The sequence below is a fragment of the Strigops habroptila genome, chromosome Z (assembly GCF_004027225.2).
Source record: "Strigops habroptila isolate Jane chromosome Z, bStrHab1.2.pri, whole genome shotgun sequence".
NCBI classification, from domain to species: domain Eukaryota; kingdom Metazoa; phylum Chordata; class Aves; order Psittaciformes; family Psittacidae; genus Strigops; species Strigops habroptila.
In genome coordinates, this window is record NC_044302.2 from 64642507 (window position 1) to 64714595 (window position 72089).

The following is a 72089-nucleotide window of genomic DNA, read 5'->3' on the forward strand; positions in this document are numbered from 1 at the left end:
TGTTTAGCAATGACATTGATGAGCTGTTCTGTAAGAGCTTTACATGCTGATGCAAGGGAAGTTATAGTGTAAAACATGAATAAGGGAGTTGAAAAATAACTTATAGCTAAGAAAATTTAGCCTATGTATAATTATCAGTAAAATCAAAACATAAACAAAACAAGCAATAAATAATATTACCTACTGAGTACAACTGGTCTTCTTTGCTAAAGAATAATAGTATCATCATAAAAGCATAGAATGTTTTGTATTGGAAGGGACCTTAAAGATCATCTAGTTCCAAATCTCCCCTGCCATAGGCAGGGACAGTTTCCTCTAAACCAGGTTGCTCAAAGCCCCATCCAACCTGGCCTTAAAGACTTCCAGGAATGTTTCAAATCAGTATGTGCTGCATTAGAGGTTGGAGAAACACAGAAATAATTTACTTATATATACTCTTCCAGTAAAATGGACTAAATTGATAGGTAACTGTGTGAATTGGTGGTGTATTTTGCAATTCTTCATTAATTTGTGGAAGCCACAAAGCACTGTCTATATCCAGACTTTTCCTACTCCTGCAATACAAGCACTTTTTACTGAAGATTTTTATATGACTTATAAATCTCCTCCAGGGGGTGTGGTTATCATAAGATAATCACACCATTGGGGGATTAAAAACACTTATCTCTGGATCACGACTTGTAATACCCCAGGGGTGTGATTATCTCAGGAAACTCACACTCTCTGTCATGCCTAATTTCTTAATTATTACAGTGGCAAGTTCAAATTACTGTACAGGAGTGAAGGTTGTGTCAGCATTTCTCTCAGAAATTTCTGTTTTCAGAAATCTGCCATGAAAATCTGCTTCAGGCTGTAACCTGGCAAAAAGAAGATAATCTTCCTGGGAGCATATATCTCTACCAGATTTCTAAAAATTAGCTTGATTATATTTTAACAATGTCAGTGAGAATTAATAGTTAAATATATGTGTTTATATAACAGCTGACATTCAGCCAAGGTTCTGACAAGGATTTAATGACATATAATAACATTTATTTTAAACTATTTATAAATATGTATTTATTCAAATAGAGTAATGACTCACAATATGTTTTGGGCAAAAGAATATAGTGTTCAAATACCTGTCTGAGAGTTTTTTACTGCTTTAATAAAAATCAGCTATCATCATGGACTGATGAATCCAACCCAGTTTCCACTCAATGACACAGTGCTAATCATGAATAAGTAGGATCTGAACTTTTTAACCAAGTTCAGAGAATCACTGATAACATGGATACACAGACAAAAATTCTTATTTGTACAAGTTTAAGAGTTTAGGTATACCTAGGTATTCTATTTAAATATCTTACCAATTTGAATTTGCAGAAGTGGGATTTTCAGCTATTTTTATTTTTTAATCTAAGTGTAAATGGAAGCTTAGCACTCAATATACTAGTGTTTTTGTCCTGTTGCTTAAATATATCTAAGGTAATAATACTAATGGTGATAGTGCAATATATTTAATACATTCAGTAATCAAAAATATTCTCACTAAAAAAGTGAGAAAAGTCCAACTACACTCAAAGAGTTGTGGTCAATGGCTTAATGTCCAAGTGGAGATCAGTGATGAGTGGTGTTCCTCAGGGATCACTACTGGGACTGGCACTGTTTAACATCTTTGTCAGCGACATGAACAGAGGGATTGAGAGTGCCCTCAGCAAGTTTGCTGATAACACCAAGCTGTGTGGTTTGTTTGACATGCTGGGGGGAAGGGATGCCATCCGAAGGTACCTTGACAGGCTTGAGATTTTGCCCTGTGCAACCTCATGAAACATCACGAAATTCAAAAGGGTCAAGTGGAAGGCTCTGCACCTGGGTTAGAGCAATCTCAAGCACAGATACAGGCTGGACAGAGAATGGATTGAGAGCAGCCCTGAGGAGAAGGACTTGGGGGTGTTGATTGACAAGAAACTCAACATGAGCCAGCAGTGTGCACTTGCAGCCCAGAAACCAACCGTAGGCTGGGCTGCATCAAAAGCAGCATGACCAGCAGGTTGAAGGAAGTGGTCCTGCCCCTCTACTCTGCTCTTGAGAGACCCCACCTGCAGTACTGTGTTCAGCTCTGGGGCCCCCAACACAAGAGGGGTGAGGACCTGGTCAAGCAAGTCCAGAGGAGGCCACAAAGATGACCAGAGGGCTGTAGTACCTCTCCTATGGAGACAGGCTGAGAGAGTTGGGCTTCTTCAACCTGGAAAGGAGAAGGCTCTGAGGAAACCTTCTAGCAGCCTTCCAATACCTAAAGAGGCCTACAAGAAATCTGGAGAGAGACTTTTTACAAGTGCATGTAGTGACAGGACAAGGGGGAGTGGCTTGGAATTGAAAGTGGATAAATTTAGATTAGATATTAGGAAAAAAATCTTCACTACTATCTTCACTGGTGAGACACTGGAACAGGTTGCCCAGAGAAGCTGTGGCTGCCCTATGCCTGGAAGTGTTCAAGGCCAGGTTGGACACAGCTTTAAGCACCCTGCTGTAGTGGAAGGTGTCCCTGCCCATGGCAGAGCGTTTGAAAGTAGGTGATCTTTAAGATCCCTTCCAACCCTAACCTAAGTCTATGATTCTAGATTCTTCTTATATTACATGGAAAGCTAATTTTCAAATGTTCATTTAATAGGCTTGAGAGTTTGTTGACAAATATCTACTTTTTGCCAAATAGAATTTAACACACAAGGTATGTATTATTTCCTCATTTTTATTTTAGGAAAATACAACCCCCCAATGAAAATAACTAGATTATAAAATATTTTATAAAAATCATGGGTGGAAATGGACAGTTCACAGAAAGTCTGGAAACTTTGCTGGAATCAATGCTATAATTCTTTTTTTTTTTTTTGTTTTTTTGTCGTATGAAATAAAAATAAATCTCACAACTGATTGCCAGGTTATACATTTTATGGAACATTATATGCAATTCAAAAAATAAGCAGGCAAAACTTTATCTTTCCATCTATGTATTTCCTGACATAACAGGACCTGAACTGATTGGAATGAGAAGAGAAAACCTGTGATTTAAAGGATTTTAAAACAATATTTGTACGTGTCATTTGGTGTTTTTCTTGAAAATGAAAGGCCAGGTACGTTACTTATTTTTCTCTAAACTGGATATGTCTGTTATGACCATACCATTCACAATGAAACCACTTGAAAGTCACAGCCCAGAATCCATCCTGACATACATTCTAATATCCTACACATCATTCCAATATGGGATTTTATTGTATGTACTTTTTTGTCATAGGTTATTACTTACAGAATCTGACACATATAAGCAAAAAAGAAAACCTGGAAGAATATTGCAGGTGACTAGAATAGCTCATTTGGCAAACCAGTTGGTGGCCTCAGAAGAGAAAATTATTCCCCAGAAACATGGGGAAGAGACAGGTGCATTATATTGACAGGCTACAGATTGCTCAGGTGTGCTGTAAGCCATCGGTTCACAGCTGATACATTTCAGCTGAGAAAAAACAAACTCTCTTTGAAGTCTAAAAGACAATCTTAGAAGCATGAAGGAGTAGGTAGAAATACAAAGAGCATTACTACTGATTAGAATTTGACGTATTTTCATGTAATTTTTGCATTTCACAAGACTAGTTAAAACATTAATCTCATAAGAATTTAAGTAAGTTTATAGAAGGTGCCTGTGTGTCATTAAAAAGAGGAATGTTAAGCTCAGTAGAAGAACTTCTTGGTTTCAGAAGAGCTCACGTTGCAGTAAGGCTATTCTACCATTACATGCTGTATTTTCCTCTTCAGTACTGCATTCGTTTTCAAAAGACAAGTGTGGGTTTAACCATGTGAAATACTGGCATACTTTGCTTCAGGAAAAGAATGCATTGTATATAGATTCTACCACATGTTAAGACTTTAATCCTTCTTGCCTGCAGATGCACAGTCCTGGAAGGAAAGCTGAGTGTTGTGGATGACTGACAGTGCAATACACATTTGATACTGTGAATAAAGACAATTTAAGCTGATTGCTTTGGTGTTCTTTCATTCTTCTTTTCTGCTTTATTATTCCCCACCTGGAATTCTTATTTTATAGTATCTTCCACCTGGCAGTATTACAGTAATTATACAGATGTATTGACAGCCAATGGGTGTTGAACAGTGGGAAAAAACAGCTGGGTTTTTTTTTTTTTATTATGGAGTTCAAGATGTTTTATAGGGAAACAATCTTAATGAACATGAACAGTTGTTAAGTGAAATGACGGATGGTGTAAGATCCAGGATACATTTTTGCTGCCATGAAGGCTTTTTGTTAAGTACCACTAGAAAAACAAGAAGGACATATGATGCAGAAGATGAAAAGATAAAATGAGTATCTCATATAAATTAAAGCATGGTTCATATAAAGATTAGTGAATGATATAAGTAGAGAGAAATAAAAGAGCTTGGTATTTCATATTAGGTACATTAGTCAATGGATAGAGATACCGTATGATGCCACCGTAGGATGTAAGTTGAAGGTTTCTTGCCCACTAGCTCATGGCTGTGGTCAAAGCAAATTTGGATTATGCCCTTTCAAGAAGAAATTCCATTTAAAATTACTTACCATGAGTGCTTGCAGTCTTGTTATGATAAGACAACTTCTGACATCAATCCTGAAATGTGTTTGTGGGTGTTTGTATGTGCATAATGAGGAAACAAAGAGTGTTAGAGGGTAGGGGAATGGCATAGCAAGAGGAATGCAAAGAGTGAGAGCCAGAAAATAAAAGAGGGACAGAAAGCAAGAGGAAAAGTTATTCTTTTTGTGAGCAGAGAGAGTAGAGAAAAGGGACAAGAAGCCAATTAAACTCTGCAGGTGACTAGCGCCAGTACAGCTCTTCACTTTTTAATCAACTTCTTCAATACATGGGGATGAAGTAAGAGGTCATGAGGGATAACAGTGACAAAGCAGGAATGAATGAAATCAGAAGAAATAAAGGACAAGTTAGCTATGGTTTGTCAACCACATTTCTGATATAAGTGATGAAATTCCTGATTACATTTGTGCAATGTTATGGTTTGGCCGACTACTGTGTTTTTCTGGAGCATTTTAAAAATACTCATTCAAAGGTAAATACACCCTGATACTTCTGTAGAATTCCTATTAATACTACATTCGGCTCATGGGCTACTAATAAAAATTAATTTTTTTTTTGGATGTGTTTTATTTTCTAGCTTCTACAGATACAAGAGAAACTAAATATTCAAAAATGTTTAATAATAATAAAAAGAGAAGACAGAAGTTTGGTTCTTGGTCCAGCGTAAATACTTAGATAGCTTTATTTGCAGAAATAGTGACCTTCAGAGTATAAATTTATTACAGCACTGATAATTTCGTGCCCATTCGTGCCTGTATAATGCTAAAAATTATTTTTAACCAAGTGTTTTTTTGCCTTAATTCTTTCCATTTGGTTTTGTTTTTCAAAGGAATAATAGTACTTTTAATCTTCATTGGTAAATTGTAAGGAGTCCATTTTCATCTCCAGGCAGTGGCTGGCCATTAATAACATTTCTACAAATACGAACTTAATTTTGAGCTTGGTTTAGATGTTTATATTCCTGGGCACCTTTTAAGTTCCAAAATATTTATTAATCTAGTCTTCATGCTGATGTTTTCAGAAAGCCAATTTCTACACCCTACACATATATTTTCAGAAGTCCTTCTAAATTTACACATTTTGATGATCACCCAGTACAGAAAGAAAGAATGGAACAGTTCTGCCTCAAACATTCTGGCTGATAACAACTTAACAACAGAATTAATATAGAGAATATGGAGACTTTATGATAACTAAAAAGATTCCAAAGATTATCTGTTTAAATAAAGACATTGGGAAGTAGCATTTAGCAGAAACAGGTCAGATTTACATGGCAATATATTCCCTTAAGCATTAGACATTCAGCTGTACTAAAGGAAATGGTCAAGACATAACTGGTGTTACAACACAGATGTTTCTTAAGCCAGAAATTCAGGGAACCGATTCTCATTGCTGTGTTCAAACTAGCAGGTAGGCCTGTTCTCCAGTTTCACTTTCTACTGTCTCTAGCATCTTTTCCTTTAAAGTAGATAATTTGCTTGTAAACAACATCTCTGTTGTAGGAAATGGACAAAGACATGTTATAAATTTTGTTCAGGTGTGGGAGGGCATAGTATCCTGTTCTTTGGAAAGAACTGGATCTCAATCATCAGGCTTTAATGACTGAAGATGACAATATTACTTATATGTGAGCCAGACAGAAAAAGCTATAAGACCATCAGTTTAAAAATAGAAGTTCTTAGAGATTTCTGAATCTATACCAATTGGAATTAAAGTTTTCTAATTAAAAAAAAAACAAAAACCAAAAAAACAGCAGAGTTATACAAAAGCAACTGCCCAGGAAACTCAAGAATGTATGTCAGTAACTGGTGTTTTCTTATCTTTCATCAACAGCACATTGGAAAAAAAAGGAAAAAAAATTATGGATGACAAGTAGAATGGTTCTGACCATTATTTCTGGGACAGCTTCCTTTTCCCTAGGTACTGGAAACTTAATTGCTTACTTTATCAAAATTATTTGTCACTAATGTGACAATAATGTGAGATAATCTCACATTGAAAATCCACTTCTCAGACAGTTTACAGGTTTGATGTGATCTGAGTGTAGATTATACAATCAAATAAACTAATTTACATTTTAAATGTACCTCTTGCTTATTATAGTTTCCTCCATGGTAGTAGTACCATATTTTATAGTGGCTGGTATAAGGTGGTATACCAGAGGCAGCTATGAACATATTTATTACTTGTCCTTAGTAAGGAAGAGCATGTTCTCTTTTCTCTCTTTTTTCCTTTTTCTCAACGCATATATGTGCAAATTTCAGCTATATGTTCATGATCAGATTAAATAAATTATCGGCAATTTTACAGAATTCTTCTACTGCTGAAAGAGCTTGAGAAGACAAAGAATATTTTAAAGAATATTTATCTACACTATGAAATAAAAAAAATAGATAAATCATATTTTACGGAATGCTGATAAACCTTTATAAATTTTTGTACTTCACTCCAATGTAGCAAGTGTGACCTTGTGTCTGACATCAGCTATAGCTATACAGTTTCTTATTATCAATGAAACTCGGAAAATACATCACAGAAAGAAAGACATGGTCTGTCATGATGAAGTGAGCATTTGTGACCAGGAGCCATAATAACAATATTACGGTCAGGAAGGAATTTTCATTTCAGTACAACCCCTAAGAAAACTTACGTATATTCCAAGTATGCAATTGCTTGTCTTTTCTGTAATGAACATTTAACTGAGAAAACATTACGGTGTTTGAATCTCTGAGGTGTAAAATCTAGACTTCCTGTAAAATAGAGTGGGATGAAGTTGATCATGGGTAGGAGGGGAAGACTGAGAATAAGCGAGCTGAAATGTTGGTGCATTAGCCTCAAAATTTTATTCTATTCCAGTAGTCTGTGTTAGAAACAATACATGAAAAATGCATTGACATTTTAAGAATTTTGCTGAATTCCAGGCGTTATCCTGAAGATGACACCATTCCATTCACTTTTGTCAGTTATGAGAAATGAACCAAAATCATAGTGTTGACCTACTGCTCTTTCTATTACCTTTCACTAAGCAAAAGGACTCAAATCTTGCCAAGAATATTTGCTTTCTACTTAACTGTAGAACGTCTTTTCTTTTCTGAGTTTTGGTGCTTCTAACAGTCCTGGCAACACTATCATCACCAAAAGCAAATATGACAAAGACAATGGTACTTGTAGAGAGCTTCAGAGTGAAATTCTATTATATCAAAGAGCTCTATGCTTTTTTGCATGCTTTTTAGGGAAAGGTGGTTTTTTTTTTCAATAGCAGCTGCAGTAAGAACTCAAAAAAATTGTAGATGATGTAGCACATGTGACAGCCTTTATATAATAATTTATCTTTCATGTCAGGAAGGAACTCCACAAGTGCCACCACTTGTTACAGTTGTCGGAGTTCACAGAGCTTATAGTTGGAGGGAGCTTGTGTGTCATTTGGTGCAAGACTCAAATTATGTATTAGATTTCCTCACGTAACACCTACCATCATTTGAGCATATCCAATAGAACTTTAGTGACTTCCTGGGTGAATGCATTAACCCACTAATACCTAACTTGAATTTCTTCTGTCAAGCTATTATTTTTTGGCATGATTCAAAATTTAAACTGCCAGCTCCCTGAGCACCACCCCCCCCCACACACACACACCTTGTTTGGTTGTTTTTTTTAATAAACACTTACGGTGAAATAAATGAGCACCAATCTATGCTTCCTAAGCCAGAAACATTAAGCCTAGCTGAACATAATCTGATATCTTCATAGTAAATGGGATTGTAGAGCCATTTGAGACTGTAGCTTCTTGAAATTCAGTATGTTGTCTATTACTTTCATTGGCAGTATCTGTGAAGATAATGTCAGTCTGAAACAAGCCCAAGCTTTATCAAGTTGTTCTACTACTGGCATAAGATAAAAAAGTCCTGGGGGTCTTGCCTAGTAAATGGGAGTTCATAGTAAGAGTACTTCTACCTTGGAGAATTGGTGCTCAGAAAAGCCCTAAGAATTTTGTTTGGAAGGGCCTTTTCTTGACAGTAGATGAGAAAGCCTGGACGTCTGACAACTCCTCAGGATTTTCTAGTTTTAAAATCTATTGTGCCAAGATCTTCTAAGGTAAACAGCTGTTGAAATGACCAGTTCACCATCATATTTCCTCAGTGCTTGACTTTGATATCTTTTTTTCCTATTTCTTTTCCAAGCTTTTTCTACAGTTTCATTTTATGGAGTGTACCATGTTAACCTTTCTGTATTTGTACATCCTTTTGAATTCTTTGGCATGTTGTTGTGTTAATGTAAAAGAAATTATTACATCCCTAATTTTACAGAGTTTAAGGATGAAGTGCTTTCATTGCAAGTTTTGAATCTCCTGCAGACTGCCAAGGAAGGATCCATACTTCCTCAATCTGCTCCCTCTGATCTGTTGTCTGATTTGTCTTGTATCAGTTCAATGTAGCAGGAGTTATTTTGTCAAGTTTTTGACTGATTTAACAATTGCCATATGGAGTGTTTAGAGTTGCTGGGTTCTTCCTCCCTCCCCCCACCTCTCTCTTCCCCGCTCCCTGCTTCTTTCTTTTTCTCTTTTTTGGTCATGTATTTGTTTATTTATAGGAGAATTTTCTGCTGTATTCATTGGCAGATATTTCATCATTTTGCAATTTACCTTTACACTTACCTTGGACTAAATCACACCTGGCACAAGGCAAGAGATTTCTGAAGAGGGATCTCTGCGAATTTTATCACTTCATGAGACATGTTTTCTACAGACAAAATACAAGAAATTTTCACAGTTACTGGAGATTCAGATGAATACTATTTGTCAATGTAAAATCCTATGCTGGAATGGAAAGCGCCATTCAGTGAGGAGCTGATGAAGATTTCCTTGTTAGTCCGCCATTGATGGCCAAATCACCAGCCAGGGAGGCACTTTTTTCCCTAATTGCTTACATGTGGGGTTTCAATTATACATCACTGGGCTGGACTCCAATTAGGACTCCAAACTGTGGGCAGATATTATCATATTTTGACATGTTTAATAGAGATTAAAAGTGGTATGTGCCTGGTGTTATGCTCCTGTGACCCTCTGAGAGACAACTGAGTCCCTTCCAAAGAATGGGTCTATTACTTTTTCAAAACAAACCTAAAACTGTCTAAACTGGGAGGTATACTTTCTGCACTTTGTTTTGAGAAATGACTGATCTGGTTTTGTTGGCATCGAAAAAGATCAGCTTGAGGAAGACAGTCAACATGGACAATTCTATCCTGAGCAGCTGAAGTCTCACTAAGATATTTAAAAGAGGATATTTTAATGGAAAGCATTAGACAGTCTTAATTATATCAGATTATGCTCCCTATGAACCCAAATTAATCCATTGTTAAGTGCTGGCTATGCTTTGACATCTATGCTATCAATACAAACATTTGCTTTGTCAGAATCTCCTTGAAGATCCATCAATAACTCAATAGCAGAATGCCCCAGTAAGTAAAATATTTTAAACATAATTTCAAAATAGATGACATCCCTGCTGCTGCAAGAAATTATATGAGAAAATGATACGTTAACATAGGAAAACAAATGACTCTTGATTGATTCTTAACATTTCTCTCATAAGAAGAGCTGATTTAATTAATGTACTTTATTAAATGAAGTGAAATACAGCTGGGTTAGTATATTGAGACAGCACTAAGAAGATGTGCACTGCATAAGCACAAAGTTTTAAGGACTGAGGTTAGATTATCTTTCTGCCAAGATAATATATTTATGATCAAGGGTGACATTGACAGCTATGGGAAAAAGGTAACATACTTAGACATCTTACAGCTGAAGATGTGAGCCAAAGGCTCCTCTGACTCCCCTGTCTGCCAGTTTCTGCTGAAGGGCTTTTAAAGTTTTTCCCCTGTTGCTACGCTTGCTGGTGGAAAGGAATTCCAAACACAGACTCTGTGGTCCTCCTCCCCCCCTTCCCAGAACTGTAAAGGAATGCTTCATTTAGTCTTCTCATTCATTGTACATTTGTTTGAAAATCAGCCAAAGTACTAATCTACTATCAGGTGTAAATCCCACAGGATTTCTTTCATTAGGCTGGTCATATATTGAATTTGAAAGTAGGAAATTAGGCTGGAGAAAATCAGGCACATAAACACAAATTAGTTTCCCTGCAATACTTTTATGCAATATCAGGGTAGAGAGTGATAATGGTACTTTTCACCAACAGTTACAAGTGAGGTTGCCACTCAGCTTCCTCAGAAAAAGTTGTATGACAGATTATATTTGTTATATGTATAATAAGCATATACATCTCTGTTTTGTTATGCATATACATGTCTGATATCAGGGCTATGTACTCTTTTTTTAAAACAAAATAGAATTCGAAATACTGAGGTAATAATTTCCCTCTTGGTGAAAGTAGAGGGAAATTATTTTTGCCCCACTCCGAGAACCATTTAAATGTCACATATTCAAGAGTTTAATTTGGGGACATTTTTATGCATGAGTCTTGTTAAAGATGCAACTATAAAAAAATAGGTAGCAAAACATGTCTCTGTGAGTCTATGTATGTATGTAAGTGTGTGTGTATTGATGTTCAAATAAATAGTATATTCTGGTTTGTTGGTTTTTTGGGTTTTTTTAATGCACACATGGGAACCTCAAGTGAGAAGTGAAGTTCTACAGGACAAGATTAATAAGGTACTAAACAATGTAAAGACTAGTTTGCTGATGGAAATGGAGTTAAGGACATATTTCCTGTAGAGAGGGGAATGAGGTGTGGAAAGATTACGAAAAGGTTAGTACCATATATAGCAGTGGAAATGAAGTCTACAACTTAAGCAGTACTCTGAAAAGATACAAGAAAGTAGAGATGAGGTGGGAGGCTAAAGCACAAATCTACTTTAATTCGGAGCAGGTTTTCAGACTTGGGTAAATTCTCTGTCCATTGGATTGTTGAGTATCCTCAAAGAGAAATCCTTTAACTCTTGCTACCAAGTGATGCCCATTTGAGGACCCTAAGTAAGAGGAGGAAGGCTAGCAGGTCTTTAGCTTGATTGCTGGGATGGTGATTCTGGAGTGGAAACCACTGTAGTCGAAGATCCTGATCAAGATTATTGTGATATTTTACACAGAACAGTGCAACTCTGAGAGTATATACTAGGAGTAGCCACACTACCTAGTGTGTGGTGGGTAGGATGCTTTTGGGAGATAATGCTCTAAATCATTTATTAGTTAGATGTCAAGCACCGCTTGTATTTTTTAACTCTGTGCATTTGAAGAACTATCTTGCAGCTGAAGCTGTAATCAAATTCAGATCACCTATGTTGACAGGAATCCAGAGAAGTATTTTACATGAGATGTAAATAAAAAATAAGTGTGTACTTGTTCCAAAGGAAAAAAAGAAAACCAAAATCAAAACCCACCACACCACCCTCATTTTCAAGAAGACTGAATGCCACTGCCTTTCAGTCACAGATTTAGTTAGGCCTGTGGAGAAAGTCAGAGCTGCCATCTGAGACTTTCTGACTAGTCCATGACTTGAAAAAGAAATAGATTTTTTATTTTTTTTTTTACTTGAGAGAATGGCATCCTAAAGAGGATTTAATGTTTAACAATGCAGAATAGGTCAAGTGAAGCAAGTGTAGATACAGTTGAAGAATCCAGCTACCAAAGTTAAAATTTGCCATGTGGATCTGAGCAGCTGATTTTTAATGTTTTTTGTTTGAATATACAGATCTCTCTTGGTACACAGGTAGATCTCAGATACTGTATGCACAATTTCCCTGCAGGTACTCAAATGGAGAGCCTAGAAAAACAGTCTGATGCCACTGTTCCTTAGTTACTGAGGCAGTAGTTGTATCTTAGTGCAGAAGTTCTCTATCACAGCAGAGGTCTTTTTTGCTTACAGGTTTCACTGTGTATTCTGAGGTACAGGGCTGCAGATCCATTGAGGCAGCCCTAATTCAGTCCTAAATTCTAAGGATTCAGTTCTTAGAGTATCTGCAGGGTAGAAAACACATTCCTGCCAAAGATGTTCAGCTCTATGCTTCTTCCTTAAACAAAGAAGATCTGGGGGTTTGGCAGTGTGAGAAAAGGAACACAATGTGCTTAGCTGCAGCCAGGTTTACTCTGTCCTACAAGAATCTGTGCGCCAGCTCATACGTGAAATATCATCTGAATGCAGGGACCCTGCAAAGCTTAACATGTAGGGCCCCTTCAGTTCAAGGCTGTCTACTCCTTGGAGTTCGTCTGCCTTCAAAGGCAGCATTATCACAAATGCATTCATGAAAGCTTTTCTCACATCAGAGGCAGAGACATGAACATGCAGTCAGAAGCCCTGGGGAGCTTGGTTTCAGTGCTCAGCTGTGTGCTAATATTGTCTCGGTTAAGTTCTGGCATTCACTTAGTGTTTTGCTGCCACTGGCATGGCGCGCAAAAGATGGCAGACCACTGAAGGAGGGTAAGAAATAGCCCTTCTGTAGCAAAATTCTGCAAGTCCTTGTGTCATGGGGAATCTATATTTTTTCAGTGAGAAGATGTATCATTGCATCTCGAAGAGCGTATTTCAGTCCTGTTCAAAATGAGTGCCTTTGTTTTTTTGTACCATCAGCTTTTCAGCTTTCTCCAGCTGAGGAAACTGATACTGCATATTGAAGACGACTGTATTGTCAAAATATAGGTCTGATAGAATAGAATGATGAGAAACAAAGGAAACTTTTATATCCCAGTGAAAGTTACAATAGGGATGTACATTTCCCAGATAACATTTTTACTTTCATAGCTTTCTTAAGGTTTTGTATGGCCAAGCAAGCTATAGTCAGGCACTGCCATCTCAGACGTTCCTTGCAGACAAGTTAAGATAGCTGTCGCCACACTTAACTCCCTAGGAGGCCAGACGTGTTCCAATGAATCTGACTGGAGTTATTCTCATCTGCTTGAGGACCTTACCAGTTGCTCTTGATCAGAAAAAATCATTAAAACTCTGCCCTGTTCAAGGTTTTGGGGTTGTTTAAGTATGCAGTTGGACAAGATCAAAGAATTCCAGTGTCCAATGTGTTCAGGTCTTATTCTCACTTTCTCTCATGTGGCTTCGCTTATGATTCCTGGGTTCCCAAGTATAAACCTGCTATTAGACAACGTTCTTGGCTTTGCCTTTTGGTCTCTTGTGTCCTTTGGCTTGTACAGCATATCTTTTCTGATCTCAGTCTGGCCTTCACCACTGGATATGACTTACCATATCTTGATCAAAAGCCCTAGCCACTGCCAATATCCTTAGCAAAGAGACTGGAGAGCAAGTGGGAGACTTTGAATTAATTTGTTTCAGAGTCTTATGAAGGGATGAAAACAATAAAATGTATCTTCAGGCCATGATGTCAATGCAAAGTTAAAGGTTGTCCCCATACCTCGAATTTATAAAGTTGCCCAAGAAATCACACCTATTTGAATGTAAATCATTACATTAGTACTAAACCATTACGATCTGCTTTAAAGAGCAGACAACTTTAAAGAAACATACTTAAGATAACATATATGGAAAGCAAAGGTAAAGACAGCAGATGAATTATGTTATCAGAGCAGTTTGAAAGCATCTGGGAAGTCTTTCCTCATGTTTCATTAATGCAGAAACTGCTTACTCCCCTGATATGTTGCCTTTACAGAAGAACGAAACAGGATCCTGTAAGAAGATCTCCAGTATTATTGTACTTCCGAAACTAGTGAGACTTTTGCAGCATTTTGTCATCTTACCAAGACTGAAGCTGGCAGTGTCAAAATCTTTCATAAATATTAGTTTAGCAATTACTTTATGGAGGTGAAATTCCATATCAGTATGCACTGTTAGCTGTAAATAACCCCTTCCAAAAAAAGCTCAGGAACTTTCATTGGCATTATTTTCTTTAGTCTGCAGAAGTGTTTGGGACACTGAGATTTGCAATAACAGCATTCCATATAAGTTTAATAATTTCTGGTTGTTTTTACTTCAGGTGGTTGGGGGTTTTTAAGTTAAAAATCTGAGGGGGTGGAAGAAAGTAGAATTTAATTTGTTAGGCAGAAATATATGGGTATGATGAATGGAGTGCTGATATAAAGTTTCATTTGTTTTATTACGACAAGAAGAAATTAAAAAACCCGCACTCTGCCAAAAAGTTAATCTTAATTATTTGGTCTTAATTTTACAATGGTCATTTTATTTGGCTCTATTTTCACTTGTTTCACATGGAGCTTGACTGCTGATGTTCGTTGAAATAATTCTGAGTTCTAGTATTTTCTGTGACTTTTTGTAGAACTTCTGTGTGAGTCATTAGGATTTTACAAAAGCTTAATTAACACTTGTTTAGTTCATCTTTAATATGAAGAAGAGATTCTTAAACATTTTCACCCATCCATACTCTAGAATTTCTATTTCTATGTGATCATAGCTAACAGCAGCGTTTTAGATTTAAAACTATATTTCACCTAATAATTACACAAAAAACCCCAAACCAAACCCCAGTTTTTAGATTATAAAAAAGGTAAAATATTTTACTCTTCTTCAGTCTCAGAATTTAGTTCCATAATTAGATATTAATTTAGGCATTGATTTATGAAAATGAAATCTGTGACAACTATGAACTTCACATGTCAAAACTGCGTGTCTTACCATCTTACCTGTGTGCGTGTTCACTCCTCTATATTTTTAAAACATATGCCTGTCACAATAGGTCATAAATTAAAAATGTCCTTCACTGTTGCAGGTTCAAATATCTGAACCATAAAGTGTGGTTGGTAGAAGTACAGCTCCTTAATTTACGTGTGTGCAACCTGCATGAACAGAACTGAATTTAGGCAGGCACAAAGTGAGAACGCTGCCTATTAGCTGTGCCACTGACATAAAACTGCAGCATTAACTTTGGAAGCTATTATGAAATTGTATCCCAATCTTAATGTACGGAAACATGAGTGTCATGCTACTCAATGATTTATTACAGCTTCAAGGGTAGCATATGCTGCAGCAGGGTTTTCCACCGATGGAGGCAATTTGTTACGAATGCACAGCCTCGAAAAAGTGGTCTTTGGTGACGGACAGGACAGGCCACTAGGTGGCACTACTACATCACAGATGAGCGAGTCGAACATTATTTATCCAGCAGGTAAAAAAAATATGCATGAGTAGTAGCTTTTCCTGTAGCAGATAACATTTATGGGACCTGTTTTAAATCATAAAAATATTAATTCTTCCTGGATTTATATTTTTATTTTTAAAATTCTAACCACACATTCTATTTGGAGAATATTCAGATTAAAGAAAAAGCAATAAACAAAGACAACATTTTGTCAAACCTTACTTTTTTTCTGAGTTATTGTCTCTGTTCACCACTATTAAGACAAATGGGCAAATGGGAATAGCAAAGTTTCAGCTCGGTTTTATCAACTCAGTGTCTTTTTCTGAGTTATTTTCTCACGTATGTTTGAAGAATTAAGTCAGGGTGTTTTTTTATGGAGCCACCATAGACAAACTAAAATTTAAAGAAAGTAAAATTTTGGGAGTAATATAAATGATATGTTTTTCTCCACTATTGCTGATGGAAATTTCAGGTAATAAATGAACATTTCTGACATTTTTTCTTCTTTTTTTTTTTTTTTTTTTAAATACTGTTTTACTAGTGGTTGTAACACTGCATATGAATGCATTTTGTCTGTAAAACATGTCTTAAGTAATCTTGGACCCTATATCTGTATATAAAAACCATAACCTAGCTAAATCAAAAGAACTAAAATACAGTATATATCATGCTAATGAAAGCTAAGGATGTTTTCCACTGTTTTTCTACTATTTGTAAATGTGCTTTGAAAAGGAATGAGTCAAATACTGTCAGAAGAAGTGATAACCGAGCTCAGGTTCATGTGAAAGGCCCCACAGAACAGATACAATTATGAATGATAAAGTAACCTTGACAGTGGTTCAGTCCAATTTGTGCCACAGCAGTTATCATCATTAGTGGGTTTTGTTGTGGTAGAGGTTTTTTTTGTATGTGGGTTTTGTTTTTTTTTTTCTCTGTTTCTTGTTTTTCTTTCTTTAACCCTTGTGATTTCCTCATTGGGCTCTTCTCAGAAGAATTTGAGGCTAACAATTTTTGATGGATGATAGCAACTTCATTTTCCAATAGCCACTTTCTTTATGTAGGAACAACATGCTTTGTTTAAGGAGGCTGAAATGCAAATGAAGAAGTGCTATTCCCAGGCAGTGCTAAGCCTGCAACTTTAAACTGTAATATTGAACTGTCTTCAGTACAGTGTAGACAGAAATCCTATTTTGTTTTTAAACTGCAAGTGTTGCATCCATTAGCTGCATGGTTTGTAATTAGTGTTTGGGCCAAACAAAGAGTCAATATGATGTCATGTCTAGACAACATGTAAATTAATATGAAAGCAATTGAGTTACAAATTCTATACTAATACAAATTAATCTGAATTAAGTTTAATCCACAGTTATTAACTGATTAAATGTGGCTGTTGGTAGCTACAGGGTGCTGACTTCCATCTGTGATTATTAGGGGCACAGCTTAATCACTGATTCTGCACTGAGAAATATTTATGACAAATGTTATATACAATGACTTTTCATGCTTGTTCACTGAATGGAACATCTAAGAATGGAAATCATAAATCTACATTTTAAAAATATGTAGAAAGTCTTATCTTGATTTTCATAGTTAGCTCCTGGTTGGAGACTTCTTAGTTCTTGTTCTGTTGATTTTGACTCAGTTTGTGTTTTCTCCTTTGAGAAGTGCACATCTTTGTAGGCAAAATTATAGGCTGCTCAGGAAAGTAATATAGGTTTCTAATAATTCCATTGTTATTATTCAAAATATGTGAAACCTGTTGTCAGAAATAAGCAGGTATGTGTCTGACATAATCCCATGCCACCAAAGCTGCTTACATTTCAGAGCTGGATACTCACTAATGTAAAAAAATACAGTGACAGACGTGTCCACTAAAATTGCAGAAATGTTGACGGGAGCTGATAGACCAAGGCCCAGAGTAAATTCTGTGCAGATTTATGTAATAATTAGTTCGGGGGAAAAAAAAAAATTTCCTTGTAGGACATGCCTATTGAATTTAAATTGTTTCATATTCCCTGTAGATTTTCAGTACTGATAATAGGTAAAATTAATGTTTTAAAAAATATACTGGAAATGGAAATTACTTCACTACAGGAAGCTGCAGTATTTGTGATTTAGCCACAAAGCAAAACTGCAAACAATTACAGGCTGATATTTTCAGTGAGATTTTGTTTGGTTTTGGTTTGTTGGTTTTGGTTTCTGTTTTTACTAAAAAACAGCCCAAAAGGTTAGGGAAAGTATTTTATATCCCCTTTCTTTATCACTGAACAACTAGTTCATCAGAAAATTGTCTGAAAGCTTTGGAATCTATTATGAATCTATCATATAGTGTGTATATGGCTGATAATTACAGACTATGTGATATCAAAACCAGGGTCATTCTCTTCTGTAGACTCCTTTATAGACATCCTACTCATTGCCATAATAACTGAAGCTGTCATGACAGTGGTCTGTGCCTAGCATGAAGCCTTAAACAATTCTGACAAGCTGCAGCTCATTAAGGGACAGTCATTTTGTTGAAATGTCTATCAGCTCTCAGGGATGTACCAAGATGAATAGGCCCAAAACAATAGCTCCATTTGTTAGAGCAGTAGCTTCTCTAATACATGATGAGACAATCAAGCCAAGCCGCCTTCAGCACAAAGACATAATTAATCTAATGGACAAATGGTTCAAATATTGCTCTAGTGTATTCTGTGGTGGACAGGGGTTTCCATGGAAACATTGGTGTTTGCATCACAGTTAATGACCGTTCTGTGCATGAAGTTCCAAAAAAGATAGCCACGGAGGAAAAACAATAATCCAAATAAATAAATAAGAAGCAAGTGGCAGGTAAAAGAAAGAATATGAGAGTGCAAGTCTGGCATGACAGAGAAATTAATGACTGTATTCTCATGTATTTGTAGAATGCAAGGCTCAAGCAGGCCTTTATGGTCAACCTGTTTGACCTCCTGCATAATCTGGGCCACGGAACTTCACCCAGAAAACTTCACATCGAACCTATAACTTCATCTGGAGCTAGAGCCTATGATTTAGAAAGACATGTAGCTTTACATAAAGTATTGCAGTTGAAGAGTCTATCATGTTCCTGCTGCAATTATTCCAATAGTTAATAATCTTAACCATGAATAATTTGCACCTTATTTTGTATTTTGCTTCTTTCTGTCTAAATTTGCCTTCCAGCAGTGCCTCTTCTTAGGATTTTCTGAGATTCTGCCATACAAAATTTGTTTCTTCTTCCTGTTTCTGTTATAATTAACTCAATCTTCGTTCTCTTGTACAAGACGTATTTTCCAGACCATTATGGTATTTTGTTAGCTCCTTCTGGAACCTCTGCTAATTTGAAGCCATTATTTGGAGAGCTCATTCCTTCAATCTGATTAATGTTTCCTACATAGGTATAGTATTACTTTTTATATAATAATTTTTGTTAATGTGGTAAGTTTTGCCTCTTAGGAGGAAGCCTAATGATCAAGTATAGGGCCTTCATTTCGTTTGTCTGTTCACTCACTTGCTCACTCATTCATCCCTTTGCCTATTCCTCCCTCCCTCTGTTTCTTTTTCTTTCTCTTTACTCCTTACAGATGAATGTAACGTAAAGTTATTTCAGAAAAATAGAACTGCTTTAAGAGGAGACAGAGAGCGGTTGTAACCATAAGTCTAAGCAGACTTACTAGAAGATTGTTCAAATGAAATGTGGGAAGAAGAGTTTGTTTCATGACCTTGTTCTAAACCAGTCTAAGTCAAGGGGCTGAACTAACTGATGTTTTGGGTACTCAAGTGTCACACGAATCTAGTCTAATGTGAAAATGAACACACTTTGTTCTGGAACTGCTGAAATGGATTTCTTCAATATTTGAAAAATACATTTTGATAATTCTTTATTAATAGCAATTTTCTCGAATTCTCATTTTTCTATAAATTCTCACTAGAGCTTATTTTTAATTGAGTGCCTGGCATTATAAATGTAATTGTTTGTTTCCACAGGGCATTCTTCCAATCTATAATTTAGCTATATATTTGAATGAATTTGTCATGATCTGTGTAACCATGATTTCATCATCAGGAGCACTGATCTTGGAAGTCATCTACAGATTCTGGTTATTTATTACAACTGTCCTTTCCACACTAAATAGTTGTTATGAGAATACAAAAATCTTTTGGACTTTATTTCAGTTCAGGATTTTGGAGCAACCTTATAAATTCATTAAGGAAGACTTTGCTATAGTTGTTGGAATTCTTATTATGCATATCGGTTTCCTGGAGCACAAAGATACGTATAAGTACATCCTGATCCATAGTTGTCCTGAACCTCACAGGACTCTCCTTGTTTTTTTCTGAAATCAGACAACATAAATAATCTTTAAGGCTATCCTGAGGCCTAAGAATGGATACACAGGTAGTGCAGAGGGGTATCTAATAACAAGGTCTGGTGATTTATGTGTGTATGCCCTAGCCTGCTGATGAGGGGCTCTGACTATGTCCAAGGAGTCATATTTGGAAACCTCTGTGACAGTGTTGGAAAAGAGCTTTTAAATGATGGATTTGTGGTGGCAATCTTCTTTAGTGCTTTTAAAGGAAGCAGTCAAACAGTGCTCAAACTCACAAAAAAGTTTTGTAATGTCTCTGGATGTTAGGTTGCTACAGCTTTCTCTCCCCGAGATATTTCTGGCATTTTTGTCCAGAAAAATCAGGATCTGCAAGATGTCCCTTGGATGTCATTTGCATGATATCTCTGTCACTATAGGCTGCTGTGTGAGTCTGAACAGCAGCAGGTCTATCCACTCAGTACTAACCTGACCAGAAGAAACATCCACTAGAAGAGGTGTAATGACCACTGATTCAGAAAGAGAAATTCTATAGAATCGGGCAGCTTGTGATTCCGTTCTTTGCTTATCAATATTTCAGAGCCATGAGATATGGTAAATGCTGTAAGAGATGAAAAACATGAAAGTTACAGTAGACCAAAAAAATTCTAAAATAAAAGAAATGAACATGAAGGCATAGACTTGTAGGAAAAGAATATACAGGCGGAATTCCTACTGATTGAAAGGGATTGTTATCCACAGACAAACAAAGTACAGAACTTGCAAGCGTTCCTTACTGCAGCAACAGACATGCCATATCAAATGAAGGAAAACACTGATACACTTGCCTGGACAAATCCAAAAACCATTGACAAATAAAGATTCCCGGCTTTGATTTATGCCCTTTCTCTGAATGTATAGCTGAGTATTTCATTGACAGTATTTTTATTCTTTTTTTCATCTAGTGCTTTCTACGGTTATATAAATATGCATTTGACTTAGCAATCTACAACTTCTTTAACTGCATTCTTTGCAGACTTAACACAGTACAGTGATTTCATCTTCTTAATAGTGTGCCACAGTGAAAATTACAAGAGTAAATCCTTTGTGCTAACAAAAAGCTAGTCTTACACATATCGAGGTTTTCTGACTCATGAATAAAACCTAAAAATTTTTCCTTCTCATCGTGCTTTACAAAAGCTCCTAGAAGACCTGATTCCATAATTTTACTCTAACTACTTTGGATCAACAAACCGCCTAAACATATGGCTTATGGCTTTCACATTGTCACCTTAAAAAACTGTATTTAGTATATTTTATCATGTCCCATGTCAGCTATTGTAATTTCAATTTTATTCTCTTTATATTTCCTGAACTTCATGTGTGACAAGGTTACTTTTATGCTTTAGAAGATATGAATCTTTCACCTTCATTCATAATCCTTTTAACTGGATTTCTATTAATTTCAGAAGCTAATTTAAAATTGCTCTCCTGCTTAAAAACAATGAATTTACTGCATCCTTCTGTTACTTTTTTTCCACCTCTCTCAATTCTTCATTTTGGATCTCTGTTTTGTATTTCTCTCCCCCACTATCCAAAATTAATCGTCACATTTTACATGTGCCGTGGTATTCAGAATAGTACTTTTTTTTCACCCTTTTTCAAAATCTGTCTTCTTGTTACACTTTTCTACTCAGTTTTGCAGACCACTTTTTTTTTTTTTTTTTCCTCCCAGGAACACAGAAGTCAAAACTGTTAATGACTTATCCTACTACTGTAGGATATGTAATCAGTCACTGTTAGTGTAAAGTCACTGTTAATGACAAATCCCCATAAATACTCTGAAACACATTCATGACTGTGTTACTCCTGGGCGTCTGTAAGGATTAATACTCCTAATATACTTGGTCTTGAAAAATTATAGCCTTGTTGTAGGGCAGAAAAGTAACAGGGTGAAGGTGGGGGAAGAAACTGGGAGTGAGGAAAGAGGGGAAGAAATATGTTGGTACTATTCAGAGATTCAGAGAGTTCCACAAATTAATATTATAAGATGTTAGAAAAATATCTGCTGAAAACCATCTGCTGAAGAGGAGAGCATGATGTGTGAGCTTGGGAATATTTCTCTAGTAATAAGGAAATGTCAGTATCTAAACATTTTTAAAAAAATTTATGGACTAGGAAAGACAAAACCAACTACATTTGCATGTTCAGGTTTACCACTGTAGCTCTACCAACAGAGGCGTATCACTGACATACACTTTCAGTACAGACAAGGCCATAATATAAAGACAGCAAACTGTCTTCATTGTGCATATTGGTGCCGACGACACTCAAATCTCTTAAGCAGATGCTAATCCTGGTCGTATTGGAATGGACAACAGGTACTGCTGAATAAAGCAACCTATTCACTTACATAGAATCATAGAATCATAGAACCACAAAATGGTTTGGGTTGGAATGGACCTTAAGACAATCTAGTTCCAACCCCCCCTGCCATGGGCAGGGATGCCTCACACTAGACCATGTTGCACAAGGCCCTGTTCAACCTGCTCTTGAACTCTGCCAGAGATGCAGCATTTACCACTTCTTTGGGCAACCTGTTCCAGTGCCTCATCACCCCCATAGTAAAGAACTTCTTCCTTATATCTAACCTGAACCTCCCCTCTTTCAGTGTGAATCCATTATGCCTTGTCCCTGGTGAAGAGTCCCTCCCCAGCATCCTTGTAGGTCCCCTTTAGATATTAGATGGTTAAAACTAAAGCAAACAGGAGTGTTTGTTTTAATCCTTACCTGTTTTTGTCTAGATAAACTGATAAGCTTTCTAAGGGCTCAGAAGTATAATACATTTGAAAATGGACATTCCTCATTTTAGTAGTTGAATATTATTTTTGCATTGGGTATGCATGAAATTAATATTTCTAAGAAAACAGGGGGTTTTTTTGGTTTAGGTTTGGATTTTTTTTGCAAAACTTCTTCAGAAGTGTCAGTATGTGCTTGATTTTTATGATCAGCATATAGAGAATTTTTAAACAGATTCATGTGAAGAATACATAATATGTGGTGTACTTTTTTCTGGTTTTTTTTTTTTTCTTCGAAACCATCTTTAGAATATGCTGAAGTGAAAAATGTGGGGTTTACCTGTGGTTAACCTCAGCTAATTGTTTTGTATGTGACAGACTTTCCTAATTCCCACCTTGTTTTTTAGTATCTACGCTTCAAATAACATTAGTTTGTCCCAGCAATGGGATTTTTATTTCTTACCGCATTCAGCCCTGGCAGTTCATGAATTTAATCGCCACCTTCTGCTGCCTGAACAAGATATACAAGTGGATACAGATCTCTTTTCCTTTTCTGCTTCTGTCTCTGTCCTCCTATTTAAGAATTTTTGGGGGAGAAACAAGGCCTCACAAATGTATGGAATATGTGCTATGTAGACAATAGTAAGTAGTAGAAATGCTGGGTCTATGGAAGCTCCTTTAGAATTGTAATACATGGAATAGTTTAAACACCTCACTGGGAAATTGAAAAAGTGGATGAGCAACTAATAAGCTTAAAGGATGCATGGGATTCCGATTGTATGCTGGTGACTAGTGTTTTCGCCTTTGAAGGCAAAATGTAAAAGAAAAGAAAAAAGTAAGAAAAAATGTTAATAGCTCACCACCTGAGACCATAGCTCTCTATTATATATCTAGATAAAAGATCTTTATGTCTGAAGCAAAGGAAGTCAGTTAAACAGCAGTAATAATGTTAAAGCAGAACTGGGAAATCCAGAGCACATAAAGCAGCCTATGGCCAGTAGGCCAGTCCCAGATCAACAAACATCAAGAAGCATCCAGGGAATCACTACCAGGAGACAAAATACCACAAGTAATCTTGGGAACCAGTAGCCTTCCTTCCTCCTTTCTTTTTTCAAAGGCTGGGAAACACTGGTTAGAAAGAACGACAAGCGAATAAGCGAAATCCACTAAGCTCTGACCTTGGAAAGTTTGAAAGATTTCTAACTAACGATAGACTCACATTGACATTATGGATTGCACTCAGCCTTTTTCCACCCGGCTTTAGATAAGGCCATATTTACAAGTCATGAAGTGTTACAAAGAAAATGAAATTGAAATTGCTTTGGAAACAGTCACAGACTGGACAGGCTGCAGCCTACAAAAAGTACAATCATTGTAGGCATAGTGATTTCTCTATATTTCAAAGTACTCATGCCACAGCACTTGAGGCTGTAAGTGGGTGTAAAAACTAACTGAGTATGATTGAATTTGCTTATAAGTGGATGAACTATTTTCAGTGAAAATTTACAGTCAGGACATTCAAGTCCTGATTCAAATAAGACAAAAAATGACTGGAAGGACTCCCATTAGCTGGCTGACTGAAACAGAAGCTGCAGTGGTGACCTAAGACCAAAGGAGGTTAAGTGTTCACACACAATGCCTTTGTGTTCAAGGTACAAGTGCATATTCATTGCAGCTGCAAGGTTCAGTGAATTATCCCTGGATGGCAGTTTTGAACTACCCTCTGTAAACATTTAGAAACTCTATATTCCTATATGCCTTTTAGGAGAGATAGGATGGAAAACACTCTAGTGATATGTAAGTAGCATGAAACTTCTGAATGTTACCACACGGTATTGAAACTGATGATGATAAAGTGCAGAGATTAATTTATCCACATACTTATCAGTAGTCTTCAAAAAAGCAGCAATTCCAGATGTCTTGAAGGAAGTTGTATTATGTAAGTATCACAGTCGGAGTTATTTTAAAGAATCTCAACTATCAGAGATAGGATTTAGCATATGAAGGATGTCAAGCTCGAAAGGTTTTGTTACATGTTTAACACTCTTGGAAGCCATAGTACAAAAAGAAGGATAAATCTGTGCATTTAAGACATAATAAGATTCATTTATTCTCATATTCATACGACATATTCAAAGACGATGTGTTAACTTGAGCCTTTAGGACACTGTTTTGGGCAGCTCAGTCCAGAAACTGAGCCTGGCCCTCTAGGCACAAACTTGAAGCGATTATGCTTTTATTAGGGCCTGAATACAGGAATTTTTATGCTAGGATGTGAAAAATGTTGTCTGCATGCTCTTTTGAAGATTTTACTTCAATTCCCTAGAAAACATTTCCTACGTTGCTACTTAAATTATCTAAACTTTAGGGCCATATGAATAAGTGAGTGTGTTTAACACCAATCTGTAAATTACTTTCAAGTGAGTTTTTTTCACCTTTCACAGCATAACAAAAATCAGGTGTTTTAATTCTTTTGAATCCATACTATTGGCTTTAGTATTTCACCATTTAGCTTGTGTTTCTGTGAAGATATGAAATACTCAGAGGTGAGTGTTTTTCACCTAAATGAATGCCACCATTAGTGACTAGTGTGTAAAGGTTTTAACTCTTTGAATTTCTTTCTACATTGTAACCAACAAACAGAAGAAGTTTTATGTGACTATAAACCAGTTCCTATATTATTATAGTTGTGTGAAATAAACATTGCTAGTAAATTAATCTGTCATGATGTAACAGGTTCATAGCATAGTTCTATAACTGAAGGCAGCGAAGCTTTCATCAGGGCTACAGAGGTGCCAGGTTTTGCAAGTGGACCAAGAATATTTTTTTCCAGTTGGTATTTCTCACTGACATCATCTGTTTCTGTATTGAGCTTCTTCCATAATGGCCATCACGAAACATTTCAAAAGCAGCCGCAGTTAGGTCCTGTAACTTTTGAAAGGCTGCCTAAATATCTTATGTCAACTTTTAAAACAGTAGCAGTTTCTGTATTTCTCTCTGGTGGATATTTGCAGCATTCTCTAAAGTGAAAGTGTGTAACAACTGGAGTTTTTATCATTCTCTGTGTTTCTCAAAAATGAAGAAAAGGAACTTTACAGTGAAATAATAATAGCAAAACTTTTTTTTAATAAATAATTTATCTTATTTAAAAATCACACACTTCGTGATCACACTATAAAGAATGTATTTGGACAGTGGAAGTATGTAAGTTTCAGAACATTTTTAGTACTCTCCATGTTTACTTACAAGCAAAGTTCTAGATTTTCTTAACCCTTTAAAGCAAATTTTGCACGAAATTTCATCAAAAAAATACTACAAAGATAAATAATTTGAAAAAAGTATAGATTGACAGTCATTGCAGATGTGTAAGATGTGAGTGAGGATTGAGCAGTTAAAAGGGTTGAAAAACGGAGCACTGAAAGATATGACATTTACTATGTGAGCTTTCATTAAGTCCAAGGTAGAAAAATGGCAGACAGCCTAAGCTGCCTCATTGACAAATCTGGACTCTCGCATGGGTAGGAGTTTTGTGTGGTTAATGCTAATTAAACACCGAGAAGTTAGTCTAAGTTAAAGGAGGTAGTAGGTTCCACTAATGCCTGTCTTTCAAGTACGTAACTGACTTCCTAAGAAGCCACTTTTTTTTTGTGCCCTGGTTGTCTCTTTAATTTTGATTCGGTCTCTTATTAAATGTCTCTTAGCAAGTATGTCTGGTTTAACAGTTACACTTCTGTGTAAACAGGTAAAAATCATAAGCTATTAAGACAACTTTGGAAATAGTTTGTCCTGTGGAAGAGTTCATACACGAAGAACTAGTGCAAAATTGAAATAATAATGCAGTTTAACTAAAATAAATAAATAAATAAAAAGGTAGTACAAAGTCTCTTTTCTGTAGCCTGTTCAGACCTAAATAAAAAATGGTGATATGTTTGTTGCACTACATAATTTCAATAAAGGAAAAAATATTAAACATGTACTAAGTGACTTTTGGCAGAAGTTAAGTAGGTAAATTGTATAAATCATATAGGAACAACATTTATTTTGTTAAATCATTTTTTCTAAATCTTAATACATAGATTAATTGAGAAGAGTTACATTTTTTACTCTACATTCATTTCTCAACTTATTTAAGTTCTATCCTTGTCATATGAAACAATTACCTATACCTCTTTCTGTATTAATAATGCTTTGAGACCCATGGCAAGGGTTTTTGGCTTCTGCAACATTGGTATCAGGGAGGACAAAAATACTATTTCTACTACAAGTCAGTTAGCTAGAAATCAGATGCTTTCAGAGAAAAAGCTTGCCTGCTTCAGCAGTGAATAATAGAAAAACACAGTTAGTGATGAGATGAAATCATGCAGGTCTAAAGTTAAAGATTGCAGTGGGAAAGCTCTGTATTTTATTGGTAATTTCCAAGTAAAGGAATCTTGAAAACGCGTGTCTTGAGTTTACTGAAAGAACAATAACCTGATGTCCTTGAGTTCAGCTGACTCATATTCTTATTATATTCATTTTCTGCAGTCTTGTGTAAATTGATAGTTTGTATAGAAGTTAGGGAAATGCCTTTGTTAGCACAAATATATCGTTTTAGAGAATAGCACATGACTTAGCAACTAGCCATGTAACTTCTACTCTTCTATAGAAGGATCACATGAACACTTTGGACACTGAATGTGTACATGAAATTTTTTTTCCAATATGTAAAAATAGCAAATATGCTACAATTGGGTTATGATTAAGGAATGTTTTGTGAATATGAAACAAAAATAGCTGGTAATCAGTAACTTCTATGATTATGTCAGGCATGTCTAATGTTTACATATAGCAAGTCAGCTGCAGATTTTTTGAATACCAGTGGCACAAATCACATCCTCGTTTTGTGTAGCCAAAAACTGCAGAGCAACCATGAAATTTGCCAGTGCCACCTATTGTCAGGTAGTGGAAATGAACATGTATTTTACTGAAAACAGATGAAAAGTGTACATTGAAACAGTTGGTTACACAAAAGGTTTTCAAAAGATTTTTGGTATTTTACCTATTCCTATCTGAGGTTAAGAGTGTTGCTGTCAGCTGAGGTATGCAAGGCAGAAGAGAAAATACTCTTATCTGAGTTCTTCCCTGTGGGTAAAACAGGGGCCAAAGTGCCTAGCCTGTACATGTTTTTAATGTTCATTTACAGATGCATATATAAACAAACTCATGCAAACTTTGCCTGCTTGCAAACTCGTCACCGAATGAAGGTGTCTACAAAGAAATTGTGCCCATCCTGCTGCTCTAGAAAAGTTAAGGGTGGGTGTTTTCTCTCAATCTGGAGAAATCTCACTAAAGGAAACTACTTCACATGAGGAAACACCAAGATTTATTCATTGGGCAGATTCTTATTCCTGCTGTATCCTCCTCAAAGATCCCTGTCTTTCTATTCTGCATTAGATAGCAAAAACTAGCCACAAGACAAAGCATGTCTTCCAAGCACTGAAAGTACACATACTAAGAAAAAGAGCAATTAATACAAATTATGACAGGGCTTTATCCAGTATTTCCATATCGCTGTATGCTGAACTCAGAGAATTGGGCTAAAAGAATATTAAGACTGAAAATTCAGGCATTTAGTTTAGGATAGTTGACTATTTAAACAGCCCAATGAAGTTTTCATCTGGATTTCTCTTGTTGAGTGATTACAATTAGAATCACATGTAAGAATGAAAATACATTTTTTTTTCTGAGATTTGGAAATTAGGCTGTGTTCAGAGGTAAAGTGAAAGCATTAAATTCAGTATTCTACTAGAGCTTTTTAAACTTCCATATGAAAAGTCACAGCAAGTAAACAAAAACATCTAGCAAGTGAAAATGGTAGGTTTTGGCAGCATGACATTTTCCAGCTACTCTTGCAATGCTGGCAAAATTCAACCAATTTTTAAAGAACTTTGAATTGTCTATGCTACAGAATACAATTCTGTTGAATTCCTAATCAGTGCAAATACCAGAAGTCCTCTGTGAGATAGTCATGATGAGAGTGTTACAGTGAAGACCTGAATCCTACTTTGCCTTTGGCAAGCAGTCGTCTGCCAAGCTGGGCAATAAGCAATCACTCAAAATGTTCATGGTTAGTCACCCTGTGTTCCTCATTTTCTTGGTACCAACTGAAAGATTTGTAACTTGAAATCCAGGGATGTTGTAGCATGGCACAGGAGCATACTAAACACTTTATGCTCGGCATATGCTCCAAACAGCCAAGTTATAATATATATATCTTGACCAATATTTCCAGGCATTTTAGACTTTGAAACACAACTGATTCTTATATCTTATTCACCTTGCGTTGCCACACCTTCCTATTTGCTGAAAATATCTTCTTAATACTTATTTGATTTTTTGTTTTTAATGAACAATCCGGGTATCGGTAGACCAAAAAGTAGAAAAATTTAGCATATCTGTAATGGCAAATATATACATAATTAGAGAAAATAATTAAAAGAGTAAGTAGCAATGTGTTTGACAAATATCTACATAGTATTTGCTCGACACTATTTTAAGCACAAAGGAAAACTCAGTCCTATTTTGACTGACATTTTAAACAAACACTTATAAAGACAAAATGCAGTAGAACACAAATGCATTTGAGTAATTTAAAGTAATGGATGCTTCTCTATAGTTTACTTTTGTAGATAAACAACATAGGCTTTTCTGCAGAAATTGAATACTGACATGTTAACTCAAGTGTCAAACGCAACAAAACCTTAAGTATCTGGTTCCCATTGCCATCTCCTAGTAGTACAACTGCAGAGTTGTACTTCAATCTGTCAGGTAAAATGATACTCTACTCACTTCTCTTCATGTAAATAAGCTCTATATTTAACTACAGAATTGTAATTAGATCTTCCAGTAACTATTCATGACAGTACCTACATTTTATGAGTTGATTAAAACATTAAACATTGTTATACTATGGTAAAAATTCCTCTAGGCACAACACATTTTAGAATAGACTAGGGCCCTGTAACTGCTACTGTAGGCACCATTAGTTGAATCTGTAATTTGTCCCTTGTTTTCACGTACAGGACGCATGCAAGAAATAAAGGTGTTTCTGTCTTCAACCTTACTGAAACTCACTGAGCTCAAATGCTCAGACTTCGTCACAGTAAGTACTAATAAAAGGCAAAAAGACTTATCAGCAACAAAATAATTTTGTTCCATACCAATTTCAGTGTTCTAAAAAGAGGACTTTTAAACTACTGGCTTTTAATGGCTTTAAAATGGATAGGATTATCTAGATGCTATTAGCATAATTGCTCCTCCTTTCACCCTGACTGTTGTTGAGCGGATTTTACAGTAAATAGCAATGGAAAAATAGTTGCATGGAACTCTGTTCTCAGAGCTTTATCTCTGCTATTGATAATTCTTGACATTTAAGCAGACATAACGCTCTGAATCCCCATGTTTGTTGTATCTTGCTTCAGTTAAAATAGCTGCTTTCCCCATCTCGCTGCTTTTGCTTTTCCTGCTGTTCTCTATGCTCTTAGATAAAAGTAATAACTTCAAGCAATCAGTTCAGCTTGTCTTTGATTCACTGGGCTTTTAGTAAACCAATTTTGATTTTATGAATCACATCTCTTGTTCTTGATCAAATATTTGTTAGATGCTGGTTTGTTAAAACAATTTTGCTTTCAAACTTTGCACAACTTGAAGTTTATCTCTGTACTACTAAATTCATTTTTACTTCCTTCATCCCACAGTTGCCACAAAGTTCTGATATTTTATGTAAGGTCAGTGAGACACACAATAGTAGGTGGTTTAATCAGAGATGTAAAAAAGTGAGAAACTGCAAGCACAGCAAGGCTCTGGCTGCTGAGCAGTGAAGACTACTATCAGTTAGCTGTTAGAGCTTTGGAGGTACAAGATAGAAATAGGTATGAATACCCAGGAGGGATATGGGAAAGAACTGCAGAGTCATGAGATTTTAGCTTTTGGGACTATTTATAGCTGCCTTTCACCATAGCGTAACAACTCATAGTAAATGAGTTGTGGGCAGTTGTTTAGTTCAGACCACTGTGGCTAACTAGATATATGGCCTCATAGAGATATGAAGACATTGAACAACATGCTTCAGAGCAAAGCTGGTGTAGATCACAGGTTTAGGATGTGGTAAAGTTTATTGTCTGTCTCTCAAAAGGTACAGGACAGAGATGTGTTTCTCTTTATCTAAAATGAGTTTTTGCTTAAATTTACAGTTGCGATGTAACATTACTACCCTAAGTGTCCTGGGTTTGAAGCCTGTGTCTGCATAAAGATTATGAAAACTAAGTGTTAGTGATTTGGAGAGAACATTTTGTGTGGTTTGAAGAAATACAGCAAATAATCAGGAAATGAGGTGGGGAAGAGATTCAAACTACTCTTAGCCAGAGACACTGGAGAAAAGATCTTAGGTTATATTTAAAGCCATTAGTCATATGATGTTATGAAAAGATGGTGAAGCTTGAGATTCTAATCACAATCTAACCATGGTCTGAAAAGAAAAAGAATAAGATCAATAAGAAAGGAATAGTTCTAACTAAAGAGCTCCATATTCACACGTTTAGATACAAGGAAACAATTTTCTTTTTCCCAAGGCCTGTGCTATGTTTGTATGGAGAAAAGATGCAGGATTAAGGAGGTCCTTCAGAAAAGGAGTAGATGATCTCATATGATAGTGGGTAGCTAGTCGGAAGCTATCGTTCATGCTCAGCCGCTCATTAGCTTTGACATTATTTGTCAGCTAGGGAAATTCTTTTCTGTCACCATGTATTTTTGTTTACGTGAAGAAACTGGGCACTAAAACACAGGCCGAGAAATTATTAATTATAGAATTAAAATTGTTATAATAGACTTAACATCTGTTTCCCTGCTTTGATCAAACTCAATCAAGCTCTCATTTTAAGTTTTTAATTATGTTGTTAATACAAAAGCCAACATTGCACTTTGAATGCACAATGCTTATGTCAATGAAGGGCAACTAAACCGCTTAAGGTTCTACTCTGCCTAAGGATGGTGGCATCTGCACATCAGTGGAAAAAATGAGTGGAGCAGAAATTGTTTTTGTGTAGTTGGGTTTTCTGTATACCCTCAAAGGCAATTCATGAATGTGACTGTTCACAGATTTTGATTAACACAGCTCATTCCAAGACTAGATATGTACTGGGATAGGCAATATTAAGTCAAAGTAAGAGCACCACATAGGCAAGACAGATGGCTAGAAAGAGCTAAAAGGTCATTATGTGGCCATTATCACCTGCACATTGCTGTCATCTGCAGCCATTATCTTTGTATATACTGTTTGTCTGGCAGTTTCGTCAGCATCTGCTATGATGTAGAAATGGTATAGACCAGACTTTCTGGCTGGAAGATACAAAAACTCTGGCTTACCTAAAAGCTTTTGAAGCAGACCCAACAGCAGCTGGACTGCTGAGGCTTTTGTGCTTCCTCCTATGCTGTGGGGGACACCTGCATCGTGACCGAGGAGGAAGGATGAGCACGCTCATAGGCAGTTTGGTAACTATCTTGCTTGAAGGTGTGGAAGTTAAGCATCATGTGTTGTAAGTGATGAAACCTCATGGCTTAAATGGTGAATAAATGTACTCATGTGATAGACCAATATGTGCAAAGGGGATTGAGCCCTTGTCATATTTCTCGATGAGCTCACAAAATAGTTTACTTTACAGAGTACGTTGTCCTGTAAATTTTAGAGAGCCAAGTGAACTGTGACAACGAATAAAAAGAAAAAGAAATTTAACAGCTAGGTTATACTTAGAAAGCTACTCTTGTGTCTCCTCTAGTTCTATCAGTTACTGTTCTAACTTTCTTTGACTCCCAGTCATTTTTAAGTGGCACAGTAGGCAAGTGAATTTCCCTCAAAAGTAAACAGAAAGGTTGAAGGTGAGCTGTTCTGTGCCTAAACATGACCAATATTTACAGCCACAGTCTGAGGTAATCCAACTGGGATCAGAGTAATGGAGAGGAATAATTTTCTAAGCTCTTGAAGGACTTACTTAAGACTTAGTAGCTTTTAATTTAGCAATTTAGACATCAAACATTTTTCTATCTTATAATGTTTTAGGGATGTCTACTCAGATTGCAGTGTTTTGCTATCCAGTCACCTGCTGCAGTGCTTTCACTAAGGGACTTGCATAGACTTTAGAACTGCAGCAGGAGGATCTGTAGCAGTGGCAGATCAGCTCCTGCACACAGACATTTTTTAAAACTGGGCAGCTTAGTGTCTGAAACTATCTCCTATTTCCTGATGCTTCAGACATGTGAAAAGTAGACCTGAATGAAGTGCTTACATTTGTGTGACTTGCTGGTTTAATGGGTGAAAAGAAAGAAATACAGACAGAAAAAGCTATGTCTAAAAACCAAGAAAACAAATAGTCGACATAGGCTGCCAAAGCTCTAGTAGGAATAAAAGAAAAAATAAAAATCTTGCTGTTAAACATAAGATCTTGTTTGATTTTTAAAAGCTGTGTAATTCTCTTTTGAGAATGAAGACCTTAGGCCCATTGTAGCAGAGGATCAGGTTCAAGATCATCTTAGGAACAAGAAGGAGAAAATGAAAGAGCCAGGGAACTACAGACCAGTCAGTCTCATCTCTGTGCCTGGCAAAATCTTGGAGCAGATTCTGCTGGAAACCATGTTAACGCACATGAAAAACAACGAGGTGGTTTGTGACAGCCAACATGGCTTCACCATGGGCAAATCCTGCCTGACCAATTTGGTGGCATTCTATTACGGAGCTACGGAACTGACGGATAGGGGCAAAGCAGTTGACGTCATCTACCCAGACTTGTGTTCGACACTGACCTGCATGACATCTTTGTCTCTAAACTGGAGAGACATAAATTTGATGGATGAACCTCTCAGTGGAACAATTGGCTGGCTGGCCACATGCAAAGAGTTGTGGTCAACGGCTCAATGTCTAGTTGGAGACCGGTAAGAAGTGGTGTCCCTCCGGGGTCATTGTTGGGACTGATCTTGTTTAACATCTTTGTCAGCAACATGGACAGTGGGGTTGAGTGCACCCTCAGCAAGTTTGCTGATGACACCAAGCTGTGTGGTTCAGTTGATACATTGGAGGGAAGGGATGCCATCCAGAGGGACCTTGACATGCTTGAGAGGCGTCTAATGTCAATCTCATGAAGTTCAACCAAGCCAACTGCAAGGTCCTACACCTGGGTCAGGGCAACCCCAGGCACAGCTACAGGTTGAGCAGAGAAGTGATTCACAGCAGCCCTGAGGAAGGACTTGGGGGTGTTGGTTGATGAGAAACTGAACAGGAACCAGCTTCAGTGTGTGCTTGCAGCCCAGAAAACCAGCCATATCCTGGGCTGCATCAAAAAGAATGTGACCAGCAAGTTGAAGGAGGTGATCCTGCCCCTCTACTCTGCTCTTGTGAGACCCCACTTGGAGTACTGTGTGCAGTTCTGGTGTCCTCAACATAAGAATGACATGGAGCAGTTGAAGCAAGTCCAGAGGAGGGCCATGATAATGATCAGGGGGCTGGATCACCTCTCATACAAAGACAGGCTGAGAAAGTTGGGGCTGTTCAGCCTGGAGAAGAGAAGGCTGCGTGGAGACCCCATAGAAGCCTTCCAGTATCTGAAGGGGGCCTACACAGGTACTGGAGAGGGACTCTTCGTTAGGGACTGTAGTGATACGACAAGGGATAATGGATTTAAACTTATTCAGGGAAGTTTAGGTTAGATATAAGGAAGAAGTTCTTTACTGTGGAAGTGGTGAGGCACTGGAATGGGTGGCCCAAGGAAGTTGTGAATGTTCCATCCCTGGCAGTGTTCAAGGCCAGGCTGGATGGAGCCTTGGGCGACATCGTCCAGTGTGTGGTGTCCCTGTCCATGGCAGGGGGGTTGGAACTAGATGATCTTAAGGTCCTTTCCAACCCTAACTTTTTTATGATTCTATGATTCTAAGGTACTACTATACTTAAGACAGATCAGCAAGCAAACTGTAGACTGATTGTGAGTAAAGTAAACTTTCATAAAACACATTATGTTTTCTTCCTACCTGAAGCCCCCTTATGTCATCTAAAGATTTTTAGCAGGTTATTGGTTAAATATTAAGCAACTATAGCATGCTGAATCAAAAAAATTAGAATTCTAATGTCAGTGCAACAGAGAACTGATTATTTGACAGGTTGTGAGAGAAACTTGGAAGACGAGTTGACAGCTGTTAAACAGTTGATGTTAGGCAGACCAAGGAAAGAGCAAAATTCTCTTAGGTTTGTGGGGAATTACTTGAACTCCTCTAAGATGTTTCTGGCTCTTTTTGGTTTATTTTCAATGTTTCTAAAAAGCTCAGGGTCTAAGGAATTATCCCAGATTGGGTGCCCACTTTGTCTGATATGGCAGAGAATGCGTCACCTAAAAAGTCAAATCTTACGTATGCTTACACACATAGTCCATATTGGCAGGATTTCTAGGGAAGGTGCAGATGTAGTGCCTTCCTTGGGCCTGAGGAAGTGTGCAAAACTCGGGAGCTCATAAAAACATTGGGATTTATATATTTTCTTCCTCTAAGTATATGCTTATGTAGCCTATACTTAGGCTGCTAAAACATTTTTAGCAAGACTGAAGTTCTACAGCTTCTCAATGTACATGGCGTGAGTTTGCCTGTATTTTTACATGAAGGGATAAACAATGAGGTATTTCTGTACAAAACTAGTTAAGATGGACACATATTTGCTCAAGAAGCTTACCAAGTGTTCTGCTCTGAATTTCCTGCTAGCAGTGGGATAAAATTCTTGTTTTACAGATTTCATGTTTATGTCACTATTATATCATGGCTAGTAAAGACCTAAATCAGAATTAAACTAAAAATGTTCTATTACATCGTCTATTGGAACAGATTAGTCTAAGAGGGAATTGTAACTTCAACTGTAAACACTTTTATATTAAGCAGAATTACCAAGTTGGAAGCTTATAAATCCTTGTTTCAGAAACAAACACCCATTCCGTTAACCAACACTTCTATATTCTTATTCACATGGAATGATTTTCGTTCATGTAGACATTTATTACATAATTCATGGGATCATTTATTTTATCTGCATGCCACTCAAAATAAATTGCCAGTTTGCAAGCAGAGAGATCTCGTGTCTGGTTTATTTTGCTTATTGTTATCGGTTCTGTAGAACGATTAAAAATATATAGCTGAACACACTCACACCCAAAAAAAAAAAAAAAAAAAAATCCACCCAAAAAAACCAGCACAAAAAACCAAACAAAATCATTATGGCAACTTAAATATTTTAATAATGAATAATATACTTTGCTTACTTATATCATTATACTAATCTCACCTAGGACTTATATAGTATATTTAAAAATATTTACAAGCCCAGATTCTCCTAGAGAAGTGACTTTCTGTTCCCTGCTATTTTTATTGTATTTTACACTGCAGCAAGCTGATGCTAAAATATTAGACATACAACTCCTCAACTAATTTGCAAAATGCTGAGCTATTTTTCAGGGTCTGAAATGACTGCAGTACATTTAGAGTACACGGTGCACTGTAGTGAGATTATGTACAGCAGTACATTGTAGAGCATAATCCTGTTTTGCTTGAAAACCTGCCAAAACAATAATAATAAAAGTGGACTTCCCTTAGTAATAAATAATCTCTGAAGATACATTGCTACAGCTTCATAGCTGATTCCTAGCATGAGAAGCAAAATTGTTCAAAATTTATGTTTTTCTTCCTGTTCCCAACATTGTGGGAGAGCAATGACTTAAACTTGATAGTTTATGATTGTTGTTCAAGGACAAAGAATATTCTTTATAACATGCTAAAGATTTGACAATCGCAATATGTAATGAAATTCAGATCATGTCTTATACATCTAGATTTTTCCTACGTTTTCAAAGCAGTGATCAAGGTCTTGAGCTATGTAGGTTAGCCACCCTGTTGTTACTTACTGTTGCAAGGTCACATAGAACAGTATGCAATGTTATATTTCACACAGCACACACTGAAATGTCTAGAATATTAAAATTAGCTTAAAATAGTCTTTCTGAACTTTCTATTTCAAAGCATTTCAAGACAGCAAACAGCAGAAAACCTTCCTGGAAATAGCTGAATTTTAATAAACCCGGATCTGTGGCTGTATCTTTCGTATGGTAGGAAGAAAGGATAGCATGGAAGTTTTTGCCCATCTTCCTAATTTTATTGCTTCCCAGCAATCATGCTGAGGAAGAAAATTTTAGAGACCATACTCTGGCTTGAATGCATTTGACTCAGTACCCATCAATATTATTTTGAAAACGGTTGTGTCTAGATCTGTTTTGAACAAAGTACGCATGATATTATAAAGGACAAACAACTGTTAGGAGGAGAGGGGACAAAGATTTTCCAGCTCTTTTTGTTAAACTTTTTCCCTAATTTGATATAGTCTGTGTTGCTACTAGTGTGTAAATCCTTCATACTCTGCATGAAATTTTATAACACATCATACTGAACAATTCAAGATAAAGGGTACTAAAGGAACCCTGTGTCCTTGGGAACTGTAAAACCCAGATTTATGTCCTTGAGCTCATGTGCCTTCTTTCAAATTTACTAGTGATTGACTTTAAGGTACACAAGAAAATTTTATTTTCTTTGCTGTTCATTTAAGAAATGGTCTGTTTTTCTAGTAAGCTGAATTCAGAATTCTCTCTACGCAAAGGCATCCTGCCAAAGACACTTATAAAATTCCAAATGTCCTCAGTGGTTTTCTAAAACAATAGGTGAAATGACTAGGACATTGTGCTGTTTTCAGTAGTCTATTTCCTCTCCATTTGCTGATGTCACACTGAGGTGTCAATTAAAGATGATATGTGCAAATCATTTCGGCTTATAAAGTGATAAAAGAAAAGGTTACAAAACACAAGGTCATAGCTTGGCAATTAAGGAGGCAATAAATGAAGATGATTTATGGAGAGAAATTAGAGCAGATAGAAATGGAAAGCCCAGATTAATTCATGCATTTAAAAACATTTTGCTTAGATGTGACGGAGCAGCCCCTCTGTAGAGTTGAACAGTACACTTTCATTACCTGACTTGCCTGACAAATTGTTTAGCTGAAAACAATGGAGCTCATTCTGAGTTTGAAAAGTATATTTAACAATGGATACCTGTTCAAGATTCACTCCTGAGTTAGCTGAGGTCCTGACATAAGGAAAAGGCAGAGATAACATAATACCCAAATTGAGAAACACCACCCAGTGGTCAGAAACTGGAGAAAAAACTGGGATCAAGAAAAGGAGACAGATTTCTTTTTTTCTACAATCCAAGAGAAGCTGACTAAGTAAGACAGAGTCTCATTGTAATCCTGTTCACTTTCAGTCTGGTAGACTGGCAGATATGGTTTATTTCTCATACACACTAGTTCTTATCCTAGACAAAGGTCTGTTCACAAGAAAGTAATTTAGCTGAGATTTCACTTGTCAGAGCCTTCTTTCAGATCATAGAATCATAGAATCATAAAATAGTTTGAGTTGAAAGGGACTTTTAAAGGTCATTTAGTCCAACCCCCTGAATAAGCAGGGACATCTTCAACTAGATGAGGTTGCTCAGAGCCCTGTCCAACCACACCTTGAATGTTTCCAGGGATGTGGCATCTACCACCTCTCTGGGCAACTTGTTCCAGTGTTTCACCACTCTCATCGTAAAAAATTTCTTCCTTATAATTAGTCTAGATCTACCTTCTTTTAGTTTAAAGCTATTACCCCTTGTCCTGTTGCTACATGCACTATGAAAAGGTCTGTCCCCATCTTTCTTAAAAGCCACCTTTAAGTATTAAAATGATGCAATGAAAAGTGTCCCTGGAGCCCTCTCTTCTGCATAAACCACCCCCACTCTCTCAGCTTCTCCTCACAGGAGAGCTGCTCCAACCCTCCAGTCATTTTGTGGCTCTCCTCTGGAGCCCCTCCAACAGGTCCATATCTTCCCTGTGCTGAGGACTCCAGAGCTGGACACAATATTCCAGGTAGGGTCACTCCACGGTGGAGTAGAGGGGCAGGATCACCTTGCTTGACCTGCTGGTCACACTTCTTTTGATGCAGCCCAGGATATAGCTGGCTTTCTGGGCTGTGAGTGCACCTTTGCTGGGTTATGTCCAGTTTTTCATCCACCAGTACCCCCAAGTCCTTCTTGGCAGGGCTGCTCTCAATCCCTTTGTCCCCCAACCTGTACCAGGGGTTTATTAGGTTAGATTGACTGGTTAGGTTAGATGCCTTAATGTCTTCAGAGTCCTCTGCAGGCCCTGTAAGAAAAGCTTTGACATTTTCCTCTCCAAAGGCAGAATTGGAGAGAACTAATTTCCCACAGCTGTTACACTAGTCTCATTTGACCATCAGCTGGCCAGAACTGGAGGAGAGCCTAGAAAGCTGTTCCCATCAGCCTGTGTGTGGGCCTGGGTCCCACTAAAGAGGGACTCTCTGAATTCTTTACTGCCTTCCTGTGGACTCAGCTCCCTTCCTGCTTACAAGTTGCTCTTTCACCTACAGAACAAAATCAGATTTGTCTTTGGTAAACAATCCTTTAACCAGATGAAGGCATAATTTGGAGCCAGAAGTAATGTTTTTAGTTAGACTGGTTGAGGTAAATGATAAAAACAAAAAAGCCTTTGGGTGCAGAAACTCTGCTTGATACCCCCAAATTTCTTTTTTCAGCTGATCCAAAGTAATCTATTCCCCCTCTGAGTAAACTTTTCCTTGCTGACGTCTTTAGGCCATGTTGCCTGCAATGATGCCTTTAATAGAAAGCGAAGAAACACTTCTAGGTAGAAAAGGCACTCTGACTGAAAGTAACCTGTACTGTAAATTTATAGCAATATCAATTATCACAGGTGTGACAAAATTTCTCTACTGTCTTATAGTTTGGGAGCATGGTGGGTTGTACCAATGGGAATTTATGGACTGGGATGATTCTTCTTTTACCCTTCCTCTCAAGCATGTTTGTGGGATATATCCGCAATTTGTTATTTTACTTAAGAAAAGGTTGGGCTCCAAGGCATTGATTGCCAATGGAAGGCCCCACTGACTTCGCCATCCTACACATAAACATATTAGTCAACTTTTGGTTTAAATTCTGCATGCAGTCATGATTATACATTAATCCTAGAACTTTCCAGTCAGTTTATTTTAATGGAAGCTTTAATGGAAGCTGTTGAAATTATAGATGTTTGCCAAAGGTGGGGTCCTGAGAAGGCATGCACAGAAACCATTCTAGAACCTCTAATGGAAATGTAAGGTCATCTGTGTTAAGAAAATAAAAAAACCCCAATGAATATTCACTTACATTAAATTCCTGCGTAGTGTGTGTATATATATGTAAATAAACATACATGTGTATTCATGTATAGCTATATATATGTGTGTGTATACATATATGTGGTTGTCTTTATAGATACACGCATATATATACATGCTGACGCAGACCATGTATTTCTTCTTTTTCCTCAAAAAAACCACAGTTCTATTTAATAGTAGTCAAAGGGGAAAAGGTTTCAGAGAAATTTTTAACCCTGAAGCTTGAACCTTTTCTTTTTCCTCCCTCCAGCTTTTCTGCCATAGATAACAAGCCATGAACATGTCTTTAAGAACTCTTCAGGTAGCCGACAGTGAGAGCTTTCAAGCTGCTCTGTTCATGTTCCAGAGTTGGCGTGTGACTTTTCCTGTCTCTCTTGTCACCTGAACACCAATTTTGCTTTTTTTGTTCTGATGAATTTTAACTGCTTGTGAATAAGACTTTGCCCTTCCGGGATCTTCCCAATTACCCCCCTCCCTCTGCCCCTCCCATTTTACAGCACACCTCACTGCAGTATTTGAAGCCATTGACACACTGTTTCAGCGCATGTTCACTTCCCTGCACAGAAAATCTCTGTGGGTCAAGAGTAAAACCCACTGCTTCCTTTTTACACGAAAGAGAAGTCTTAAACTCCGCAGAAACTCTGGAATTTCTAAAGTCAGGGCAGAAAAAAATATTCACTGCTTTCTGTGGAAAGTCAAAATGTAAAAGAATAAGACTGTCGTGGATATTCTGAATGTCATTTTCCTGCATGTTTAAAAACTGTATCGTACCTAATGAAGCAGAATACAGAATGTATGTATTCACTATTATTCCAAAGGAACTTTTATTTTTGCAAGGGTGGGAGGAAACATGTTAAGGAACTTGGAGTCCATAGCACATGAACATAAGAAGTTATGTTACCATCTCTTTTTGTACAGTTTCTGGTTTGCTTCTTGTGATGTCTGGGAGTGACTAGAAAAAACTTTCCTTCCGTGCTCAGGATTTAGGGTTATGTACACACTTCAGAAGACAAATAACAACAAAAAAATTCAGTAGTAGTACTAATAAACTGTAGTATCAGAATTATAGCAAGCATACATGTTAAGGGCATCACTATTTGGAAAATAAAATTACAAGGATAAGGTTTATTGGGTTGCCCTTTCTTTGTAGTAAGTGGATGATAAACTAAATCAGGCTCTGAACTTTTTAGATGTAATTACTGAGGCAAGTAGCACTGTCAAAGCCAGTTCAATTACTCCAATGAGTAATGACTTACTGAATCTAGTTCATAAATAATTGACACCTACCACCTTGAAGTTTTCCTCTATATTGAGTAAAAACTGTAACATGTCAGCCAAAATGAACAGCTATAGGAATGTTTTTGGCAAAGATGAGAAACCCGTCACAAGTCAGGATACCAACAACTGGTACATAGTATGGAATTCTGAGGAAAGCCAGGCAGGATGAAGTTTTTTTGCATTTTAACCCGTTTCTGTTTAACTTAATAAAAATAACATTTCTTTCTGATTGCAACTTTGCTTCCAAAGGCATTGGTTAACATTTTCAATTTGATATTCTTACCACACCTTAAATTTTAGTCAAGCTATTTGGCAAAGGGATAAAGACATCATACCACCATAGCAGTTAGTCTGACTTCTCCTCTTAATAAAGAGAAAAAGTTCAGTTTACCAAAGCTTTCCAGGATATTAGTAAGATCTGCCAGATACGGATCCAGACACATTGATCTTCTTGAGGTAAAAAGAAGCACATAAGTGAATGACAAATGAAGTGACTCACAAAATAAATCAGTTTTGACTGATTTTACTGATCTTGCTACTCAAAACCAACATGAGATTAGGAGTTGGAAATTCTTGATTAGATCCTAGTCTACTCTGTGAACTCTGGCTCATCAATAGCACTTTCAGTCTTCTTCTAGGGTTTTGCAAGCATAGGTTAAGCATCCTTCCTTTGAGTTCTGTTCCTAGTCTCCTCAAGTTCTGTTGAAAATTTTATCAGTGAAATAAGTTCATTTTAACAAATTTACATCCAACAATAAGTATGTTTAATTTACCTGAGTATTTTAACCTAAGTTGATTTTGCAGATGAATAAATAGCTTCCCATCACAGTCAATATTTTCAATATAAGGCACTTTTACATATTTTGCATTAGACTTATCAGAGTACTATTTGCCAGTATTTGTGATACATAAATATATAGAATACACAATGTATATTGTGAATTAAATAGATGGTAAAGGAAAGGTTATCCTCCAAGGACCAAATGTTCTGAAATTCAGGAGTCTTTCTGCATTGAGATAGATGTGCTGAGCATTTATATTAAAGCACAGGGATGTTCATCTTGTTTTTAGAAGAGCTGATCTTGATCTTTCCTTTAGTTTGTCCACATCTCTGATAAGAGAGCCAGTAGGAGTTTTACTGTTTCTAGATTAACAACAGAAGAAATAGAAATATTACAACTGCTGCTCTGCATGTGATAGTCAATTTGAAATAATGTACAGAGGGGTACAGTATTAAATGCTTTTATACACCGGTTCCTAAAATCTGTGGAAATGGTGGGCTTTATATTTATGAAGCTGAAAAGTTTTCTTATTTAATATTGTTTATCTTCATGTGTTTCCTGAAGTTGTTCCTTTGGAAGTCTTGCCCATGCTTTAGAAACACCTCTTCCACTTTTCAGTAGGACCCCTGTCATGAAAACCTGTGTTTGGTAGCACATGTGCAATTTCCATGTCCTTGACAAAAACTTTATCCATTAGATGCACAGTTGGTCTGCCAACTTCCTTTTTTTCATTCTTCTCTTAAGGGTCATCTTTACAAGTAACTTACTGTATAGCTATACTATATGTTATCACATTGTTAATATTTTCACGCTGGAGGCTGTTATGATACATTACAGATTTACATTTTTCTGGGTTCCTCACTGTTGTCTTCTCAAGACAATCAATTAACATCTTGAAATTGACTGCAGCAGAAGATGTGCTATGAAGTTTTTGGAAATACATGTGTTACTGGTAAAACAGTATCAGAAAAGGGCATCAAGGATGAAAAAAGCCGTATTGAACTATGTTTAAAATTCTTCTGGTTCCCTTTCCTTCACTGAAACCTATACACACTTAGCTATTTGCTCGCGTATTTTTGCATTGCTTGCATGATTGACTGTCTTCTTACTTCATCTACTTGGTAGGGCTCAGAACAGCATTACTGGAGCACTTGCTGTATAGTAATATTCCTTAAAGGAACAACTAATATCTCTAAGCTGTAAAAGCATAATAAAAATATAGTTCAAGAAAACTTTAAATATAGGGGTGAAGTGGATCATCTAACATAGCAAATGGTCTAAAACATGGTTCAGACACAGCAGTAGTCATGGGACTCCAAAAGGATGTCTGTGACATGGTGCAAAAGGATGTCTGTGACATGACACAACAATCAGTTTGAAATTCATAGTACTTATTTCAGATGTTTAGCGCATATTTAGAAAATATATTTAGGATGTTTAGCACATATTTAGATTATAATTTATGAAAATTACTGCTATGGAGTGATTTGACTTGTCAAGGAAGAGAGGCTGGGAATGTGGAAGATGCAGAGTGTAGAACACAGAGCACTGACAGTGACCTGGGGAAAGGAATAGTATACCTGGAGAAGTGTGACTAAATGAGAGAGGAAATGATGGAAGACAGATTTACTGAAATCACACCAGTGAAGAGGATTTTTTTTTTTTTTTTGTGGTGGGGCATTGGAGAGGGAGGTTGTATTTTTTTGCTTCAGGAGCTGGTTTTTTTAAGAAAGCAGTCTTACAAGAAAAGTTTGAATAGCATATTTGGTTTTTCCATTATAATGGCCACCAGAAAGAGAAAAGGAGGTGAAAACTTTGCAATCAGAAGCTTGAGGCTAGAGCAAAAAATAAAGTAAGCAGTGAAAGAAATTGAAGCTGAAAACTGGAGAGAGTCAAGCTGTACAGGAGATACCTTAGAGATGTATTGGAAATACGGCTTCCTAGCTGAGAGACTAGGATTAAACAAAATCAGCGTATTAGGAAAGATCTCTATGTGATGAATGTGCTTTCTAGCTTAAGTCAAAAGTTCTAATACTGTTCAGAAAAGCAGGTTTCTGTGGAAACTGCTTAAATGGCAGTTGCATTTCATGCAAATCTGTCTGAAAGCCAGTGAGAGGCGCTCCGGAGCTTGAGCTTCATGAAACAACCAAAGGTGTTAGTAAAACAAATCTGTGGAGTGAAGGATTTAAGGACTCTTACGATGAGAATGGCAATAAGGGGATGTCCAAATAGAAACATTGACAGAGAATGTGTTTTGGTGATGTGCTTTGAGGGTTTCAACACTGCCTACTTGAGCTAGCATGGATGAGTAGGGCCGTGATTAATGGACATCTTTTAGCAGGCCATATGTCCATAACCACACAAAGTACTCTAAAAAGCCTCCTGGAGGCAACGATTCAACCTTGTGCTTGGGGAGGGGATAATTTATTTCCCTTGTGCTTAATCTGTGCTTTTACTCCAAATCACTTCCTAATGAAACTCGTGAATGTTCACAGTTGTTACACCAAAATACCACATTTTAAATACTGCTGTTTCAATTACAAAGCCAAGCAACAAAATGTGGGAAAAAGATTGAAGTATGTGGCTGCAAATTTAATTTGGCTCCCTTCTGACTACATAAAAGTGCGTTCTTCTTTAATTTCGTGATCCCTTGTCCTCCTGCAGTTTTGAACTTCCCAAACATGGAGAGATTGCTATGGTAGCAGACAAATTAGTTTAGTTGCTTGGAACTGTTTGTATAGTCAGAATTCTAGGGAGAACTACTATTTTTACCTCCATCCTTCCAAAAAAGTGTTTTGAAGCAGACAGACCTACTTCAGTTTTATGTCTATTCATGTAAAAACATACCTGTACCTGTGGGAGGATTTTAAACAATTATTTTTTTTTTTTTAATATTTTAAATATTTTAAATAATCTTGATGTTTTAGGCTTTGTCTGTAAGAGATGCCAGGATTTCATGGCTCTGCTAGGGAATGAATGTTGATGCCAGTGTGTGTAGAGATTTTTGTTGGTTGCAATGGAAAAACTGGGATACATTTAGTGTTGCTCTCTTTGAGGAGTTTGAGGAAAACATATTCCAAACTAATAAGGTAATTGTTGGACGATTTTTCAAGTAAATTCCTGCACAGGCGTAGATGTTCAGAGTTAGGTGACATATTTACCTACAGCAAATGTATCTTCACAAATAATTGTAAAGACTTCTAAGAAGATAATAGAAATGTCATGCATGAACATGACATTGCCTCAGAGTAAACTGTATTGTTTCTGTAGTCAGTGCATTTTGACATTGAAGACACTACTGGAGCTGGTTACTCAAGTTATTTGATATGATACCATTTCTTTTCCTGTGTGTGTTTTGTTTTCCCAGTCTGGTGAATACATTTGAATAATAAATTTTTGAGATAGTTTGGTAGTATCTAAATTTATTTTGTGAAAAGACATCTTTAGATGATTTGATCATCTAAGCATCAAAGTGTACCTAAGTCATAGGATTAAGATGAAACTATCATTTTTTGTAGAATTCAAGATGTACAACAGGACTACCTGTGATTCCAATCAAAGTTAATTGGGGATTTGCCTTTCTCTTGAATGAGATCAGAATTCAGCTGTGTATTGTTTATAAATGTAAATGTTATACAAGAGAGCAGCATTGAATCTAGTGAGACAGTTCTCCAATACCTCCTTCTTTCAAAATGTCAGTCATGTTAAAAAAAAAAAAAAAAAAAGCAGCAAGAGCGAGTTGTCTTCTAAAGGCTGAAAGAATAATTCAAACTACTTTCCTGATAACAGTGTATAAAATAGAATACCAGGGTTCTTTCCTTCCACCTCAAAGCTACATATAGTATAAGCTACAATAGCAAAGCTACAATAGCAAAAATATAATGAAATACAAATATTTATTTCTCTTGAAGCTCCAACCATTCTATGACTTTTCCAGAGATTAACTGCATGGAAACACCATTTTAAGACAGTGCTCTTGTTTTCTTCTAAACTTTCTTCTTGAAACAAAAGGCAATGGCTGAATAGAGTCTACTGTTGAATTCAGCCAGAGCTATTAAATGTTATTCAAGAGTCTTAGACTACCAGCTGGTGACCCCTTTTGTTTATTTGATGTACTGTCTTCGAAAAGATAACATGAACTGCAGAATGCGCACTTTTTAATGATCATTAAGAGTGGACAGTGGTTGTAACAGCACCTCTTTTTAGCTAATTTATTTTGAAAAGAACTACACACTTGTTTACAGCAACTAGAACACTGTGCAGCCATTTCCTTGGCATGCTGATTAAAATGACTAGGGCAAGATATGTCAGCCCTATGAAAAAAAAACCAAAAAACAAGCACATCTGTAAGTATATTTACAAGAAGGGGAAGGTGGAAGACCCAGGCAACTACAGACCAGCCAGCCTCACCTCTGTGCCTGGCAAAATCTTGGAGCAGATTCTCCTGGAAAACATGCTAAGGCACATGAAAAACAACGAGGTGGTTGGTGACAGCCAACATGGCTTCACTAAGAGGAAATCCTGCCTGATCAATCTGGTGGCCTTCTATGATGGAGCCACAGAACTGATGGACAGGGGCAGAGCAGCTGACGTCATCTACCTGGACTTGTGCAAAGTGTTTGACGCTGTCCCACATGACATCCTTGTCTCTAAATTGGAGAGACATCAACTTGATAGATGGACCACGTGGTGGATAAAGAACTGGCTCGATGGCCGCATGCAAAGAGTTGTGGTAAATGGCTCAATGTCCAGTTGGAAAACAGTAACGAGTGGTGTCCCTCAGGGATCGGTGTTGGGACCGGTCCTGTTCAACATCTTTGTTGGCAACATGGACAGTGGGATTGAGTGCGCCCTCAGCAAGTTTGCCGATGACACCAAGTTGGTGGTTCAGTTGATACGCTGGAGGGAAGGGATGCCATCCAGAGGGACCTTGACACGCTTGTGAGCTGGGCCGATGCCAACCTTATGAAGTTTAACCAAGGCAAGTGTAAGGTCCTACACCTGGGTCAGGGCAATCCCAGGCACTGCTACAGGTTGGGCAGAGAAGAGATTCAGGGCAGCCCTGCGGAGAAGGACTTGGGGGTGTTGGTTGACAAGAAGCTTAACATGAGCCGGCAGTGTGCGCTTGCAGCCCAGAAAGCCAACCATATCCTGGGCTGCATCAAAAGAAGCGTGACCAGCAGGTCAAAGGAGGTGATCCTGCCCCTCTACTCTGCTCTTGTGAGACCTCACTTGGAGTACTGCGTACAGTTCTGGTGTCCTCAACATAAAAAGGACATGGAGCTGCTGGAGCGAGTCCAGAGGACGGCCACGAGGATGATAAGAGGGCTGGAGCACTTCCCGTATGAAGACAGGCTGAGAGTTGGGGCTGTTCAGCCTGGAGAAGAGAAGGCTGCATGGAGACCTCATAGCAGCCTTCCAGTATCTGATGGGGCCCTACAAGGGTGCTGGAGAGGGACTCTTCCTTAGGGACTGTAGAGATAGGACAAGGGGTAATGGCTTCAAACTTAAACAGGGGAAGTTTAGGTTAGATATAAGGAAGAAGTTCTTTAAAGTGAGGGTGATGAAGCACTGGAATGGGTTGCCCAGGGAGGTTATGGATGCTCCATCCCTGGCGGTGTTCAAGGCAAGGTTGGACAGAGCCTTGGGCCACATGGTTTAGGGTGAGGTGTCCGTGCCCATGGCAGGGGGGTTGGAACTAGGTGATCTTAAGGTCCTCTGCAACCCTTGCTATTCTATGATTCTGTGATTCTATGATTCTATATTTATCATTTCCTGATGAAGAATAAAGTATGAGTATGAGACTGGAGATTCAGATGTGCCTTCTGTCAGCATGGTGTTGGGGATTTAGATTCAAAATTTGCAGCACAACTAATTCTGATAGCATATAAGTTAAGGGAGTGAGTGAAGCTTAAGGTAGAGAGGTTTTTTTGTTAAGTTTAAAACTTTATGGCATTGTGTCAGAGTTGACGGGAAAATGTTTCTCTGAGAGGCTTGATGATGAAGTTCCTTCCAACATTAATGTTTACAGTCCCTGTTTTATTATTTATGGGATAACTTGCAAGAACCCCACAGGGAAAACACTGTTAAGCTGAATAATTATTCATTATGAAATCTCTTAATTCTTAACACTTAATACTGTGGGTACAATAAACATGGTGTATCTATTAGGCTGATTTTAAAATCATGTGTGCTAGAGTAATGAAAAGAACATTTAATAACAATAAGTAGGCTAACAATAGCATTTACTGATCAGAAGGACTATCATCATCTCAAGACATTATAAGCTGTGTAAAGAAGAGATGGAACTGGATTCTGAATTTCAAGTCTAGGGTAATTTCATTGCCTTTAATGGTCCATTGGGCCAAATAAATTATTAGTGAGGTAAGAGCAAATGAAAAAGGTCCAGACCACTATAGAAGTCACCCCAGCTGAGAGCATATTTAGCTGTCCTTCACCTGGAGGTGGTTGTGCTTTGGAGACAAGAAATAGGTATCGCACAATTGCTTTCTCTTCTCGTTCTCATGGAAGTTTTGGGCCAGAATACCTTTGCTTTGCCTCTGCTGACAACCTACATTGATTTTCTTTTGATGAGCACAAACATTTTATTCAGTTTCATTAGTCCAAATCAAGTCCTTAAAAATACACAGCTTTGTATATGTGTGTGTATATATACATGTATCTATATATATATATAGACATATGTATCCTGCAAGAACTGTATGCACAATAATCTCTGCCTCAAAACCTCTTTTTCTAGTTGTCATTCTACTCTTCTCTGATGTAGAACTGGAACTCCATTCTGAACCTTTTGGAAAAGTCATTTTGAACTGGATGCTGGCCATATAGAAGATGGCCGTAATTTGCACTAAATAGCAATGATACAGCTCGTCTACTATGGACTAAACAGGCCTATGGATCATAACATTCTATAAACAATATCTCATAAACATATCCATCTGTCCTACCTAGGTGTTTCTGCATTCTCTGCAAGGCACTCACTTCTCATACCTAATTTTAATGTTTTTCCAGAATTGTTTTCTTTCCCTATTTGGTATACATAAGGATGATTATTTTGATGATTTTAATTATTTTAAAATTTGCTGCTATATGGCTGAAAGAGATATTTTTTTTCTATCTATCTTCTTTCTTTTCTCAATAGCTGAAGCAGTTTGGTTAAGGGTTGCTACAGTTGTGATGTTCCTGTCCAAAACTATTGTTCAGCTTTTCTTCCAGCATTACCAGGAAGTTCAACATTATAGGATATCAGTGATACCCAAATCATATTCACCAAGGCAAAACAAAAAAAGCTTCAACTGCTACACTCTTTTCTTTGAATGCCAATATAAAAAGTTTTTATTGACTGTCTACAGTAGGATTCTACTATAGCCTGAGGCCTAATGAGCTTGGTTTGTTGCACCTACTGTGCCATCCTGGACTAAAGAGCTTTCTCTGAAGCTGCGTATCACAAGCTGGCCACTCACTCCTGCACGCCATACAGTGCCCATGGTTCAATCCCTCAAATACCTCTTGCAGTCCCAAAGAACACAACACCTACAACCTCTGCAGCTGCTTTGCCTTCACAGGGTGAGTAGTTCAACAGCTCAGGATGAGAGGGAAAACCAGTCTATGTTCCCTTACCCCACTGTTTTTCTGGCCCAAGTGACCCCTAGCAAAATGTATGTTGAAATTCTCACAATGGTGATGAGTTTGTAAATGCTTGGAGAGCAGCAGTACCTCCATCTGTGTCCTTTGTTGAAAACTTTCTCTAGGCTCCACATAATGCTTCCTGCTATGCTGCCTTCTGCTTGCTCCCAGCAGGCTAGTCTAGTGAAATGTAAAATATTCTTAAAGGAGAGATAATGGAAACATAAAATGTGTCCCTCTTCAGGTTTTGGTATGTCATTTTCACAGAGCTGTTTTCTCCTGTCAGAATAAGCCTGTCAGTTCTGTTTGTCCAGTATTAAAAACCTCTTTGGTATCCTTATGGTACAAGAAATTCTTTGTGTAAACAAGCCTATTCCCTTGGCCCTGGCACTTGCTATTTTCCTCTCAATATATATTTGTCATATAAAGAAAGATTTAGCAATGGAGTTTTCAGTCTGTGGGTTGTTGTTTTTTGGGTTTCTTTTTTTAATTATTTTTAGTTTAATACAAATATTTGCCATCTGTTGAAAAGTCCTTTGTCAGAAATATATTAACTGCCATGCTTGGTTCTTTTTACTATACAAAATGCAAACTCTAAAACACCGACTTTTGCCAGACATGAAGTCTTGCAAAACCTCCTCTCTTGAAATCTAACATTTCAAATGCTCTTTTGATCTTGCTTACATCTTGGTCCTGGGGAGAAAAAAAAAAAAAAAGGCAAAAAAAAAAAAAAGCCAGTGTTCAGGTGATTGGGAATTTTAATTTGCATTTTAATGGCCTCTTTTCTAGTGGGTCTGCTTATGTTTCCCTGAAGTGGCACTAAATAGAGCAATTGTTGTTCAACTGTGGCTTTAAAGATGCAGTGACCATTTAAAAAAAATCTAATTTCAGTGTAAGGGTAGTTCAGATTGATTGTTACATGATTTTTCTACAGTCAGATTTTAGACTCTGTCCCTGCCAAGTTCAGCCTTATATAATACCTGTTTGTGAATTACCCATACCAAGAATTAGATTTTTGTTAATTCCTTCTTTATTCCTGCAATTATCTATGACTTTGTGGAAGCATGTTTCATTTTGCGAGTTGTTTAGTAACAAATTTAAACTGATTGTCTTTGGTGATTCATCAGCTTTTTGTTTGCAGTGTGTTTATCAGTTAAGTAGGATGAAAGTCTTTCATCTTTTGATTTGCCGACACAAAATTTTATGAGTAGGAAATAAGCACTCTGGTATCAATTACAAAGCTGTGTATTTTTTATTTTCTCAGAGATGCCAATATTTTTGCATGTCAGCATTAGGTTCTGGAAAGGAATAATCATATGCCAAATCTGCTGCCAGAACTCATTCCACAGAAAAAGCTGTGTATAGAGACGTGTGAAAAAAAAAAAAGGAATGAGAAACTTCGAGAACCTGAATTACCGAGCCTTAGCTGTTGATTTCCCTATACATGGTGTGTAGAGAGTTATCTACTCAGGGAAGTTATTCCATGGTAAACTGGGGTGCAAATTTACAGTACACTGGTTACTCTGCATTAACTCCCTGTGAGGAAACAGCGTGAGGCAACTTATTCTACTTTAAAGGCACCTCACATAAAGGTGCTCTTAGTATGGAGGAGTTAGTGGACTGTAAATTCTAACCCAAGCTTATTAGCATTAAGCTGTCTGAATAGTTAAGGCCTTATTTGTCTGTCATTATTTTTCAAACATCTTTGTGCTGTTGGTCTTCTACAGTTACAAAGCCCTTGGGTCTGCATTTATACAATGACTGATTTGTTAACTATCAGTGGTCATCCTCATACCTCATAGTGATCGTCATGTGCTATGCAGTACCAACAGTGGACTTCATGTATACAATAAATGTAATAAGTGCTACACTTTCAGTGATCCACTAAACCCAGCAAAAACAAGGTACCAAATACTTTTGATATTCTTGACCTGGGATTTTGAGAGCTATCGCCATTACAATCTAAGCCCAAATCATGCACTTAAACTCCTCCAAAGTTTGGGAAAGTTGACATTGCAACTTGTACCTGTCTCAAAATGTAGATCGTGCAGAGCACCCATATGCTTGTGAAGGGTCATGATTGTGCTGTCAGTCAGTGATTGTCTGTCTTTCATTATTTCCACAAGAGATTTAGAGTCTCACTAGACAGGAAGTCCATTGAGAATGATTGGGAAACATTTATCACTGATTACCTTGACTATTTTTTGACCAGATAATGAGCTGTGTGAATGATAAGTATTTGTACAGCAGGTATGGTTTCCAGCACTGACATTTGGAACACTCTTGATTCTTTTCCCTCTTCAGAGTTCAGTGGAGTATGAATCCACCACAAAGTTTGTCAGTACATGGAAGTAGGGAATAGGAAGCTAAAGATAGTTTAGAAACTATTTTAGTGTCTTTTGACAAAGTACTAGGAAAACAGGAAAGAAAACCTTTTATCCCTTACCTTGGAAGGAATGGAAAATGCCTTTTTGCAAAACAGAACTGTTCTTTTTCTTTGTTAGCAATCCCATGTTCATTAAAAATAGTTTGTTTTAGTGGAAGAAAATAAGATCAGGTGGTGTTTCATGATGGGAACTGAATTTAAAGAATATTAATGCTTAAGAGGAAATAACAGAACAGAATAAAACAACAAAGAGTTTCCTTGCTCAAAGTTTAATAATTTCTTTTTTCTTGAGATATACAGCTAAGTGTTAATTGTCAAAATCTATTCAAATATTAATTGATTAACCAGCATACTCTTGGTTTCCTTCTGATGAACTGTTCTAAAAAGCTGCCTACATAAAATGGGAACTGGTTGTCTTTAAAAAAAAAATCTATTCCAGAGCATTGCATTGTAATCCACGAATGACACATGCTTCAAGCCAGCACGAATCCTGACTCATTGTTTGTAGCTGAAAAGAATCATATAGGCTTTGTGTCTTAGTGATATCCTAAGGAGATAACTAATAAGAAATAACATATATTGGTAACCTGCCTAGAATCACTTTAGTTTTCATAGAATGCTCTGGGTTTGAGAGCTCCAGGAAAGGGCAAGGGCAGAGAAAGAGTGTAATATAAGTCCGAACACTGCTTCTTTTTTTTTTTTTCTCTTCTCAGTATCTGTTATAAGTAAAAATACATTACCACAGATCTTTTAAACCCAGACCAGACATTTGAACTGTCATTTTCACCTCTGATTTCCATCAAGGTTCACAAACCTTTTTATAGGCACTCAGTAATATATCCTGTATATCAAGATCCAGCTCCCCCCCCCCCCAAAAAAAAGGCAGCTCTCAGCGCTTCTGTTCTGTGGTGGTGAGAGGCAGCTCGCTGAACTCTTTGTAGTCCACAACTAGGGAGTTCAAAAGCACTAACAAAAGACTTCTATGCAGCCAATACTTTTTTCTGTTACTTTTATTCTGAGCAAAATGTATTCAGTTAACAAAGAATGGGAAATAGAGGTCTTAAAACAATTTTCATGACAGAAACTGGATTTTTGGTGGTATAATGAACTGATGTCCTGTAAAATGTTGAAAATAATTACATCAGTGAAAGTATTTGATAGTCAGGAGGAATGTAACTGATCTGTATTTCTACATGCTTTTTCTCTAATAGGACTGCCCAGTTACTTTAATATAATCAATAGGAAAAGTCAGCCACAAGATGAAAACTGGTTCCGATTCAATCCATGAAAATGGAGAACTACAGTTTAGATGGGCTATTAGAAAACCGCAGTGAAACCATCAATTGAATGAACAAGGGCATGAATATGCTCAATTTCTTAATTTAGTATTTGCACATAAGCTTACTAGCAGAGATTTGAAGACTTACTTCAGAACTAGCAGATCTCCTGATGATTTATTCTCCTATTTAAGTCCAAGTCCAGGTGGAAAGAGGAAGATAATAGCAGTAGAGAATTGAAAATAATAAATAAGAAGAATCTGCATGTGAAATACATACAATATCTTATTAGCTGATCTGTCGGTCCACAGAGACGCTAAACTCTGTTCTCTTCATCAGAACAGGATCATGGATTTATAGAAATGTCCTTCACTCTGTTCTTAAATGGGTTGTTTCTTGGTTAAAGGCACTGGTCTTTTCCAGATTTTCATATCAAAGCCTGAAAACTCTGGCCCTTTGCTCTTCTGTGCTTTCTTTTGTCTTGCAAAATACATGGCAAATATAGCTAAAAAGAAGCTTCAAAACTAGGGTGTCTGCACTGACACACTCAAGATCTAACTATATCATTTTACTACCTGGTTCTGAACATGCTAGTGTCACTTAGAGGATCATCCTCGTGGTAAAAAGTGGGATAAATCTTATTACTGGAAGCCCCAGTCTGGAGTTTCAAAAGATTTGTGGATTGCTGTTTCTAGAAAAAAAAAGAGGGATTACAAATGAGATGAAAGGGGAATGTTGAATGGGGGAAAAGTAAATAAAGCTGAAACAACAATCATAGTTTAACATGGTTATTCTTTGTTACTACTAATGGTTATTGCCATCTGAGAAGGTTGTACATATTGGTCACATAGCCAGTCATATACCTGTGTCGAAAATAATGAATGCATTTCATCTTCATAGATGTTTTTCATCCATTATTGACCTGCCCATGGAGATTTGTCATTGGAGAATACATTTCTTGAGTATTCAATTCCAAAATCACAACCAGTAGATGACAGTGTTTTCAAAAATTTCAGAACTAGAACCGACCCCAGAGCGCTGACCAGCTGATACCATTCTGGATAATATTGCTTTCAGGTCAACATTTCTGAAAATGGGAAAACTTTCCAGAGAGTCCATTGGTTACAGTTATCTTCTGGAAAGTGTGCAAAGTGTGCATTGTTAAAATGCTTCCACTTCCCATCATTAGACAAACAAAATATGTAAAGGAAGCGATGTAGTTACTGATAGAACTGTTCCAGTTATGGAAGTGTACTATCAACCTGCTTCAGAACACTCATTGGAAAACCATGATGTGAAATTCTTGAAGCAGTCTTTTCCTCCATTTAGCATACTTTTTTTTTCCTGGGTTTTTTTGTTTGGGTTTTTGTTTTTGGTATTTTTTTTTTGTTTGTTTTGTTTTGGTTTGGTTTGGGTTTTTTTGCTTGGTTTTAAAAGAAAATAAGTACAAAGGGTTTTTGGTTGGTTGGTTTTGGTTTGGTTTTGTTTTCCAGAAAAATCAGAGTTCACACACACACACAAAAAGCCATTGCACAATAAAAAAAAATAATGAAATCTGAAAATGGAAAGATATAAGTAGAATGAAATAAAGATCTGCCATACTTATTAGTAGATAAACTACAGCAAGCAGATTAGAATTAAAATTCACATGAAGGATCAAATAAGTAACTGTTATAAACCTCTCCCTCATTAAAAACAAAACTAAAATAAATAGAAAACATAGTAACATGGAATTAAAATATCCATGGAAGGAATTCTATTACACTAAATATGTTTGGTAACAATAAGCTGTAAGCTGCAAGCTGCATCCCAAAATCCTATGGAAAAAAAAAAAAAATTAATTCTAGCAAGTTACCAAAAACTGCTTGTGATTTGATGCTATCTATTCATCAGAGCATAAAAAAGATATTTGAGCTGCATGACCCTCATGAAATTTGGTTGGGCTTTCATGTTTGAAAATTACTGTAATTAATTTATTATGTCAGGTGGAAAACTGAGTTGAAAGAACATGGGGTGATCATCTCTAATGCTTTTCACTGTTTAGAGCCATGACAATAATTTGCAGAAAAGGCTTTACCTTCAGTATTTGAGAGTTAAATACAGACTTACCTTTGTGGAAATATGACAACAGTTCCTACTTGCAGACTATTTTATTCATCAAGTTAATGCTGACAACTTTAGGCATGTAAATTCGGGATGTTTGAAATTCATTTCTTACGAGCGTTAGAGGAGCACCATCTTGTCCCCTCAATTCAGTCCATCCATTATAACCAAGCTGAAGTAGTTAGAACTGTCTTTCCAATCACAGGATGTGAGAGCTAAAAATTATTCCAGTTCTTCATGATCCTTGAAAGGAAACTCAATTCATCCTGGCAAGTTGTCAAAAGGCCCAGTTTTGTTTTCAAGTAAAGCAAGGGAGAGATGTGAGCTTCATCAGAACATACAACTGATTGTCCACTAATTTTGCAAGCAATCCCGAGACTCAGAACACAAGTCTCATGCAGTGTAACACTACTGTCATCATAAAAGCAATTGTGTAAATCTGTATTTTCTTAAGAACATAGTGGAGTAAGGAAAAGATTGGCCATCACAGATGAAAACACTTGGGAGTGCTGCACGCTAACTCTAGATAGTAACATCTTTCTTAACAAGAGCCTCAATTGATTTTATTTTTTTTCCTACTTGTGTTTCTCATTTATATTTTTTATGCAGGTACAAGAAACATAACTCTTAAGAGGTCTCAGATGCAGGTTTGGTATTAGAGTACAAATCTAGTACACAGCAATTAAATCACAAGCTAAATTCTTTCATGTGACCTGAAGAAATCTATTTTCTCCAACTATTTTTTGTTGTTTTCTTGTATTTTAGAAATGAGACTGAATTACATAGAAAACTACTGAATTAATGCCAAATAATTTGCAAGATATTTTGCGAACTGTATTTTTTTCTAAATTGGTTTAGAATTTCTCCCTTTTCAAATCTATTCTGAAACACATACTTCTGCTGCCTGCATCTGACTCTAGTGACTGAGTTTTATGATAAAATTAGAAAAGTATAAGATGCTGACAATTTTTTGTCCTAACTATCTAATTTTCTATTGTCATAATTGGTAATAGAAAATATTGCAAATGTACATATCTCATGTGTAACACTTTGCCACCATATAGATACATGAGAAGCACTAGTGCTTATCACCACAGCCCTGATTTATGACATCTGGCACTTCCACAAGTAGCCCCATGGATTTAAGAGGGATTACTTCCATGAGCAAATGCCGCCTAAAGTGCAAGATGCCTATAAAAATTAGAAATAAACCTTTCTAGTGCATAATTGTTCCCTGAAAACTTTTCCTATGTGATGTTGTAGAGTTTAGGATTTAATATTTCAACATCTTTTTGCACTGTTAATGCTGAAGAAACTTCTTTATTATTTTTTTTTTTCGTCCTCCAGGTGAAAGTGTTTCTGATATTTCCATTCCTATTTTACTGATTGGGTAGTATTCACACACATGTAAAACACAGATTTACACTCATGTTTAGTGCATCATTTAATTATTTGATTTCTTTCATAATAAGAACTATGGTTGTGCCTTAGCAGATGAAACTGTGTATCATTTTGTAGTAACTTAGGTAGTGTTATACAAAATCTGCACTGCCATTTTGCACAGCAAGCTGACAATTACTAGCAATATATTTTTCCCTGTCCTGTTTGTGCAACCCTGCTATTCACGGAGGGTTACAACTGAGTTAATTTTCAGAAGGAGTGGTTTGAAAGAAGTCTTGAGTTGAGCTGTTTATGAACACAGCCTTTTCTCTTATTTCTAATTAGTGTGAAATGGTTCCAAACAGGAGTCAGCACTGAAGAAGTCTGTGCAGCACAAAGCCAGCCTTGTTAAGGGACACAGGGAGCAGTTTGTTTTGTTGAATAAAGATCTTTGTCATAGTGCTTTTCAAAAAGAATATAATCCAGTTTACCAGCTGCCCTCTGAATGTTGAGTGCTGTTGTGCATCTGGATGTCTTTCTTGGGGATTAGAAATTGTTATTCCCATTTTGAATCCCAGGACTACTTAGTGAGAGATTCAAAAGAGAACCAGTCACAAAAGCACTCTTTCAATTTTTTTTCCTTTTTTTTTTTTTTCATAGAATTGAACTGAGAACCCATCATTGCTGACTTTTTCTTAAACTTGCCTTGCATAGACAGAAAGTGCTGCGTGCTGGCATATGCTGATTCTTAATAGCTGAGGAAAATATATTAGCAGAGGTCTTCCTGGAAGTTTTACACCGTAAAATGTTATTCTGTTCTGTCTCAGGATAGGCAGTGGAAATGTTTCTACAGTAAAGCAGGTTCTATGAATTTTAATTGTCCAAAAATACCAGATCTGATCAGATAATTTACTGAGCTTACATTACATTAGCATAACTAGCTAACAATCTGAGAACTTGATTGTTAAATTTCCATTAAAAAAGCTCTGACCCAGGAAGAGAAGCAGAAGAGCAAGGGGTATGTGAATGTGAACACTGCTAGTGGTAAGGATTTTGTGCATTCATTAGACTTTCAATTATACTTCCCATGTAATTAAAAGGAAGTTTCCTATTCTGTAAATGGAAGCAGAAGCTGACCTTTTAAAATTTAAAATTATTCTGTATGCAATCCTGAGGTTTAGAGGGGTAGTTGATAAGAAGAAAAAGAAAGTGAAGCTTGTGCTATGAGAGGGTTATATCTCACGTGAACACCAGCGAAAAAAAGGTTTGTCACAATAGCAGGACAAAAGGATAACAATGTGTCCAAACTGATCTCTTCTCCCAGGCACTGTCAGTGCTATCTTGTACCTTGCCAAGCCTTTTGAACATTACCTACGTAGATGTGCGTTAATTCTAACTGAAGAAAACTCCTGAGCCCACAAGAATTTATGTGCCCTCCACTGCTTGAGAGTATATTTCAGGAAATCATGAGATTTTTGTTTTGTAAAACCTGTGGAAGTCACAGACAGGGAAAAGACAAAATGCTGCATAAAAGAAAAAACTACTTCAGTGCTCCTGCACTGAGATTAAACAGAAGTGAAAGGGTCTTTATTCCATCTGTAAACATTTCTTTCCTTCCTCAAAGTTGTGTTATCAGCATAAACAGATTAAAAATTCTGAGACTGACAAGTATTATGATAATATAATGGGGAGACAGTTTATCTAACTGTTCAAAGGTGTGACTGCTGATTGGGTCAGCAAAGTAGAATTGCATAGATTCATAATTCTCCAATAAGAAGAATGGACATTGGAGCTATGATATGAGCAGGTAACATATACTTTGATGGCGACCTTTGAAAAGGAAACATCATTTGGCTCAGCTCTGTATATTTCCCAGCGTTGGTAACTTGAGCTATACTCTCTAATTTGTCATTAGAATGCAGTTCAGAGCACAAAAAAAGGTTTTGGTGTTGGCTTTTTTTTTTTTTTTTAAATTTCTAACCAGCTTTTGAAAGACCTCTATGAAACTGTTGACTATGTAAGCATGTTAGGAAGCTTCATTTAAGGTTTATACAGAACACGGCAGTATTGTTGATTTGAAACAATGAATATACCAGCTGCCTTCCCTCCTCCTCCCCTCCTTCCTCCCCTTAGCATCAGGCAAAATGCCTGGGGCTTACTATTTCAAAGTCTTGATAATATGAAGTGTGTGATTCGATTACTTTCTAACATTAAAAGGTTGAAAATCAAGCACTAGATATCTTTAGCTCTGTCACAGAGGAGGAGACAGACATGAAAGAGATACATGAGGAAGTCTCTCTCCTGAATGCCCCTCCCTATTCTATATGATTCCCTTACCTGTAGTTAGCCTAATTAAACTGAATAGAGGACCGTTCTTAATTGACTCCCTGCTCTATTAAGTAATGCAGATTACACAATTTAAGAAATTTGCATTTCTTGGAATCTAATCCATCCTCTCAATGGTGGGCTTGAATTTTTTTTTTTTTTTTTTTTTCCTTTTTGTCTCTTGGTTTTAAATGTTTGTGTGAGAGGCCAAGGCCCCTGAATAACAATATATGGACAGATTGGGAAATAAAAATAATATTTTTTACTCTGTGAAATGTGTGTTACCAAAGGATTCAAGAATTAAAATGTCCCCAAATTTCATCACAACTGCATTTATAGGCCAGATCTGTTGAAGTCAACATACAGATATTATAGTCTGTATTTTAACCATTCTGACTTTGGGACAGAAAAAGCTTCAGCCAACCAGAATATTGAATCTAGGGGAGTTCTCTGCCCTGCTGTACAAACAAATTGCAGTTTGAACTGATACATTTACAGTTAGACCTTCAAAGAATTCTAGGCACTAGTACTGTTTTTCATGCAACTTCTGCAATCAGCGATGATCATAGGATTTTAAAACAGAAATTACTCATCTGCATAAGGCCTCCTCTTACTCCAACAGCTACTGCTGCAGTAATGTTGTCCAGGTCATGGAACATTTTCCAAGTCTTTAGTCAGTCTGATCGTCCAGGTTTCCCCATTTCTCTACGTGTCTAGGAAAATTTGTGTTAACTTCCACTGAATAATTCTAGGAGAAATCACAGGTTCTCATTTTAAGATCAGGATCGGTCATTTCTGTAGTCAGCCTTTGTGTTTGAGTTCAGATTTAATGATTTCAGGAAGACTTTATTCAACATATAACATAATTTCCAAAGCCACCTTCAGGAAGACCTGGAGAGAGTTTGATGTTCTATGTCTGCTTTTAGATTAATTTCAGCTTCCCAGCACCATTATGATCTTCTGTCCTGCACTTGAAGGACATTATTTTTCTTCCTCCATTTACTTGCTAATTATACTTTAATTTTTCAGCAACATCATGTTTATTATTTCTTTTCAAGGTTCAAAACTTACCCCACTTTTACTGCCTCCAAGGATGAGTGAAAGCAGGCAAAAGGATAATAACAAGAGTTACTTTCACAGAAGCCTCAGAAGTCCGTAAGATATGGAGGAGAAAGAAATATCTAGAACAGATGATTGGAGCAAATGTTGTTAGAAGAGAGAAATGGTGAAACTGATCTTTCAGGGAATGGAAGAGATCAACTTCAAGAAAAAATCAAAACTTCTGTGAAAGAGAAATTAAAAAACAGAAGTAACATAGAGAGGACAAGGAGAGAAAATGGAAAATGTGGAAAGCTTCACATAAAAAAAGTGATTTTAAAAGCTGTAATGTGTGCTATTTTTCAACAGTGCCCTTAGTAATCTGCTGGCTAACTAGGGTTTCATATAACTAGGGGCCCATATACACTCTTATCCAATTGCTTGAATATTGGTTACTTGCATATGAACATGCAGAATTTTAATTGCATTGTTAGCCCTTACAATTTCTTTCCAGTGTTTCAGAAATAAGGACCACAAATTGCCGTAAACCTGCACCATTGCATAAATACAGTATCTTCCTTTCACAACTGAGATATTTTCAGAATCATCTACATATATAGGACTTTAAAATGAAGCAGCCTGTGAAAAACTATTTCTCGTCTTTGCCCTGGTTAGCTATTTGGGATTTTACCATTATCTGAAAGAAATGGCTTTGAAAAAATAACAGTGATTAGGATTAGTTTCCAAGTTTCTTCACTGAGTTAAGAAACTTTGAAGAGGTTTCTGAAAGAAAAGCTTTTCAATTTGATAACATCATTACTATACAATGGTTTTTATTTCATCTGCCATTACTGAATTCCTAATGATATAACTCTGAATAGGTAGACTATCTTAAATCTTCTTTCAATAGGAGGTGGGTAACAAAACACAGATGTAGTTTTAAGAAAAAAGGTACAGTGATTGGCAAAAGGAAGACATTTGTTTTTGTTACAGTCAAAAAGATTCTCTTCTGCTGATAAAATTGCCCATTAAATCTACACTTGTATTGTATTATTACAAAAATTGTGTAGAGTCAATTCAGTAACATTGCTCTCACAAAAGAGTTTGACAGCATTGAAGCTGCTAAGAGCTGATCTGATTTGTCTCTTATGCCAGACATGTAATGCACCCTTGTGTTAAAGAATGGCTTAATAACGTTCACATTTAAATAGCTTTTCAGAGATTATTAATAAATTTTAAATATTCTGTATCTTCACTGAAATACATATTCATGTGGAACAAAAGGTGTTTCTGGGCAGAAGAAAGAATATTAAATAATAGGAGAATCTATCTCCAAATGTGTTGTGTGTATATTTAATGAGTCATTGAAATTTGCAAATACTGTGTGTAATTTCACATGAAATCCTAAGATCTTTTATTAAATTGTCTCTTCATTTTTGAGTCACGGTAGGTATTGCTGTCCTTCCAATATCCAGGTCTGCTTTGGTGCCACCTTTGTCTCTTCTCTCTTCCATCTCTCAGATCTCATCAATCCACTTCAGAAAATAAACAAACCTAATCCTCTCCTCTCAACAATGAGTAGGAAGACATGCCTTTGCACTTCTACAGACCCCCTGTTTTATTTATCCAAACTTCCTCAGTCTCTCTAACCCAGTCTTATCAGTCTGCATAACTCCTTGGTAGTAGAAAAGGCTGCTATTTTAGCTAACACCTTACACAATTATTTGATTTTTCCTTCAGTTATTGCTCTAGATCATGCAGCCATATACAAAAACGAAAAGCTAGCTTGGGAAGAAGGAGATCGGTACCGATACTCCATTCAGTTTTGTGAAATGGCACTTGCAAAAATTTTAAATACTTTGAAATTCACAGTTTAGAATAGTCTGTATTCAGTCTTTCTATGGCTGCTCTTCCCAGTGGGGGTCTGAAGAAACACAGAATGGCGAATCTGAAAGAATCAATTGCGCATTTATTTCTCTATAAGAGGGTCATTATGTGGTGTTCACTGTTTAGCTGCTACTATCATGTCTTCAGATTACAGAATCATAGAATCATAGAATCGACTAGGTTAGAAAAGACCTTTAAGATCATTGAGACCAAGTATTACCACAGCACTGCCAAGACCACCACTAAACCATATCACTGACGGCCTCATCTACATGGTTTTTTAACACTTCCAGGTGCAGTGATTTCACCACTTCCCTGAGAAGCCTGTTCCAATGCCTGAACACCCTTTCCGTAAAGAAAGTTTTCCTCATGTTTAATCTAAATCTCCCCTGGCACAGCTTGAGGCTGTTACCTCTTGTCCAATCACTTGTTACTTGGAAGAAGAGACAAACCCCCACCTCACTACAACCTTCTTTCAGGCAGTTGCCAAGAGTGATAAGTTTCCCCCTGAGCCTCCTCTTCTCCAGACTAAACAACCCCAGTTCCCTCAGCTATTCCTCATAAGGCTTATTCTCCAGACCCTTCACCAGCTTTGTTGCCTTTTTCTGGACTTGCTCTAACAGCTCAATATCTTTCTTGTAGTGAGGGGCCCAGAACTGAACACAGGATTCGAGGCGCAGCCTCACCACTGCCGAGTACAGGGGGATGACCACTGCCCTGGCCCTGCTGGCCACACTTTTGCTGATACAAGCCAGGATGCTGTTGGCCTTCTTGGCTGCCTGGGCACAAGCTAGCTCATGTTCAGCTGTCAGTCAGCACCCCTAGGTCCTTTTATTCCAGGCAGCTTTCCCGCCACCCTTCCCCAGGCCTGTAACGTTGCATGGGGTTGTTGTGGTCCAAATGCAGGATCCAGCACTTTGCCTTGTTGAACTTCATACCATGGGCCACAGCACATCAATCCAGCCTGTCCAGATCCCTCTGCAGAGCCTTCCTACCCTCCAGAAGATCAACACTCCCAACCAGCTTGGTGTTATCTACAAATTTACTGAGGCTGCACTAAGTCCCCCCATCCAGATCATCAATAAAGATACTAAACACCACCGACCCTAACACTAAGCCCTGAGGGACACCACTAGTGACTGGAAATCATAATATATATTGAAAGCACTTGTTATGTGGCATATTTATAGCAAAGCTTTGAGGTAATACATTTTTACATATACATTTTTGTATGATCCTGAGTTACTCATAGCTACTGAATGAAACAGTAAAAGGTTGTATGGAGAAGATACGGATATTATAATGGAGAGGTAAAAGGAATTAACACCTAAACAGGTGCATGACTAAAATAAATGCAAAATGAAAAATCAGGTCCCCAGAAGGCTGTAAAAAAGCCATGTGCTAAATAACTGATTTTGTAGCCCTTGTGCCATGTGAATTATAGTCATGATTTGCACTTATACCTTCTCCATTGAACTCAAATAGCTTATTACGCAGATGATTATAATCACAACACAGTGAAATGTTTTTTGGAGTTTTCATGATTATTAAATTATAGAAATTCTACTATTTTCTTTGCTGAAGAGTGAGATGCATATTTATTGAAAACTAACTTAACCACAAGTAATCTGGAACGTAGAGAAGTGCCTGATCCTGTTCTGAATCTTTTTCAACTCGTTACCTATTAAAGAAACAAAGGAGGATTCTCACTGGCTCAGTTTGTTCACTTGTTTTTCCAGCACAATTTCATTCAGAATGGGCTAGATTTCTTTGGTCGAGAGAAAGCATGGGAAAGATGGAGCCCAAGTGCCTATAGGATGGAACAGAAAAAAGTCTACATGTCTTGTTTCTCTGTTATTTAGGAGACTCTGAGCAGAAAGCGTATCTGATCCATCCGTACTTATTAGTGGCCTTATGCATATAAGCTGCTCCTGGGAGCACCATCAATTTTCATGGTGTCATTGACGATTTATGCTGAACAGGAAATGATGAAAAAAATATTTCCAATATTTCTCAGTGCTATTTATATCTAACCAGTAGTATTCTGTCTCTTTCTTATGTAAAGGTGCACAGTATGTGTCTCTGCCAAGGTTTCAACATTTTCGCTTTTCTTACTGCCCAGAATCCTCATAATTTGGTGAACGTGCTAATGGAAACAGGGAAGGATGGGAAGCAGACATTACAGGATTTTTCTGTTTGCCCAAAGGCCATAAAAGATTAAGAGTGTTCTATTTCTTGCTTTGTGGCTCTACGGATATGGAACTTAATAAGACTGCAAGAAATCCTTGTTTAGTTATCCTGATTCATGTCCATAACAGACATTGTATCTCATTACAGAATTTGAATGTATAATCCATCTTTCTATTTTGACTTTTTCCTGAAGATATTAACTCCAACATTAGCAGTTTGTTGTCTTTGGACAGGATAATTGCATGCATATGCCTCTTCCTTGAGCTAGACATGGCTACTTGTAGAATAACAGCACATCAATCCCCCAGTGATCAGACATGTCTCCACTTACTGCTCCTTACTTTCTTTTTCATTTGCCATATAATACCCTGTCATTCTCTTCTCTTCTGTAATTTCTTGTTGTCTTCTTCCTAGTCACAGCACTTATTTCACTGGTGTAACCAGGAAGAATCATTCACCCATTAACTTTTTTTCTGGATCCATCTCATAATGCCAAACCTCAGGCATTTTGTTGTACTTGCTTTTGTCAAGGTCTTTTAGACGAATCAGGACCTCTAATCTGTCTTCATCCATATCTGTTCAATTGCTTTTGACAAATCTGATCATGTATTTCTTTGTAAAATGATGCCCTTTGGGCCTTTCACCAGTACCTCCATTTTTCTCTCCTCTTTCTCAGCTGTTTCTTGTGGAGAAACCTTATTTCCCCTCACTCTCTCCCAAAGCCTTTGGATCTCTACTCTGTTTCTTTTATATTTACTTTTTGCATAATCTTATCTGCTTAAATACCTCAAACTATTGTGTCTGTGGTGCTAACACAACAAGTCAATCAGTGAAGGCCATGAGGTAAATGGGAAGAAAATCTCTACCAAGAAATGCTACCATGCCATTATGTGCAGATATTGTCCAAAAAAAAAAAAAAAAAAATTTTCAACTAAACCACATGAAAACATAAAAGTTTGGAAAAGAAAGATTTCAAAATAATTTTAATCAAAAATTGTTAAAAGTAATTTTAATGTCACATTTCCTTCTGCAATATTTTCTTAATTTAAAAAGTTCAGGGAAAACACTTAAAAATAAATACTTTCTAAAAGATGGTGTAAAGCTAACTGGTGAACATGATTAGATTTTACAGCAAAGAAAGATGGGGAAAGAAAGCGTCTAAAAACAGCATTTTGAATTATTAGAAAGATTTTGCTTTAAGGAAAATTTGGAAGTGCTAATGTTTCTTTCTGAAATCACCTTGTGTATAGAAACAATATTATTGAGAATCTAAAAGGGAAAAAAATGTTAAAAAATAAGAATAATACAGTTAGCTGTGATTACTTTATCCTTTTGTCACTTGGCTTGCTGTGTGTCCTGATATGATTTTGATAACAAGTACATTTTAATTACTCTTGCAGTATGAAAAATGCAAATTGTCATGGATCAAAGTCTCAGGTGATATCAGAACAAAACATCTGAGGGCAGTGGGACTTTCAGATGCTCAGCACTTTTACAAATTGGGCAGGTGCCCTAGGCTTCTAATTTTAAAATCTTGTCCCTACAAAAAGAACACCCAGTTTTCTGATTTTTGTGTTCAAAATCAAGAAGCAGGCAGGCAGTAAAAGGAGCTTAATGTTCTCTATGACAATTCTTTTCCAGCCAAATTTTTCTCTAGCGTGTATAAATAGTCTGTTTTCTTTATTGATACTATCATCCTTCATAGCAAGATGTGCACTGCTGGAAAACAGTTAAGCAGACAAGAAGACGATTAACTGAAGGAAAACATATTTATTTCTATATGGCAAAATGAAAAGCACTGTTTGATAACCTGGCTCCTTATTTGTCTGAGCTATCTGGAAAATGAATGGACTAGTAATGAAGAATAATCTGACAGATAAAGGCAGGAGGTAGGACTAGGGAAGCTGATTCTTACTATTAAACCCCTCTACAATCCTGCCTCAATAACAGAGTAATTAATCAACTGGACCTAACATATAAGATGATTAAACCCTTCTTTACTAAAATGGTATAAAGCAAACCCCAAAACTGAGTCGGAGTGAGCAGAGAATGCCTAAGCAATCCAGGAGCTGCCTCCCAAATCTTTGATTTCAAAACGGAGTAATTTTTTCTTTAACAGTCATAGAAACGAGAATTTCTTCATACTTTATGGATTTCAGAAGGTTTGCCTTAAATTTGTAAAAAGGCGGAAACAGGAGCTAGGATTTTTGAGATCATTGTTTGTTTCCAGTGGACAAACTGCTGCAGCTTAGGTAAAGAGTGTCTGAATTTTGAATGTTGTCTGATCATCAGATGTTGGAGCTGTGCAACAGCAAGGGTATAGTTCAGACAAGTCTATTTGTGAATGGCTTGATATTGTTTCCTGAAATCATACTTCATCCCATATTAGAGCACAGAGACGCATTTTATTCTTCCATCTTAATGCTGTTACAGGTACCATGTGAAACTGCTGAGTACAGCAAAATGTGTGGGCCTGCATAATATGAACCCTTTCACAAAATGAGTTGGGATTAGAAATTTCCATTACTGCTTAGCATTGGCAAATCTCAGCTACAAGTGCCTGAGGTATAATTCCACTTCATAATGTCGACAGGCAATGCATAAATTAACCGGTAACTCACAACAGGGCTTGTGCTACTGACTAATGTAAGATGAATATTAGTCTGTTGTAATTTGGGTTCACACATAAGTTCAGGTGCTTAGCAGGAAAATTTGAACCTCTTTAGTCTGCAAAACTAGCTTGGATGGTTTTCCTTTTTTTTTTTTTTTTTTAAATAAAACTCTTTTGTTATATTTCTAGCAAAGGAATGCAAAAATAGAAGTGATGAGAGAGGAATTAAAATCAACTGAACTTTGGAATTGAACTTCCAAACTTTGGGCTTTGTAGAGTTTGCATGAAGTCTTGGGTAGTTCTCATTATTTACACCCTGTTTCAGTAATATTTTTGGAAACAATTACATGAGGTAAATCATGGGAGCCAAATTCTGGTCCTACATCTAGGCAACCTCATTAAAACCAAAGGATTCAGAGTTTGCACAGGTGGTAGATCTTGGTAACAGTTCTGATCTCACATCAAGATGCACTAGCTATGTCTCCCTGGATATGGTGTGTTCCCAGGCTTTGGATAAGTTTAGCCTTGAAGTTTGGCAGGCCTAAACTCAGTGCAAATGTTAAGTAGTTTTATTGCCTTGAATTTATCCTTGTGCTATAAGTGCAGGTTGAATCTCATTTCACTTAGCTCCAAGCTGACTGGACAAAAGAAAAGGTGTGAGGGGCAGGGCTGAGGGAAGTAGAGGGTGTGGAGAGGATGCCTGGCAGGGAAAAGTAACAATGCACATTAATATGAAAGAGCCTTAGAAGAAAGCTATAAAGGGAAAATTAGCTCTCTCGATCTCATTTAGGTCTCCCAGTTCCCTGGGGACAAGCAGAATATCAGATATCAACATAGCAAGTGCTGAAACTTAAATTGCAAGAAATGGCAGTGCTGGAGTCCATATTTTGATTTTCAGTGTGGCAGTAAATTCTTGTTATGCCCTCCCATCTTCTACTAATGGAGATATACCAACAATCTGAGCACAAATCCATGATTTCCTTTTTTGTTCCATCCTCCTATTTAATAGTGATTGTAGTGATATTTCAGCAAATTGCGATGATTCTTTCCTCCAGTTTTGAACCTGCCCAATTCAAATGCAGGAATTTCTGTAGAATAACAGTGTATCTAGAGATTTTTAACAAAGTAACTGTATTTAAAAAAAGTTTAAAGTAAAGATAATAAAGATTAAATAAAGATTCAGGTTCTACCCTTACTTCACATGGTGGTGTTGGCTCTGAAAGGCCTATCAGCCAACTGGCAGTGATGAAATGTAATCTTGACACTAAAATCGGTGTGCGTTCTATTTACCAAAGTAACACAGGGCAGTGTTACACAGTTATGTCTTTTTCTTGTCTGAATTCCCTTTCCCTTGCTATACTGGAGCTGTTGTCAGACCCAGGCTATCGATAACTACATGCATTGGGCTGATCTTCAATAGGATGGTAAAGAGCACTTTAAAAGCACTTTAAATTCATATTGCATTGAACTTCTCTGTAAAGAAACCACTCATATGGAAGAATCTCACCCATGGAGAAGACACTCAGAGGAATGCTACTTCTTGGATGTATGCCATACGGCAGTAAATAAAAGTGGTGCTTGAAAATTAATAATACAGGATTTATTTCTAGTGATCAGCAAACTGCATTGTTCAATAATAGAAATAGATAAGCAATTCATTCAACATGCCCAGGACTGCAATGCTTTTAAAATTTTAAATAGATGTGTTATAACTTTTTTCCCATGATTTCAATTACATTATGGTTTTGTGTATAGTCATAGCTAAATTTTATAAAATATTTGATACAGAGACACATCTGCAAAAAGCTATGTCACTTCTCAATCTTACTTTTCTTTCCAAATTCTGATATCACAGCTGACAGATAGTGCACATATATTTAGAAACTCAATGATTGGAAGACGGTGTTCTTGGGTCCTGGACTTTACACATTAATCTCTTGCTCCTGTTTTCCCGATTGAGTGAGAGGGAAAGATTAGTTTACTCAGTAGGAGATCCCACTGCGTGTTTCTGAGGTCTCCCAGTCTTTAGTATAGGAAAAAACCTTATCCGAAGTATTTGATACTAGCATAACTAGATACATAAATAAGTGGTTAAGAATATCATTATGCATACTTTCTTTTCTAAGTGGTCTGTTGTTACTGAGTCCCTAGTTAAGTTTCCAGTGGTATCAACAAGACTTTCAAGTGTATAAAGGTATAAAATACTTTTCAGAGTTACTCTACAGCCAATTCAGTGCTCCTGCCTTGTCCATGACTGGAAAGATCAGGAGAATTCTGGAAACAATTCTTTAATGAGTTCTGCATACAGCTGTTATATAGCATCCAAAAAGCAAGATCTTTGTGAGAGCTTAGGAGAGGTTCTCATCTTATCTAGAGGTGTGCAGAAACCTACAGGTATGGGATTTATGGGGAAAATGACTTGTCAATATTCAGTAGAGGATTTTACAAGACAGTATTCCATAATAACATGACCGTAAGCAGGTTCTTAACAGTCAAATTTTACTGTCCTTTAGGCTATCAAGATCGAACAGTGGTCAGCTATTCAAAGGAAGAAAGAAGAAATTAAAGAAGAAATAAATTGCAATAAAAAATCTCATGAAAAAATCTTATTTACATTAAAATTCATAATATGTTATTAGTATATTCACAGTGAACACTGTTTGTAGTATGCATATTTGCTTTATCTTCCACCATATTATGGAGAAGTTGAATTTGTGTCAAGGAGTTTTGCCTTGTTTCAGTATTTATGCAAACTAACATTTCTGTTCTAGTTAGGATGACATGGAGGGCTACTAAGCAGATACAACCTCATACACTGGGTTGCTGAACATCATTTCTTATCCATTTTCTTCATCTGTATGCCCATATGACTGATGTCAGACTGCTATGCAATAAGAAAATGAGGGTATATTTTGTCCTTAAAGCATAGGAAAAGTTCTGTGTCACTGTACATTGGTTTCTCCTTACTTAAATAAAAAGGTATAACTAGGTTCAAACCTAATGCTGATGTTGTCAGCTGCCTTATGGGGCACACACTCATTCCCTGTTTTCTTGTTATCCATATCCATTATAAATTTTGATAATATCACAGCAACCAATATTTAGAGTTTTCTTAATGAGATTTGTTTATTTGTTTGTTTTCATCTCTTGTGGTAATGACCGATGTGCCACTTACATAGATTACATTGAAAAAAAAAAAAAAAAGCTGGCCAGTCATGGGAGGTAAAAACCCAAACACTGAGAGATTAATGGTCTGATAACCTGTGACTGCAGAGTAGTAATGACAGGACGCATACTGAAGTGGAGGAAAGCCAAAAGGCTGACTGAGGGACTCAGCTTAGAAATACTGGATGAAACCAAGACATTTTAAGTAGCAAAAAGTTGTCCTGCTTTACTTGCTTTATTTTTGAGCTGAGGATTTACTGCTATTTTTTTTCTTGCCCTAAAAAGTTGTTTGATCATTTGAATTATGTTATGCATTAAAAATAATAATAAAAAAGCAAGTCATATGATTACTCAAACTCCTCAGTTTGGTTTTTTTTTTTTTTTTTAATATATTCCCATTTGTGACCTTGGTACAAAGGGGTACAAGCTAGGGTGTTTTGTACCTTACAGAGCTCATCAGCAGAATCCTATGACTCCCGCACACAAATATGTAATATGAAAGAGAAATGCTATGCTCTTTCAGGGTGAAAAGATGTAGTGTTAGTGAATCTCTTGCTACCTTCACAGTGTAATTAATCACCATGAATTAACATGGGTCATCTTTAATACAGTATTTGAACACCGTTTCAAACAAAATTTTTTTTGGACAGTCACAAAGTCTCTGTGAGAAGGGATTGTTTATAAACATCCCTGTCCCCATACATTGTCACACACACAAGTACACGTGTGAGAGGGGGAGAAGGATTATACATACATATGTATACATTTTTCTCCCAATGACTGCGAGGAAAGTTTTAATTCCTGCTACATAATGGCCCATTTGCCTCGAGTGTTTCAGAATGGTTCAATAATCACTAGCCATGTGTGCAGTTTGTTGAATTATTTAAGCTTATTTCCAGGGGGAAAAAGACAGGGAGGAAGGCAACTGATTCAATGCAAATGAAAAGCTTTTGAAGCTCCCTATGGTGAAGATGTGATTACAGGCAGACAGTTAATAACCTAGACTTAGAAAAATCTGAAGGTTTTAAAACTGTCTGACCAGTCAGTAAATGAGTTTTTTCCACACTATCGACCAACTGCCATGCACTGTAATGGTTTCAGATTTGTTTGGAGTGTGAGTGGACCCAAAGATGAGGAAAGGACCCCCCTGCTTCATGATTAAGAAGAGCAGTTGGTAAATAACTCAGATCTTAAAGGTTTTCTTCTGGATTAGTGCTCGAGCCTTCAGCCCCCAATCATATACTTTCTTCAAAAATACTCAGACATTACACCAGGCTGTCCAGATCTAGGATTTTGTAGGAAGGAAGGAGTTGGTTTATGTCATGCTTTCTCTCCACGGCTGACAGGATCCGTTCTCCACCCCTCATTGTCGCTAATGTTCCTTCTCTCCTCTTTGTCAGTATGGGAAAGCCTGTTGCCTAAAACCCTGAATTTTGATATCTTTGAACAACTGAATAGTGGAAGAAAAAGAAAAAAAGCAGTAATCTGCACAGGTTTCTAACTCTAAATTCATGTAAAGAGCTCTGAAGTGTTCACACTCTCTCAGTAACAATAAAAGGTCTGTCTATAATCTACGTATGCTACACAGTGGCTGGCTCAAAGCCCTTTCAAAGGGATGCTGTTAGCCAGCCACAAAGAACAGCTCCTATTTATGGGCATCCCAGTGAAATTAAGCCACTGCAGACTGAATCTCTTCTCCAATGAGCTCCATTATAAATTATCTGTCTTCATCATCTTGTCCAGTGTGCAGCCACATGGAAAGGCATAAACACTTGCCATCTGTGCAAAATGGTAGGAAGAAGTGCAAAATACTGTCCATCCTTATGCTTCCTGCCATGCAAGCACCACACTGGTGTGTGCTGCAGAGGACACCAAGGATGTGCTGTCACG